The following is a 72,089-nucleotide window of genomic DNA, read 5'->3' as shown; positions in this document are numbered from 1 at the left end:
GACTAAGGGCCTAATTCAGCATGCATCGCTTATCAGAAAATTTGCAGTGGACTGTGAGGAGAAAGCTGCCTAACTGCGAATGGATCACTAACCGTAATCCACTCGCAGATCCATTCGTAAATCCTGAAACATCGAAGCGACTTTGCTGTCTGATCAAATTAGAGTCCGCCTGAGGCTGACACTAATGTGCGCCTGAGACAGGCGCCCTGGTGTCCTGGACTATATTGTATCTTGGCTAAGCGACAGCAGAAGTAAAAAGGGGGGGGGGCAGAGGGGATTGCTGGCAGAAAGTCCAACTCCTGTGTGAGTATGTTTTTATGTCAATCTATAATAAAATGAGTCTACACTAGGGCGGTGTGCCTCTGCTGTCTCTTCCTTTCCATATACCGGTACCCTGGAGTTCAGACTTGACAAAAAGGAAAAGACAGCTGTGCGACTTACACGTGGATTGCTAAAGACTCAGAGCCAAGATAACAGATGATCCAGGACCACAAATGAATATTTGTAAGAGATCAGATAATCCATATGGTCATCAGCTTTGCATCACACTAGACCACAGACCCATTTCTTAAACTTTGCTTAACATGACAAACTGAAATCAGTACAGTAGACAGAGGGCAGAATGTACTATGGTAAAAATGCGGTAAAACCCCAATTTTCGGGGGTTTTACCGCATTATTAAATGTATTAAGACCCAGCTGCCCCCGCCCCCTGGCTAATCTTCCTCCAGAAAGCCTGGACCAGGAAGGTAAACTCCTCCCCCTAAAAATGTGGGTGTAGGGCAAATAAAATTACACTAAAGTGTAGGAGGGGGGATTTATACTTATCTTAGGAGTTTAGTCCACAGATTTTTCTATTACTTTTTCTGTTCCTTTCTCTCTCCACTTATGGACTTGATGATGGATGTTTCCAATATGAAAAATAAAAATATATAACATCCAATGTGTAGTAAATCCTTTTGATATATATGCAGAAAAATATAGGAAAAACTTCTGGAGTACCTTGTACTCCAGAAGTTTTTCCTATATGTTTTTATGCTTTTTGCCATGTTTTGAATAAAGACATTTTTTAAACAAAACCCCAGAGTGGAGCCTTTGATGAGTGTTCACACTATTTTTGGCTAGAACCCTCTAGTGCAGTGGTTCCCAAACTGTGTGCCTAGGCTCCCTGCGGTGCCTCAGTACACTTGCAGGGGTGCCTTGGGTTGGTGGACCAAGATCAATTCATATTATTAATGGTCATTGTAACAGGCAAAACTAGTGCTGGTGCTGCCAATCACAATATATGTGGACAAACAGGAGCAAATCCTGTCCCTCACCAGATAACTGTGACATACACTTAATTTAACCCCTTCAGTGGCAATCCCGAGAATTTTCCGGGCTGTGCCTCAGTGCCCAGTCTGGCAAGCCCGGAAAATTCTCGGGATTGCCACTGTTTACTCCCCTCTGCGGCGCCACCTCCTCCCTCTTCCTCCCCCTCCCCTCCGGGTTTTGTATTGAAGTCCCCAGCGACGGCTTATGACAAGCCGGCTGCCGGGGACAGGGACGCGGTGCGGGGGGCGCAGGTCCGGGCAGCCGCTGATTGACAGTGCAGCGGCGCTGCCCGGACCCAAGGAGGTAGTGGTGGTTTTTTTAAGGGAGCGCTCCCCATATAAAACGTGCCCAGTGGGGAGCGCTCCCCCCCCAAAAAAAAAACACCACTGAAGGGGTTAATTTTTTTTTCTAAATTTCTCAATAAGATACATTTGGCCTACGGGTGCCTTGAAAACATTTTGATGCTCTAGCGTGCTGTGATTCAAAAAAGTTTGGGAACCACTGCTCTAGTGTATACCGGTAAACCTCCTCCCCCTAGCAACGCAGCCAGAGGTCCTTCTGTCTGTAGGAGGGAGGAGGAGGCCCTGGGGATAGCCTGCTTAGGCTTCCAGCCGTACGGGAAGTGAGGAGTGCCCAGGGAGGTGACAGAGACTCCCCGCACACCACATCACAGGTATCAAGGAAGGCAGAGCCGGCCCTAGCCTAAATGACGCCCTAGGCAAGATTTTGGCTGGTGCCCCCTAGCACCACCACTAGTTCCACCCCTGACCCTGCTCCCCTTCCCCAGCACCATCAACCCTCATCATAGCATTCATCATTTTGGTGCTCCTACCCGCAATATTTTAAATAGAAACAGTGCACACATTCGGTGCGCAGCCCAAACAGGGGTGTGTTCTTGCTGGGAAGGGACATGGACACACAATAGTACCCCCAATTCAAATTATGCCACACAGTAGTGCAACGTTATTCACATTATATCATGTGATGGTGTCACACAGTAGCACCACTTTACCTTATATACATTACTCCTCACATTATTCACATTATACCCTTAGAAAAAAATCCAGAGAAAATATTCTATTTTAAGCACCTCCATGGCCACACTGCAACCCAGCACAAAGCAGTGTGTGCTGGGCAGAGGAGAAGAGCTGCAGCTGCTGCTGTCACTTAAGGGGAGGGGGCCCGGGGCTCCCACTGGGCCCTTTCATCAGACTTTGGCCTGGGTAATTTATATCCCATACCCCTTTCTCTCGGCACCCCTGATAATACCACACAGTAATGCCCCTTACACATGACACACATTATTAATGTCCTTATAACCATAATGCCCCTTACACATATGCCAACCTTTATTAATGCCCTTCATACACATAATGACACACATAATGCCCCTTACATATATGTTGCACATTATTAATACCCTTATACACATGACACACATAATGCCTGTTACACATATGTCGCACATTATTAATGCATTTATACATGACACACATAATGCCCCTTACACATATGCCGAACACTATTGCACAACCAACCACCCGTAGACAGCACTCGCACAGCCACTAACACTGTGACCTCTGGCCTCTGCTTGGATACAGATATTTCCTCATACATCTTGCCTCAATAGGCCATGCAGCTCCTGGCCAGTTCTGAGAACGTTGGGTGCCTTTTTTGCTGAAAATTCGTCATATTTGCATTGTTATGTGACCAGAATACATAAGGAGCTACCGATGATTAAGATGATATGCGGCATGCCTATATTCTGTGTGCGACTGTGTACCTGCATACAGAATATGTTACAGTAATTACCATGAATACACTATTTCATATGCAGATACAGCCTCATTCACACACAGAATGTAGGCATGCTGCATATCATTTTAATCAGCAAAAGCTGCTGGTTCCCCTAGGCATTCCAAATGCCCTAGGCATTTGCCTAGTTTGCCTATGCCTAGGGCCAGCTCTGAAGGAAGGCCTCCGTCACCATATTACGATGCTAATGCATATGTTAATGCATATGCGATAGCATCACTGCGGTGGCGTGGCGAGGCGGCAATGTATTTTAATACATCCCACCCAGAATGTAGAATTATTTCCTTTTTGTGGAGTTTTATTATTTTTTTCCCTTTCAAATTATTTGTTAGTAACTGAAAACAAACAGTGTATTTTAAGACTCTCACGTCACATTTCTCAGTATTACATTAAATGGCATTTACATGTAGAGACAGTGTTGTGGTTTTCCAGTTAAACGTTTTAAAAGAGAAGCGTTAGGTTTTTGGGTCCCTGCGCACTGTACCCGGTGGTCGGGGTTAGCTGCTTCACTTATTGGTTGACTGGTCCAATTGGGGGTACGTAATGCAGGATGGATTAAGTGTAGCGCTTGGCCCCTTCGGTGCTGGGTGCGGCGGTATAAATAGTAGGCAAGTTTTGGTGTTTCAAAAAAGGGTTTACTGGTAGTATTGCAGATAATATACACGGGTACAAATATGCATAGTAACAGTAATAGGGTATATTACAGACAATGGTGACAAAAACATGGGGGGGGGGGAAGGGGAATGTCCCAGTCCGGTGGGTCCCCAGAGGTTGAACTGGATGCGGGGTCCGGGGTGGAACAATGGGGGTGTGCGGAGGGTGGTGGGGGATGGGTTTTTTTTGGGGTCGGATGGCGGTGTGCACAGGTGCGGCGTCCCGCTTGTCTATGCGATGGTCTTGGAGCTTGGGGTCCTGCTGGTTTGCGTATCGTTGGTGACCGGTGTTTGCTGGTGCCCGGCTTCTGCTCAGAGGTCGTTGGTGGGCGCGGGGTGTTAGGAGGTATCTGGGGTGTGGGGGAGTGGCTGCCTAGGTCTGGGCGCTCCGTGTGCTTCCTTCTCCCGGGCCGGATTGACTAAGTCCGGTGTCTGGCTGTGCACCGTCTACCTTGTTGGTCGGAGGCCGCGGTCAGGGGCATGGAGCGTCTGGCAGAGGTCGCGAGCGGGAGTTAGGCTGGTGTGCGTCTCCCTAGAAGAAGGCCAGCACCAGGCAGAAACGCGTTGGAGGACATCGAGCAGCAAACAATACCCCCTACCCTAAGTAACACAGAGAAAGAATACCGGCGAGTGGGAGCACCGCGAGAACCAGCAGAAGCGTGCGGGACCTGACGTAGAGTACGTGGAAGAGACCGCCCGGCCAACACAGCAACAGAGAGAAGCATCGGCGAACCTGAGGGAAGACCAGGACAGGAACGGGAGGAGGTGAGTAGCCAGGGTCCGTCGGCAAGGATTCGCGATGGGGGAGACGCACACCAGCCTAACTCCCGCTCGCGACCTCTGCCAGACGCTCCATGCCCCTGACCGCGGCCTCCGACCAACAAGGTAGATGGCGCACAGCCAGACACCGGACTTAGTCAATCCGGCCCGGGAGAAGGAAGCACACGGAGCGCCCAGACCTAGGCAGCCACTCCCCCACACCCCAGCTACCTCCTAACACCCCGCGCTCACCAACGACCTCTGAGCAGAAGCCGGGCACCAGCAAACACCGGTCACCAACGATATGCAAACCAGCAGGACCCCAAGCTCCAAGACCATCGCTCAGACAAGCGGGACGCCGCACCTGTGCACACCGCCATCCGACCCCAAAAAACCCCCATCCCCCACCACCCTCCGCACACCCCCATTGTTCCACCCCGGACCCCGCATCCAGTTCAACCTCTGGGGACCCACCGGACTGGGACATTCCCCTCCCCCCCCCCATGTTTTTGTCACCATTGTCTGTAATATACCCTATTACTGTTACTATGCATATTTGTACCCGTGTATATTATCTGCAATACTACCAGTAAACCCTTTTTTGAAACACCAAAACTTGCCTACTATTTATACCGCCGCACCCAGCACCGAAGGGGCCAAGCGCTACACTTAATTCACCCTGTTTTAAAAGAGAAGACAATTTTGTACTTGAGATTTATCATTTCAGTTTAAAAGTGCACTTTTTTATTTTATTTGGTCACATTAATAAGAGAATGATTTCATTAATAATCCTAACATTCAGAGCATTTCATGAAAAAGTTAATTTTGCATCGAATTTCTGCTTTCACAAGAGCCACATCCAACTTGTTGCGGTTATCTGTTCAAGTACTGTATTCCCCATTATGGAAAAAACTTCAGTAAAGGCATTGCTTACACTACAGGGATGGATGGTACATATAGGACAACTTTATACATATTTGGAAAACAATAAACTTTGCATTTGGAAAACAAATAGTTCCATTTACCTTAACATTCTATGGGGTCAATCCTATTAGCTCTGAAGGGTGCGAGGTGCTATTTGGGTGCTTTTCCAACGCATTTAAACACCAGCAATGCAACCCGAATTAAGACGATCTTGCACCCTTCGCTGGGCTGAACTTGCTTAAAATTGCTCACAAAATTATGGAGGTGCGAGTGCTTTTAGGCGAATTCTGTCCACCGTAAAGTAAGCCAGGTTCTGTGATGATCCACACTCACAAATCATCCACATCTAATAGGATTGACCCCTTTATCTGCATAGTCAGAAATAACTTCTGGTAAAACTGTCTTTACAGATCAGAATGCTGTATACAGGGCACACAAATGTAATGCATTAACCGCTTTTTCAAACTCAGACCATCTTATCTGTGGTTTAATATTGAAAACCTTTCAGAGCATAAAATGGGTTCTTATTGCTGAAATCAAACCACCTTTGCAAATATTCAATTACACGTTGATAATGTTGTTTTGTCTGTGGCGGAAGGTGTTTGAGACATGAATTAACCTCAAAACCATAGAACTTTTCATCTTATAAATGCTTTAATTCCTGTAACAAACTTTCTAGAAGTACAAACACCTGAGAAGAGGAGTACTAGAATTTGATTCTGAAATATTCCCAAAACAGAGCTGGCCCTAGGCATTTTGAAGGCCCAGGGGCATGCAGTTCATACAACTGTGCCAGCAGCAGCATCAGTGCAGGGAGAAGAGACAGTAGGGGCAGGCCACCTTCCCTGGAGGAGGGCTTCTGTGCATGCCCAGCTGCAACAGTTCCTCCTCCTAGGGGCAATTTGGATTCATCAGAATGGGCATGCAGTGACTGACTCCCTGCTGCCTGCCCGGGCTTCAATATCTGCAGAGTCCAGGATGGCGAGATAGGGTTTTTTGGGGGGTTCAATCGCACAAGATTTTAATGTAGAGACATAAGGCAATTTAACATAGGCCCCCTGCAAGTACTGGTATTGTTAGGTAACACTTGGAGGTGCAGGGGTGTGCAACCACAGGACAATGTTTAGACAGAATATATTTGGAGACAGGGTAGGGATTGTCACAGGTGTGGTGCACCAAAAAGAGGGAAAATAACTTTTTAGACTTAAAATATACCTTTTATTAGGTTTCTTTAAAACTGCGAAATATACAGACTAACATGCAACATAGAACAGTGAATACAGTGATTTTAAAACTGCACGTGCGGTATCAGCATGCAATACCTCTATGTGAGGATCAATTCTCCTGGTATCTTAAGTCTGTACTTGTCCCTTAGCATGTCTGATGGCTAAGTGTAGCCTTATAACAGATAGCGGCGGGTGAGAGTACTTATGCCAATATATCGAGTGATCCGTATAGATGTCACTTGGTGTCTGCTATTAAGTATGACAATATCCCTAAGTCCGTGTCTGGGACGATCAGTCAAGTTTATTACTTATGACAAGAAAAGTCTTTAATGTGAAGATTGGATGAGTTTGGATTGGGTCAATTTCCAAATCTCCTGGTGTGTATGATGTTACCAGTATGTGTAACGTTGGTGCACACCCAAATTGGAGATAACTCTTAATTGGCTCTTTAGTGTATATGGATTTAGTGCACAATAGTATATCTGATTATATACGTTTAGCCCTTATTAGGTAGTGGTATAGGCTAATGATAGGATGCCTTTGTGAGTGTAATTAGGCGGATTACTATGGGGGATAATGTCCCTACTGGGTCCCCTTCAGGGGCGGATTGGCCCACCGGGAAACCGGGCATTTTCCCGGTGGGCCGGCTCAATTACGGTCATTTGGGGCTGCTCACACTCCCTGCTGGGCCGCGGACCGCCATCTACGCGTTTAGTGGCCGCGTACCGCGGCCGCAGCACTGTGCCCTCTTCAAACATGGCCGCAGCCAGCCCCGCCCCCGGGTCACCCAGACTTAAATTGGCCGCGGGAGCGCTGGTGAGCATGCGCGGCAGCACACAGCTCTCCCGCGGTACTTGCAGGACGGCTGGGACTCGGGAGCCGGGTGCCCCCCTCCCCCCATTGTGTGCAATGGCCGCGTCACCCGCTCCTCCCTAGCTGCTGGCTGCAGGCTCACCTCTCTGCGGAAGTCGCCTGAGTGCACCTGGAACTGTGGCTGCAGGGAGGAGGGCAGGATCCGGCTGGCTGTGGCTGCGAGGAGGAGGGTGGGAGCCGACTGGCTGTGGCTGCAGGGAGGAAGGTCAGAAGAATCCGCTGGCTATGCCTGCAGGGAGGAAGGTCAGAATCCGCTGGCTGTGCCTGCAGGGAGGAGGATGTGAGTCTATGGCTCTATGGAGAAGGGTAAGTGACCACTGACCATGGGGAGGACTCGGAGGGTGGGAGCCAGCTGGCTGCAGGAACATGTGATTAGGATTTGATTGACAGGAGAAAAAGAAGCATTAACTGAGAGATGCACCAGGTTAGAAAACTAGGTGAGGGGGTGAGAAAGGAATGGAGAGTTATAGGGATTATGGATGGAGTGAGAGGTACAGGGTTGAGAGATGGAAGGAGAGGTGTAGCAGTGGTGTAACTAGAATTTACGCTCCCCCTGCCCAAAAAAAATCTGCCCCCCCTCCCCCACCCGGACTGCAGAGGATACTTCGCAGGCTCCGCAATATTCGGTGATTATTATTTTTTCAAATGCCAGCAACTAGCTGGCGGAGCAAGCAGCGCTGCACAGGATCAGGGGACGGTGGCTGGCTTGGCACCCCCCCCCCTCCTTCTTACCGTGTCCTGACCCTGTTTTTCACCTGCCGCGCTGCTCCTGGCCACAGTGATCAGACAGCCTATCTGATCACTGTGGCTAGGAGCGGCGCGGCAGGCAGAAAGACAGTAAATTCTGCACTCCCGCACTCACCCAGCCAGCCACAGCCCGACTGGCTACAGGGAGCCTGGAATAGATAAACAGCAGCGCGGCATGCAAGCTGTAAGGGCAGGGTGGAAGGAGGAGCGCTTTGACACTGCGTACTCACACAGACAGCCTTCCACCCTGCCCACTGCCCTTCCAGCTTTCACGCCGCGCTGCTGTCTTATCTATTCCAGGCTCCCTGTAGCCAGATGTAAGGTGCAGTGCAGTGGTCAGAGGCGGAGAGTGTATCCTCACCTCTGGCGTCGTGAACCTGCGCCCCAGGTGCACCTGCTGCCACCGCTGGGACTGCGGAGCCTTCTTTACACCACTGAGGTGTAGGGATGATAGAAGGATGAAGTGAGGGGCGTCGGGTTGATAGAAGAGAGTGAGGGGTGTCGAGGAGAGAGAGGGAGAGAGAGATAGATAGATAGATAGATAGATAGATAGATTCCAGTGTCCAATAGATAATAAATGCACTAAACCATGGAATAATGGACCTCCAGAGGCGTTAGTAAAAGAGTTTCAAAGGTGGAATTCTATTATTATTCAAGCTTTCAGGTGTAACCCCCTTCATCAGGCTACCTTCCTACAGCAAGATGTTTACAGATACTCACCATCTTTATCCCCCCATGCAGCTCATCCTGGGAAGCAAGTAACTGGAAGTGCACATAGCTGGCTGTTGCAGTGTGGTCTCAATGGCGGCGGGAAGATGAGTAAAATTATTTTACTAGCATCTCTGGGGTACCATTATTCCTTGAATTGTGTGTGTGTGTGTATATATATATATATATATATATATATATATATATATATATTTATATATATACACACGCCACCCTGCATAACCCCACCCACCCTGCTTCCCCCCTCCCTACCTGAATCCTTCGCCACCCCACATCCTATGCCACTCTGCGTCTCCCCTCTGTCACCCTACGCCACCCTGCGTCCCCCCTCCCTGTATCCTCTGCCACCATGCAACCAACGCCACTCTGTGTCTCCCCTCCCTGCATCCTCCACCACTTTGCGACTCCCCTCCCTGCATCCTCTGTCACTCTGCATTCCCCCTCCTACCCTGCATCCTGTGCCACCATGTCCCCCTCACAATCTGCGTCCTATGCCACCCTGCGTACGTCCTCCCTCCATTTGTCCTAAGCCACCCTGCATCTCCCCGCCCAGCATTCTACGCCACCCTGCGTCCCCCCTCCCATGCGCCTAATCTGCAGTCTGAGGGTCTGGGGACATAGCCAACAGCTCAGAGAGCCACTAGTCATTCCCCCACAGCGTAAAAAATGTGGCGTGACCTCATTGAAATAGGCCACACCTCAATCTTGGTAGGCACCACCCCCAGAAAATTCGGGCACGCCTCCGGCGTGCGAACTTATGGCTCCGCCCCCCCTCCCCGGGGCTGCCTCAAGACATTTCCCGGGCTGGTTTTAATTCCCAATCCGCCCCTGGTCCCCTTCACGCTTAACCACAAGCTAGTATTTTGCACTATCTCATAACACCATGGCTATAGTATACACATTATGCGGACAGTATTTCAGGATATGTATATTGTATGCGGTGGCACTTCTATTGGTGACCTGGTCTGTTTAACCTCCTCAAAATGACAGTCTGCTGCTAGAGTATTTGGTTATGCTCTCCACGGGGTTCCGCAGCAATATTGGGGACAGAAGTATAAATTTTTATTAGTATGTAACTGTCCTGCTGCCCATAGCCCAAAGTGTGGCAATAAATATTACTTGTGCAGCATAATAAGTTAGACAACTACGTGGTTTGAACGGAGGGGTTATTTGACAGCTGTATGTCAGTTGTTGTATTCGGCGGAACACAAATACTCAGAGATGGGGCGATCGGGTCTAACGTCTGAGGTTAAGAACCGGATCCTGTAGCCCTCTCCGGTGCTCAACGGAGTCCCTTGAGCTGTCAGGTTCACCTGTGCATAGGTAGCATACAATAATTTTAAATCATTAAATCATTAGAGTCCTTACAAGGACTAGTATTGGAGACACAGTGACAATTGTAATAAGAGTCCTTAAAAGGACTATATCAATACACAGAAGGAGGTATGCATGTGAGGCGACCGCACGGCTATGGTGGCCGGCGTACGCTTCGCAGATCTTCCTCAGGGCAACCGGCGCTGTTGTCCTGAGTGGGTTTAAGTAGGCAGTGTATTATTTGAATTCTCCAATCCGCGGCTTCTATTGCCGCGTCATGCCCATTGCGTCATTGGTATGACGTGGGTTTTGGTAGCGCTTCTGGTTATGTGTCCTTTGTAACGTTATGTATACGTTTTTATCATGGACTTTTCATTCTATTAGTATCATGGATAATGCTTTAATTTTGTGTGTATCAGCAGAGGCTCTTATTTTTAGATTTTTATTCTTGTTGCGGATATCGCCAAATGTGGGCGGGCAGTCAGTGCCCCGTAGTTTTGTCCGGTGAGTATCCCTGTTACAGTATATTCCATCCCTCACTTGGACTTCTTAACTGGGCTGGCTGTGGTGTGTTTTCATTTGTTAGTGTATCATATTTGATATGTTTTATATTAGGTGTATTTGACTCTTATGCGTTGTGATCGGGAAACTCCGTTAATTAGTTTATTTATTGTGAGATTCTTGTATCACTTCATTCATTGGGGAGCCCGGTCTGGTGGGATTGTTTATCTCTTGGTTGTTGTGTAGTAATTGGAATTTTTATTTGTATTTTTATTTTTATTAGTGCTGTGTTGTATTAATCTCCTTTATTAATTTTATTTTCGTGTACTTTTTTTGCAGGTTTCCGCAGGGATTATCCAGTGTTCTTGGTCATGTAGGTAAGTTGTTATTGTTAGTCTCCTTTATTCTTCATTTTTCTTTTAGCCCGTATGCTATTAATTTTCAGATACAGTGTTATGTCACTTGATTACAGTATTAGGGTCAGAGTGCCCCATCATCCAGTGCCGGTTTTAACTGGTCCATTGACATTCTATTATACTCAGGGGAGCATCCCAATAGTAGGGATTTTTGGTTATGTGAAGCACCTCATGAATTGGTGACAGTGTCGAGGTTCCTGTGTTATCAATGTGAAAATTTCTGTTGGAGTAATTACTCCAACTTGTGGTCCGTGGGGGGAGTAGGGTACTCTGCATCGTGATAAGTCGATGGCTATGCGATTGTATCACTATGTTTATATAGTGAGTTGGCTGATAGTCAGCTGGTAATTGGTGCTTAGGTGGTGGTGGGGATGCACCTAGAGGGTGACAAAGTGATGCCAAATCATGTATGGCTTAGTATGTATAGTGAGGGTTGGCCCTAAGCAGGGTATTGGTGAGAAAAATCGTGATAAATGGGTAACTGCATAATGTGCAAACAATGTGAGAAAACCAAACAGACTGTGATTCACTGCTGGGGTATTAATTGTATATATGTCCATGTCAATATACAATTATAAACATTAATTGTAAGTATGTCCATGTCAATATATAATTGATTCGGATAGTGGTTCCTTAATGTTAGTGTCCTGGGGATAGTGAAATAAAAAGTAATGTGCTATGCTCTTAAGGTGATGTATGTGTCTGTCTTGTACAGACCATTGCATAGTGGTTGCTGGCGTGCTAGTTGTGGACATGGTGAAATAGGGGAATTTGATTGTGGTGTTACGTGGGCTATATATTGGTAATGTTGGTGACTTTATAGGGGACAGTAGTGTCACATTATTGTCCCAGGAAAGCTGCATAACTATTCTCCTCATTGAGACCCCGCGGAGTCCAGGATGGGTAAGTCCTGTTCAGGGAGGGGTTGGGTTGTAATAATGTGTGGCATGTGTGTAAGCAGCATTATGTGTAAAAGGACTTTAATTATGTGTGGGATAATGTGTTAGGGACATTACTGTTTATAAGGTGAACTACGATGTGGCATAATGTGTATAAAGGGCACTAGTGTTTGTTGCAGTGTCAATAAGGAGCAATACCGCTGTGATGTAATGTCAATAAAAAGCAATACGGTGTGGTGCGGTGTAATGGGATTAAGGAGCAATGTGCAGGGGGGGAACTACTGATAGTGCTGGGGCACCAACCATAATCTTGCCTAGGGCATCACATAAGCTAGGGCCGTCTCTGTCCTAAAACACTATATAAAATACAGATATGCTTCCTCAGCTGTTGGAATATCAGAATCTGGATCTTCAGATCCAATTGATACAAATTTCCAAATTAAATGGTCACATAGTAAAGAAAGAGGTAAAATGGTTGATAAGATTTAATGGTCACATACAATATACATATTGGACAATGATGGGATTATAATGCATTTCTCCTATACATATACAGCATTAAAATTAGTGACTTTAAAACATAATCTATGAATAAATAGGTGTGCTACAGGGAGCCATGGTACTGTACATGGAGAGAGCAAATTCTACACCCTCCGCACCTCCAGTACTAATGTATGCTGATTATTGATTGATTAGTCTCCCTTCCTTCTCTAACAAGAGGACATTATATTCAACATGACCAATTGACTGGAGGGGAAGGATGTGTGATAATGAGACAGAGACGTGCAGCAGGGTGGATTTAATTCATGTGGCACAACAGTAAACTTGACTTGGAGTGGAGTGCTACCAGTTTTGTGTGACAGTGATCTGGGACGTTACTAGCTAAGTTACTCGCAGTAAGACTAATATGCAGTAAACCTAAGGCTGCACTATATCCTGAAACACCTGGATCAACCAGGCACCAATGCAAGGGTCCAATTCATTGACTTCAGATCGCCATTTAGCACAATCGCCCACTATATCCTACAGCCGAAACTTCTCTCCCTAGGAGTTCCAGAATCTACCTGCTCCTGGATTGTGGACTTCCTGATGGCACAGAAACAGGTGGTGAAATCCGTAGCCTTCACGTCCACCATACGCACAATCAGCACTGGTGCCCCCAGAGATGTGTCCTCTCCCCCCTGCTTTTCTCCCTTTACACAAATGACAGCACCTCAAGTGAGCAGTCAATAAAAATCATAAAATTTGCCTAAGACACCACCATCAATATCAAGGAGGGAGATGAGTCTGCATACAGACGGGCAGTGGACAGGCTTTCACAGTGGTGCGGAAGAAACTACCTGGACCTAAACTCCATCAAAACAGTCGAGATGATAATAGACTTCAGGAGGAAACCAAATACCAAGGTCCCACTCGTAATTTCCAACAGAGTGGTGTCGTGGGTCGAGACCTTCAATTCCTAGGGACACAAATTTCCTGCGACCTCAAATGGGGGCCCAACATAACTTCCATTGTCAAAAAAGGCCCAACAGCAGCTGTTCTTCCAGAGGCAACTGAAAAAATTCAACGTCCCACAGGAGCTGCTTTGTGTCTTTTACACTGCAATCGTGGAGTCCGACCTATGCTCTTCTATCACAATCTGCTATGGAGGGTCAAATGAGTCTGACAAATAAAGCCTGCAAAGAGTGGTGAGGACAGCAGAAAAGATCATTGGGACTGACCTCCCCCCTGTAAGGGAACTATACTTAAGCAGGGTCAAGAAGCATGCAGGGAAGATCACAGCGGACAAGCTTCGCTCTGGCCATAACATGTTTGAGCCATGCTGAGCCTGCTGCAAGCACAGCACATGCTGTAGGTGTGTGCTGCTGCTGTTGCTGCTGCTGAGGGAAGGGGTGTGGGGGATAATAACACTCACTCTTCGACTTCTTTAGAGGGTACTATCTAAGGCAGTAGTTCCCAACCCTGGTCCTGAAGTACCCCCAACATTGCATGTTTTCCAGGTCACATGGCAGGTGCACTCATTATTCAGGCACATTTGAAAGTATCCACAGGTGGAGCTAATTATCTCACCTGTGATTCTGTGTGGAGACCTGCAAAACGTGCACTGTTGGGGGTACTTGAGGACCAGGGTTGGGAACCACTGATCTAAGGCACTGAATTTAAATGCCAATCAATCATTTTCTTGCACATATTAAGTGCCAGTTACATATCATGCCCTCAGTAGTGCTGTTACAGATGTCCCCAGTAGTGCTGTTACAGATGTCCCTAGTAGTGCTTTTAGTAAGAAATTTTTTTCCACTTTCTGGAATGTATGGTTTTGGGAATAATTTGGCTAACGGATATTTGGATAACGGATACTCATCCTGTACTTGCAATTTATTGCTAATACTAATTTGCAAAACATGTTTTAAACAGAAATAGCTGCTGTGTGTTTGTGCCGCTGCTCTGTTGCTTAGTTTAGCCAGCCTTTGACCTATGTTGGTGAGCAATATTGTGAGCTGTGAGGTGGTCAAAATTGAGTATAAATTAATGCTTAATAATGATGATAATAATAATAATAATAATACTGTAGTAACACAAAGGGTCCATATTATAGAGGTTATTCTGGTTCATTAGCATCTCCCATGCGTTCCCACAGGGAAACGGTGTTTGGCGTCTGCGGATGCAAATTTATGTGCAGGTGCTTGATGCGAGCGGGCATGGCAAACTGCTTGTTCGCTGTCCTGTTTGCACCTAGCAGTGCAGGCAGGGGACATGGGGCTGCGGCGACGAGCTGCGCCCATGGGAATGCCAAGCATTTCATGGACGTTCCCATGAAAATGCTGGGTGTTCTCATGCTATTGTGTCTGTAAGGCACATGCCAGGGGACGGGCAGCTGACGTCAGCAGATGTCAGCTGCCCCCCCCCACTTCCCACACAACGTGCTCCCAAATGTAAGCACCTGTGGAAGTCGAAATTGCATCTCTACCCCATTAAGGTATTACGACCGCCCTCTGCGCAATTCCAGTACGCCATTTGCGTCTTAATAGCTTGAACGTAACTACCAAGGTCGGATGTGAAACATTAATGGGTCATTCTTAATGACATGTCCCCTTTTGATTCTTTATGTTTGTGTGAAACCCCCTGAGATAACTTGTTACAATTGCCGTCAGCAGTCGCAAAGGTCAGTATAGTGAAACAATCACTATACATGACCTTAGAGATATCTAGTCTGTGTTATCCCCTGATTAAACATATGAAGACGCCATACAAAGGAATCATAAACTACTGTATAAGCCAGTAGAAACTGTTTTTCCCCTTAACCTCAGACAAAGAACAGCATAGAACGGACGATACTCTCATGAACAGGAAGACATCCCCGTGATGCTGAGGGCCAATGAAGAGTTGCCTAAGCCCCTTTTCTTTACCCAATGAACTCCCTGTTTGACCCCACATCCCCTTGCTTTAAAAGCCTAAACCTGGGATCACTGAGCATATTATATGTGATCTAACCAGAACACATTCCGAAGAGCTTGAGGGGATTCTTATTCCGATCGTGGTCTCTGCTTCCTCTTGAAGGTAATTGCTATTCCTTATATGTGCTAGTTTTATATGTTAGCTGTGCCTGCATTTGCATCCTTTTGTAATACTGTTTCTTCTATGTATAAGCTGTACCGCATACTTTTATAGTTTATATTGTGTGTCATCTTTTAATCATCTGCGTCCACTTTGGACTTATATATATATATTTTTTTTATGTCGACCTTTTCCATGTCGACCTTTTGACCATGTCAACCTTTAGACCTTGTCGACCTATTATGTGTCGACCTTTAAACCCTGTCGACTTTTTGACTGTCTACCTTTTGACCCTGTCAACCTTTTGACTGTCGACCATTAGGGGTCGACCATATGACTGTCTCTCATATGTCAGTATATGATCAGTCCGGATACCTTGAAAAAGTCCATAATGAGGTTGCTTTAAGGTAGGTAGTTTAGATATATTTAAGTAAAGAGCCATTATGATGTGGTTCTTTGGTTGTTAATTATGGCTGGATGGCTCTGAGGTGCACAGTATTACATTGTATATAACACTTAACTAATCTCTTCACTAACACTATTTATTTATTATTTGAATTACATTCATTACTTTTGCATCACATTTTGTATATGGCTCTGACTTCTTAACACTTTTCCTTTCTCAATGGTGTGCTGCTCTCGGCTTTTTTGGCTTATTTACAATCTGAAAATCTATGCTGATACATACCCTCCAACATGACCCTTTGCATTCGGTACACAATGCTCTGTTCCTGGACGTCCCTGGTAATGTATGATTGTCATCACCTGTGTTGAAACACCTTTCTCGTCAATTACCTAGTTCCCCACAGGTGCTGGCAATCCTACAATACAAGGGAAGTCCAGGAGCAGAGCATTGTGTACCGAATGCAATGGGTCATGTTGGAGAGTATGCTGATATAAGAGTGTACCAGGACTGGATTTTCATGACACAACACCTAAACAATCAATACATTTCTTATTTAATAAAAGTACATATACATTACATTCATATTAGGTGGCCACCTAAAGATAATTCTCTGCAACATGAAAAAACAGTTACAGTACAATGTAATACATCTAGTGTGACAAGGAATCACATAGACTGGATAAAAGCAAAATCTTCTTCATTACTTGTAGCAGGTAGACAGCATACAAGGTAACAGCATGGCAATTCTTCAGTGACAGCATAACAGGTTTTCCACAGGTTTCACAGTAAGGATACTCTCCCCAGAAAACACCTGACATAGGCCCTTATTTAGATCTGATCGCAGTACGAATTTGGTCTCAAAATGGGCAAAACCATGTGCACTGCACATGTTACATCTGCCCCACCTTCAGTGTACATGGTTTTGCCCATTTTGAGAACAAATTTGTGCTGCGATCAGATCTGAATAAGGGCCATAATCCCCACACTTCCTGGCCTATCACTCAGCCACTTTTAGGCACTGGGAGCCATGACCCCCTGCTCTGGACAAATATATACTAGGAAGTAGCAGGTGCTGTTAATCAGCATAGAGTGATTCACAATACATCTTACAAAACCCAGACTGGATCTCTCTAGTCTTGCTGTTACAGCTGTCCTAAATCCTAGATTGGATCTTCCACGTATGATGTACCTGCCACTCTGTACATTATTTCCTTTAGTAAGCAATTATTAGAAAACAATCATTAATATGTCTAATCAGTGAACCTTCTCCAGTATTCAATATCATTTTAACCCTTACTCTGGGTTTTGATGATATGTCTCTTCTGTTATAATATTGTGTAACAATGTTCTTAGACAGTTTCCAATTGTATAAATATACTGTATTATCATACATGAAGTATTGAGCTGTTCAATAAATGGATGGAGATAGTTTAGATCAGGGGGGGCCAAACCGGTCTTCGAGATCTACCAACGGTCCACGTTTTCCAGGTTACCTAGCTGGTGCACAGCTATAGTCATTACTAACTGTCACATTTAAAAAAATGTTGCATTAATTCCTACTATAGATCCACAGGTTGCCTGGAAAACATGCACGGTTGGTAGATCTTGAGGACAGATTTGGCCACCCCTGGTCTAGATATATTTTTGGCCCTTATTCTGATGTGTGCGGCCGGAGCCGCATACGTTGCTCCGGCCGCACAAACCAATCCCCGCCTACAAGACGGATCGCCACGGCCGTCCGTACGCGGATGGCTGGCGATCCGCATGAAAATGGTGGGGCGTACGCCTCCACCATGGTGGGAGCTGCCCCCTGCATTCGATGGTCGACGACCATCGAAGGCAGGGCCGCACGCTCCCCCCGCTCACGCAAGCTTAGACCACACGGACAATCGTCCGTGTGAAAGCTTGTATTTGGGCGGAGAGCTGACATCCGGCGATGTCAGCTTTCCGCCCCCATCACTGGCGTCATAGCCTCATTACCATGCATACGCCCCGCTTTTGCATGGGAACGCCCATGAAACGCGGGGCGTATACATAGGTAAATGAGGCTATCAAGCCCCTCACGCCCCTATACGCCCCCTTTGCGGCGTATAATTTTTGTGTGCGGCGAATTCGCCTGCACATGCGCAGAGTGACCTCTGCGCATGTGCAGAGTGAAAACATCGGCGGTACGGCCGCACGCGGGCCGTACCGCACAGATTAGAATAAGGGCCTAAGTAAAGAACCATTATTATCTGGCTCTTTGCTAGTTAATTATAGACCCAGTTTGGGGTAACATGGGTGTGGGATGTGGTGCCCATGAACTAGTGTGGCTGAATGACTCTGAGGTGGCACACTATCACATTCTAACACTTTGTTACCAGCAGCCTATGGTTGGACTGTGTAACTGCACTCTAGCAGCCTGACTTCTGTATGGTTTGTGTGTGCAGTTTCAGCTGCTACATAATTAGCTCATTACCTTGTGTCTGGCTGCCCAGCTGCAGTGAATCTGTGCATCAGGAAGCTTGCCCTTTCCTGGCCATCTTGATTGTAATTGCTTCCTATCTTAAGATGGCCATACATCTACAGATCAATTGTCAGATTGGGCTGGTTGGAACAAAAACCTGGTAGTATCTGAAAGGCAGTTTGGCATTTCAAAGCAAATGGTCAACTGTCATTTGCTCTCATCCATTACCAGGATTTTGTTCCAACCAGCCCAATCTGCCAATCAATCCGTAGATGTATGGCTGGCTTTACACAGTGTGCCCTTGACCCATTTCTGGTTATATACTGTCAAGCCCTGTATACTCTGAGCAAAGCTTATACTCTGAGCTTGCTGTTACCCTGCAAACCTGATACCTTCATTTTGGTGTTGCCCTGCATGTACCTGATATTGTGCGTAATTCTGTGCACTCCAGGCTATACTTGTGTTGTTAGATTTCCTGATTATGTACTGTTGATATTACAATGTCTTGTATGTATCAATATGTGCCGCTATTAGTGTCTACTCCACTATGCAGATCCTGTAGTCTGTTTGCCTGTGTGTTACCAATACTGTGTCATTATTAGTGAATATCTCTGCAGTCTGGCCCTTTTTTTCTGTTTGTCTAAACTGTAGCTTTTTTGCAGTCCAGTCCAGTTAGTCTGTTTGCCAATAACCAGTATTGCTTTTCAATCCAGCCCCATCTGTTGTTTACCTGTATTGCACATAGGTGCTACCAGCGACTACAGCATATCTCTAATAACTCAGCCATTGTGGTTCACTACCCAGTGCTCAGTTACTACACCTCCAGTACTGTGGCTTTAGTGTGTACCATCTGCCGCAGTGGTCCCATGCCAGTCAAACACAGTTGTGTGCTTTAGTTTCTTGTTTGTCCGTTGTGTCTGGTCCTTCCTTTTGTTTTCCAGTTTGACTCCAGTACCGTACTTGCCTTGCCCAGCCTCCTGTAGAAGCCTTGTCCTTCTGAAGACCTGGGGGCACCTAAGTACGGGTGGGCCTATTTCAGCTGGAAAAGGCGGCTGCTAAAGGTGAAACCTTAGTTAGCAGGAGGCTAAAGGACTGCTGGGCAAGTGCAACCTTTCCACCTTGGTCCACTCATAATATACTTACTAATATCTTCACTAAAACTATATTTTTTTATATTTTAATTACATTCATTACTTTTGCATCATTTTTAGTATATAGCTCTGGCTTCATAACGATAACATTTATTAACACTTTAGCATTCCCACTGGTGTGTTGCTCTGGGCTTTCTGGTTTATGCTGATTTTATGGGGTGCAGAACCCCATACCCAGATATAGCAATAGGGTCCTCAATAGACAGGAAGCCTTGATGATGGCTTGGGGGCTTATTCGTATATTTGCAAAAATATATGTAACAAAGATCCCTGAATTCTATTATCATGTAGTATTTAAATCTGTTTACTGATATCTTTCAGTGTGCTGGGGTAAACAACAATTTATTCTTCTCTTACTCAGTATTACACCTCCCTTTCATGCACCTGAGTGATATCACTAAACTAATTTAATGTCTGCCCCAGGAAAAGGCTGGGTCCATCCACGTGATGCATTTGCAAAACTTGTATTGCAATACCCAATATTATTTTTCTGGAAAAATAGGTACAAGAACTCTGGGTTCTGGGGTGGATCATCAGTTCCTGATGATGTCATATTTAATTAGGGGTTCCGGAACTGAGTTCCTGCTGGTTCCTGCTGAAAACTAGCACTGGCAACACCTATAAAGCAAAGCGCTCACATGTTCCCAGTAATAAGGTTTTCAAAACCTAGTTAAAAAGACCTCAAAAATCTCTGAAATAGCCACATCAGTAAAGTAAGGTGTACTACCACTGCCAGTAGCCATTTATGTGCACAGAAAATGACCAACCACAGATTATATCACAAAAGCTACAGGTACCAGCTAATCTCATGAAATGTTTGCAGATCTTTAAGTCAGAATAACAATGTGATACTCATACAATACATATAATTTTATCTTCTTTAGTAATCTTCATAAAGTAAAGTGTACTGGATTTACCTGTTAGAATTGGGAAACAGCACGGGGCTTGGCATGCATAACATGTTTACACACCTTTAGTGGAAAGAAGCCAATTCTGTGTATATAGTGATTGGGAATAACAATTCACCAGCTCTTATGTTGTTGGCTTTTATCAAACGTAGATTGTAAGAATTTGGCCCAGTGTGTAGGGCAGAATTCTGCTACTTTCATGAAGTGCTTTATAGCCTAAGTAACAGATTGTGTTTAGCCACATTTTGAAGTAGAAGTGAGACATTTCAAAGGTATGAAGACACAACATTCACAGCAAGTCATGTGACTCCACTCAGAGGCAGGTTGGGCCGGGGTGTGGGGTACCTGTTTAGAGCTGCAGGCAGTCTGTGGCCTCGCTTTGCTGTCAGCCGGGCATCAGAATATGTCTTCTTAGATGTTAAAATCCAATCGGAGTGACTAAGCAGCATTCTCTTACCACACCTTAGCCGACAGCCACGTCAAATTAGCAGGGGTGGTACTGGAGTTACTCTGCACCACACACTTCTAGTACTTTTTAAATTGACCTGTAGCATTGGACCAGCCCCTTCTATTTGAGATAGTCTCCCCATACTTTGGGTGAAAGAGAGGGGGCGGTACACAGATCCAGTGGCACACTCATCCCTTCCTCTGACCCCTTGGTACCAGCCACAGGAAGCATTTTTTGCTCCTTGTTCATCACGGGCCACACAGATGATTGCTGTATGCATGGTCTACCTTCTTATGGCCCCTATATTGTATGTTGGTCACTAGTATAGCCCTTGAATTGTAGAATAGTCACTAGAATGGTCCTTTTTTGTATATTGGTCACTAGAATGTGCCCTGTACCACATACTGTACCTGTCTCTAGAACACTTTGTGGATTGTTTAGAGGTTATTCTAATGCTATATGTATTTTATAGAAGCCAAGACTAGTCTCTGGTCTGTCTAATGGGCATAGGCGTGCGCAGCACATTTAATTAGGGGGTGCACTGTCAAATCGGTGTGCCTAGCACCACCTATTGGGCATGTCTAACACCACCATTGGGCCTGTCTAACACCGCTATTCAGGCGTGCACTCACTACAATATGAAACGTCTCTCAGCCACACCATAATCTCCTGCCTATTTCAGTTTTAATCTTCTAATTACTCTGTGTAACAGTACATGCAAATACAGTCAAAATCATATCTGGGTGACGTAGGTATGTAGTGATATGACAATGGTGTAATACAATTAATAATGCAAAACACGCATAATTGATTGATGGGCGCTTATTTTAATGCAGTACAGGTCTTAAAAGCAAAAGCCTTTTGTAAAAGGTATTTCTGGTAATTCTAGCAGCAGTAAGTGTGCGGGTGGGGGCACAGCATTAGGGGGTGCCTGTGCACCCTTAACACTCAATGTGCGCACGCCTATGCTAATGGGGCTGATATGTGTTATGTTTGGTTACTGCTGTTTGCTATAGCAAGTTTTATATATTATATTGGTACCACACACACCTTAGACAAACTACGCCCTTTTTCCATCACATTTTGCTGGTAGAAAGGCGAGGCCACTTGCTTGTGCTTGCCCCCAGGTTGAAAGTTGCCAGCCAGACCCTGATTCTACTCTTAGCTCTTGAGATGGTTCTTATTGTCAATGACACCATCAACTTTAAGGCATAAGGACACAAGCACTAAACAACCTGTTATATCCCTTTTTCACCAGATTTAAATTGGGTTTTTATGTGGGGCTCTAGCCCGGGTTGCACCACTTACATGGCACCCTTACCCGACTCCAACCCTGGAAGCTACCAAGGTCAGATTTCTGGGTCACGTAACCCAAGTTGTTTTTCATGTAACCTTTTACACTGTGCCATGACATGGTAGACACGGCAATAGCCCAGGTTTAAAGAGGGAAAAGGGGCATAAATCATGCTGGATTTAAGGTGCCCACACATGGGGGGTTATTCTAGTCCATTCTTTCTGACAAAATCCTTCTTAGATGGACAAAACCATGTGCACTGCGGGTGGGGCAGATGTAACTTGTGCAGAGAGAATTAGATTTGGGTGGGGTTTTTCTTCAAAGTGAGATCTATATTGAAGTGTAAAACAGGGCGCCCCGGTGCCTGGGGGGGGTACCTGCAGCGCTGTGTGATCTGGCGGCGGGGTCCCTGCAGTGATGCGCGCTATCCGGCAGCCAGGCGGCACGGGAAGCGCTGATGGGTTTGAAAACTCGCCGCACGCTGATTGGCTGAATCTCAGCCAATCAGCATGCGGAATGTTTTCAAACCCAGCAGCGCTTCACGCGCCGCCACCTGGCTGCCGGATAGCGCGCATCACTGCAGGGACCCCGCCGCCAGATCACACAGCGCCGCAGGTACCCGGCACGGACACCCGGCACGGACACCCCTGCAGCCTCCATGCGAGAGGCGAGGGGCGAAGTGCCGCCCTCCAGTGGCTGGCGCCCTAGGCAAATGCCTAGATTTGCCTAGTGGTGGCGCCGGCCCTGGTGTAAAATCATGCAGTCAGTATTTACCCTGCACAGAAACAAAATAACTCACCCAAATCTAATTCTCTCTGCACATGTTACATCTGCCCCCCTGCAGTGCACATGGTTTTGTCCATCTAAGAAGGATTTTGTCAGAAAGAATGAACTAGAATAAACCCCATGGTGAGATGTATGCCCGATGAGTTTTGTACTAGATTGCATTGCATTGATTTAAAATCAAATGCAACGCGCTAAAACAGTTTGCGATTTGAGCTAGATGTCAAAATCTAGACTCCTGGAAATAGTGTGATCATTCATGTTATTATTGTGAAGTTGATCAGTACTGGCCTCATAAAAAATGATCAGTACTGGCCTCATAAAAAATGATCAGTACTGGCCTAATTATATCTACATTTTCGCAGGGTAAATACAGTAAATTAGTAACTCAGCCGTCTGATATAAAGTATCAAAGTATAATGCTGATTCATATGTTCTTTAACTTCTGAAAAGAGTCATTGGCATCATATTATATTGAAATAAAAAAGTCACCTTTCTGTATTTCTAAAGGCGGCACAGTAACCCTCCATCTTTATTTTATTGTAAACAGGCAATCAAAACATATCATATGTCGTCACACGAACAGTTTTCCAGTCAATGTACAGGCAGAATAAGGCAAATCATCAAGACACGGATCTCATTCAGCTATCTGTTGGAATGATATCTCCGGCAGACATCAATAATTGCCTTTATATAAGTATAGTTCGTTTTTTAAATTTAGATCATCTGTAGGCAGCTAAATATTATGAATAATTTTATAATGACTCAAATCTAATATACAGTTGTATACAAGATAGAATTAAATGGACGGTGCTACTCTTAAAAATGTATTTGCTTACTTGCGAAACAACAGAAAACTAATGTTCTGTACAAGAGGTTATTGTATACATTAGTGCATTGAGTCCAATTGGAGAAGGAGTGCTACAGTATATAAATAAAATTATTATTACAGGTTGAGTATCCCTTATCCAAAATGATCAGGACCACAAGGGATATTTGCGGATTTCGGGATATTTATTTTTTTCATAATTACCTGGTCCTCTGGCGGTGCCCCGATTGTCTCCCGACCTCCATGGTGTACCCTGGCATCCACGGTGGCCATCGGAATCCTCTTCAGCGGCAACGCGCCCGTGCAATGCATCCTTGGGACCAGGGATGCTGCTAAAGAGGATTCCGATGGCCGCCGTGGACACCTGGGATGAGGTAAGTATTAAAAAAGAGGCGGAGTGGGGGGGGGGACATCAACAACAACAAAATATTCTGAAAATGTACAGTTTTCAGAATATTTTAGATTTGGGATATCCGGAAAAGGGATACCCAACCTGTATTATTATCTATTTTTTTAAAGCAGTAAACAAGCTCTCTGTCTGCTATGTTTTGCCAGCTGTCTTTCATATTTTCGGCCTATATACAGTAACACCTGGCCCTGTCTCTAATAATGTTACACATATCCCTTGAAACTAAACAACAAACAACAAGTTAATTACAATTTATGAGATTGAGAGTACATTTTTGAAAGGTGGCAAAGGATTATGGGAAAAGGAAGGGTTACAGCCGCAGCGCTACAGAATGCTTAACTCTGCTAGGACATTTACATATGTAGGCATGGATGGCACAATTTGTATGCCAAGGAAGGAGAGGAATGTACACATGGGCATCAGTGGTGTGCGGTGGGGTGAGCATTCCTACGGGCAGCCACTGGCTTGCCCAGGGATTACTGCAGCATGCCGCTATGTGTATGCAGCAAGCAATCGACTGCAAAATAACAAAAATATTATATACATTAATTTATTAATATGTACACATGGGAAATATAAAGAGGAAATAAAAATATATAGGGTTAAAATCCCTTTTCTGCACCCATGAACCAGGCAAATAATAGGTGTGATCATCCTTCAGCTACAAACTTCTATACTTATTGCCGCACTCTCTGCGGTTTGTGATTTTCAACTGATTCCTCAGCAACCTGTTAATTTTGAGATTGTGCTATTATAAATCATTGATCTGTCTACTGTATGGATGCTGTACAATGTTGTAACAATTTGCAAGGCCGTAATAGAAGTTTGTGTTTTATTACATAAGCCAAAGAAGGAATAAGAAAGTATTTAAGTATGAAAAAATAAATATAACTATATCAAACAGAGAATAATACAGTGAAAAGTGCTTAACCTAAATAAAGCCATGTTTATATAATAATACTTTTCATGTAACCTTATTGTCATAAATGTATAGTGACATTACAATAGATCTCTCATAGGCTGGCGCGTATCGTGTATCAGCCAAGCTCACTTCTTAAGAGATATTTACTTCGGCCTGCATGCCTTACATAACAAAGGATAATCCTAGTATTTATTTCTGTTACTACCACGGAGGACTTGCTTATGCCCCTGTAATGGTAACATAATTAAAGTAAAAAATAAAAATAAAAAAATATATATTTTGGGATAATGGACTTCAGTGTTGTTGAGGTTCATTACATAAAGACTAAGGTTGATGGGGACGTTTCAAGTTTGTCACAGCAGAGAACTTTTTCTTGTCCCATCTGATCCGCACATTCACAGACTGCGTTTCGTTCCTCGCGGGAGGCCTTCAGTGAACGTAGGACTGGAAGCTGTGCAGTATATACATCAACGTTGTCAAGAAAGCAAAGAACTGAAAAAAAAATAGATAGTAATATTATCAAAATTATATCTATATTCATGTTTGTCGGTAAATAGACGTGATTATCAAATTGTGTATAAACAGTGTATATACTTAATTATTGCTCTAAATACAAGTATTTAGTTGCTATTTATCTTGAGTGAATAATGAAATGCATTAAAAGGGGTATGCCGCCATCTGGAGAAACAAATTCATGAAAACCACCCCATTTTTGAGCAAAAACAGGACTAATTATCTTGAGAACACACAGATTTTACTGGTGGCCTAGTAGGATAGCTCCCCCCAAAAAACAGAAAAATATAGAAAAAATATTGAGCTAATTCCAGAAAAACTCTGGGCTAAATGTTTCTACTCCAATAATTGTGTAACATTCCGGCTAGTATCACGTAAATCAACAGTTTACAGGTTCTATTTTGTGCAGTGTGTTTTCATGGCCTTATGGCCCCCATACACTAGTCCAATTTGACCCAATTCCGACTTTGACATCCGATCCGATGTGTGGTCCTGTACGCATCGGATAGGTCGACCACTAATGGTCGACAGTCAAAAGGTTGACAGGGTCAAAAGGTAGACAGTCAAAAGGTCGGCAGGGTTTAAAGGTCGACACACAATAGGTCAACAGTGTCTAAAGGTCAACATGGTGAAAAGGTCAACATGGAAAAGGTTGACATGAAAAAGGTAGACATGCATTTTTTGACAAAATCTTTAGCCGACATGTGCCGACAGGCAGTATTTCATGCCCTACCATCTACTAGGGCGTGGAGGGAGAATAAAATAGTGTGCTGAGCGCAGCGAGGCACCGAGCCCGACGCATGGCGAGCGCAGCGAGGGGATGCGGTATACTTAGACAGTGTCCATGTTGACCTACTGTATGTCAACATAGACACCCTAAAAACATTAAAAACTCATGTCAACCTTTTTTCCATGTCGACCTTTTGCCTGTCGACCTTTTGACCATGTTGACCTTTCTCATGTCGGCCTTTTACCGGTCGACCTTTAGACCCTGTCAACCTTTTGACCCTGTTGACTTAGTCATATGGTCGACCACTAATGGTAGACTAGACAGTTACAATCATGAGTCAGTCCATGCTTTATACCATAACCATAAAATGTTGAAAATATACACATTAAGTGAACTTACTGTGGCTGCAGCATCCAAATGGTAGTATGTTGGAGTGCACTGGGGTCTTGATAGAGAAACATTTGGTATATCAGAATCACAGACTATTGTTGCGTTGGCTTGTAACACAGCAGCACTGAGGTAAAATATTGCTGTAATCCCATGGTAAATAACATCCTAATATGACAAGGTGAAACAGGCAACAAATAAGGTCAAACAGCATTGAAATCTAAATATAACTACATTATAATGGGGCAGATTCTCTAAACAAGAAATGCGGTAAAAACCCCGTTATTGGGGTTTTTACCGCATTTTGGGATGCTCTAAGCATCCCCCGCCAGGTTAACGCGGCGGGGGGCATCACCAGAAAAATCTGGCGATGCCCCATAGAAGCCAATGGGCTTCTACCGCATCCCACCGCCGCCCCGCAACGACCCCCCCGCCGCCCCGCAACGACCCCCCCGCCGCCCCGCAACGACCCCCCGCCGCCTCGCACGGACCCCCGTCGCCCCGCGCAGGGGCAAACGCAGGATTTTCAGAAGGGGGTTTCCAGAGAGGGGCGGAGCAAAGCACGGAGATGGACACTTAGGTGACCCAGTATATGCAGAGTCAGTTAAAGTAATATAGATAGACCAAATGTATATAAATAATAATAATAATATTATATATATATATATATATATATATATACAGCAGTGTAGACCCCTGGGCATAGCAATGTATTGGGGCCCCTACCAATCCTCCAACGTTAAGGATGTGGGGGTGCTATGAGCGGAAGCTTTGATGTCCCGCAGGTGGTAGGGGGTATTATATCAACCGCTCAGCATGTAGGTCCTGGATCAGTAATTTCCACTAATTACCCCTTTACTGCACAGATGGTGGGAGATGAGGTGGGAGAAGGGGCCTTGGGCTGAATGAAGGCGCCCTGATACATAACTTCCAGGGTGGTAGAGGATGTTTGATATGCAGAGGAGGGGTGTATAGTGGAGTGAGTTTATTATTCAGAATTTTCTGGTGGGAGGGCAGCTTGCTTGACTGCAGATATCTCCAGTTCCTGAAACTTGATTTCTTATGCAGCCCACACACGCACCGACCCCGGCGTGCGTTGTGGGCTTAACTAGCACACATAGCATCGCATCGTATGCCTTGTGCATACGATGTGCATGCGATGCGATGCTGTGCTAGAAAAAGCCAGTACAAAAAGTATGTGCAGCACATACTTTTTGTACTGTACGATGAGGTGCCGCGGGAGCGCGCACCCCATCGTACAGCATCGCACCGCCCGCATCGGTGCGTGTATGGCCTCCTTTAGATTTTAATGGAATTAAAAACTAGAGAATGGGACTAGGGGATCAGATTTCAGGAGGCAGAGCAATCTGCCAAGAAGCATATAAAACTACATACCAGGTGTGTGGAGCTGGAGCAGTAACCAGCTGCTGGAAGGCTGATATCTCTGGTTTTGGGAACAGTAGAGACATGCTACTAGTGTCCATCAAAGGGGGAGAGTCCCAGCTTTTGGAATATACCCTCAGAAAAACTCTAATGGAGGCCACACACGCACCAATGCGGGCGGTGCGATGCTGTACGATGGGGTGCGCGCTCCCGCGGCACCTCATCGTACAGTACAAAAAGTATGTGCTGCACATACTTTTTGTACTAGCCTTTTCTAGCATAGCATCGCATCGCATGCACATCGTATGCACAAGGCATACGATGCGATGCTATGTGTGCTAGTTAAGCCCAAAACGCACGCCGGGATCGGTGCGTGTGTGGGCTGCATAAGTCAGACAGAACCTGAAATATCTGACTGGGAAGAGCAATTAACAGGCTTGCATGGGGACCACTCATTTAAAGTCAGATATCTCTGGTTCCCCAGGGCCGATTTTAAAAATTCTTGTACCAATGGAAAGAGGGGACCCTCAGCTTTCAGACTAGAGCCCTTAGATTCCTGGGGGGTTTCTGGGTACTCAGAAACCCCCCCTGCGTGCGCTACTGCCGTATCGCCCCCTCACCTGTGCCCGGGCAGCAGCAGGGAGGAGGAGAGCCCAGCGCAGCAGCAGCAGCGCCGGGTGTGTGAGGGAGGGGGGAGCCGCCAGGACCTGCTGGGACCCGGCGACTCTCACCGCAAAGAACAGCTCTTAATGCAAGAGCTGTCCTTTGCTATAATTATCGCATATGTTATGGAAAAGGGGCAACAGCTGAGTGCTGTTGCCCCTTTTCCACCATTACCACTTTGGATTGTAGTCCGGACCAGCCCAGGAAAATTATTTGCCTTTCACGATCAAATTGGGACATTGAAGTCCGCAACTTCACCATACCACCCCGCATTTCAACACCCAGGTACCTGAGGACATTACCAACTGTCCTATATCCTTCCAGTGGATTTCGGTTATTTGTGCCAACTTGGGCCGACCACGTGGACATCAGGACATTTCTATCACTGTGTGTGGAGCGGTAAATATACCATCTTCTATTTCCCCATCTGGGCCCAATAGGAACGGACTCTCCTAAACTGCTTTAGTGTGGAATCGGGCATCGATTTATTGTATATTACATGCAATTATTTTTATCATATATGTTCATGTCTATGTCATTGTTTTTACTCCAGTAAAATATTCTAAGTAAAGATCATCCAATCTTAATATTTTTATTTTTAGCGCTGCTACTACCCCCTTCTCTCTTTTTTTGTGTACATCCATACAGGTCTAACTAACCTGATCTTTGAGCAGCTGCTGGGAAGTCACTCCTACCTAGCGCCCCCTAGATCCCCCCCCCCCCCCCCCACACCACACACACATTTGGGGCGGGTTCACCCCACTTTTAACTTCACAGTTATGAGCTGATTAGCCGGTGATAAAAAAAAGACACTTTGGGGTTTATTCTAGTTCACTCTTTCTGACAAAATCCTTCTTAGATGGACAAAACCATGTGCACTGCAGGGGGGTAGATGTAACATGTGCAGAGAGAATTAGATTTGGGTGAGTTATTTTGTTTCTGTGCAGGGAAAATACTGACTGCATGATTTTACACTTCAATATAGATCTCACTTTGAAGAAAAACCCCACCCAAATCTAATTCTCTCTGCACAAGTTACATCTGCCCCACCTGCAGTACACATGGTTTTGTCCATCTAAGAAGGATTTTGTCAGAAAGAATGGACTAGAATAACCCCCTTTATCACTTTACTGAGCTTAATAAATCTGCCCCTCAGTATTTTCCCTGCACACAAACAAAATATATCACCCAAATCTAATCTCTCTGCACATGTTAAATATGCCCCCCTGCAGTGCACATAGTTTTGTCCATTTAAGAAAAATTTGCCTTTGCGAGTAAACCAGAATAAGGACCCATGTGCACTGCAGGTGCGGTAGATGTAACATGTGCAGAGAGAGTTAGATTTGGGTGAATTATTTTGTTTCTGTGCAGGGAAAATACTGTCTGCTTTATTTTTACACTGTAATGTAGTTTTTCACTTAATAGCAACCCGGCATTTGCGAGGTGAAGCTCCCCACAGCAACCTGGCAATAAGCCGCGTCATTGATGTCATTGGGAAGGCTGGATGTCATTGGGGGGCAGTGGAAGGAGGCATTGCTTGGAGCTGCCTCTGTTTTTGCCCTATAGTACGAACAGGACCAGGGTTACCCGTTCACACTGCTCAGCAACCCGGGTCCGCCCCGGGTAAAACCCTTCTTTTCACCTGACTCGGATTGCCAAGTTACTGGACTCGGGATTTTTCAAAAGTCCTTTTACACTGCACAGTGACCCAGGTCGACCCTGCAATAACCCACGTCAGACTTTGGTTATTTGTGCGGTGTAAAAGGGGTATACTGTATGTAAAATAAATATTGTTCAATTTTCCTAGAATAACAAAATGTTGACATCAGATAAGAACCCATCTGGTCTGTCCTGAGCACATTTATCCATTGCCCTGCATGTTCAGAAGACATCAATCATTGTTAACGAAATAGAATGTACACACTAGAAGATATATTGAAATATATCGCTCAGAAAGGATGATGATTGATGTCCGCTGATGATTGATGTCCGCTGAATATGCAGGTCAAGTTGGCTATACAGTCAAATAACCTGTATGTTTTGCAGGCCCGGTGATCTCAATAACCGACATCAGCGACCGATAGCGTTCAATGTGTACGCACAGTATCGGGCAGCTACTATATCAGCCAGGTTGGCTAATGTGTATGGGGCTTTACACACACAAGAATAATTTTTGTGGGGATCCAATTATCCTAGTATAGGTTGTATTTGGATTGTTGGAGGAAAACAATGCAAGAAAATATAAATTACACACAGTTAGGGCCGTGGTGGAATAAGAACCCATGACCTCAATGCTGTGAGGCAGTAAGGCAAACCATTACATCATCCATACTGCCTGTACTGATAAACAGTGAGCCATACATTTTACTAAATAATCTTCAAAAATATTTAAGTTCTCAGGACACAGAATTTTCATCAGGAAATTTCACAGTTGAAGTTTTCGGGTTCATGTTTTCTTACCACTAGTCTCCAGGTGCCGCAGTGGTTTCTGTGGAAACCAAACACGTAGACCATCAGGAGTAACAATGAAAAGAAGAATGAGGATATTGAAACATACATGACCCATCCTTGGGTTAGTGGATAAAATACTTTAGTAGCAGCAACCAAGATCCAAACCCATGATCCAAATATCTGAAAGAAAAATAGATGCAAATGTTGAGCAAATAAACCTTTTCATTCTCTGTTACAAACAACAAAATGCTAATAGATAATGAATGATACAGGTTTGCTAAAGTGAAGCTGATTAATTTATTTGTGTGTCTGTGTATATACAGTACTGTATATCTCAATCCATTTATTATCAGTGTGTATTTGTTCAGTACAAATAGGTCAAATGTTCTTTCTATATGACAGAAAGCTTCCATGATGCACTTTGACATGAACGCCAGTGGTCCTCAGAACCCTGAACAGCTCACCTGTTACAGGTCACCCGGCAGGTGCACAGGAGTAGTCATTACTACTGTTGATTCTGTGAGGAGACTCGGAAAACATAAACCGTTTGGGGTTCTAAGGACCGAGTTTGAGAACCTCTGATGTAAGTGGCAACTGGAGGAAGGAGTATATAATAGTCTGCTGTGTGTAGCGTTGACAGATATGATTGATAACATTCACTGAGCAACATATTTACACTGCACGCATCCCTCTCACATATCTCTGCATGTTACATCTGCCCCATCTGCAGTGCCACATGAATTAACCCAGGTGGAGGCAGTTTTCAGGTATGATACTGTATCTTGGATAGAAGGATGCCAAAATTCTCCACTCCACCGGTGATTAACCACAACTTAGCTTCCCCAGATTCATATACTGTTTTTCAAAAGCACCTGCTCCAGTTCTGGTTCTTTTTTTTTTTGTATTGAAGTAGAAGCATTGAAAATAGGCATACAGTATACATATAAAGGGAACATTTAAAAAATTACATAAAGTATCAATAAAGAGCTGATTACAGTATTGTATTTAGTCATCACTGTTTAACAATTTGAGTATGACACAGGTATAAAATGTATAAATTATATGTAAGCATTGTTATGGGAAGATTACATTGAAGAGTAGAATAATGAGAAGAAAAAAAAAAGAATATATATGTCTGACGCTCACCCACCGGGCAGCTCAATAGGGGGGTCACCAACTAAGATGCGGTTCTCGTACCACTAAGTCAATCGCATGGTATTATGGATCTGGGATTGCGTTGAAACCGGCAAGGTAGCAATAAAACTTTCCCATGTATTAAATAAGGATGCATCTTTCTTTTCGTTATCAAATATGGTTTCAATCCAATCCATACGGAAATTAAAGTTGTTTTTCTTTATATAGTTGAAAATTTACAAGGGTTGGTTAAATCCACTCTTGTAAAATATTATTTTTAGCTGTGGCACTTATTGCGAGAAGTAATTTTTTGCATCTTGGGACGAATCTCTGTCCCTTTGGGAGGATACAGAGAACAGCTCATTCTGGAGTATAGGGTACAAAATTAATTAGGTGGGTTTCAGCATCCCTTTTAACTTGTCTCCAGAAACCCTGAACCACTGGGCACTCCCAAAGACAATGATAGAGAGATTGTGAACGTGGCACATAGAAGCGTGGGTGTGTACTGCTACATCTGAGAGGAATCTTTTAAAATGACTTATAGCTAAATGTAGATGAGCCCCAAAGCAGTTAGTAAGAGCTACTATACTTACTACAGTGCTGGAAAATGGTACTGATGATTCAATGTAAATGTATCTATCTCTTATTCCCCTTTTCCCCAAAAATTAACCAGTGTAATGTGGGCTAGGTGACATGAGGGAGATTGTTAGACTAATGAGGGAGAGAGGGAGATTGCTGTTATTTCAGGGAGTCTCCTCTTGTATGCAGGAAGGTAGGCAGCTATGCCCGTGGCATCAAATGCTCTGGTTCAACTTAAACCAGATTATATAATGGTGGTTTGTGTCGTTTTTTTTCTTATAAAAAGTCTGCATAATAGAACTGAAGTTCATGCACGCAAGAAATAGGAGGCGAATCCTCAGGATGACGTAGACAGGAAACTTTGTCACCCTGCAATAGCTATTTCTGCATTCATGTGCTATGCTTTGGGTGTGAGAACTTGGCAAGGTGTGCCTGTTAATGGCTCATTTAGGGTGTGCACTACATTTCTGTCTATCAGGGAGCAAAAGGCCAAGACTGAACTGAACCAGTGAGCAGTGCAATATGAGATTCGGTTCTGCCAGTCACTAGCTTTTGGTGCAAGTTTTCAGGATCCCATCAAACCCAAAATGTAAAACAGCATCAGATTTTGGGGCTTGTTTACTAGGTGTTCTTTTGAAGATGGGATGTTGCTATGGCCAAACAATCAGATTCCTTCTATTATATTGTAGACAGTGCAAGATAAATAAGTACATTCTAAATTGGTTGCTATGGGCAACATCCCATCTTAGTAAATAAACCCCTTATTGCTATACACGTGATGCGATTGCCTTGTTGTTCAATACTGATTGGATTGGTGATCGAATGCGTTCGATTTCTGTTCGATTTCACTTATATAAGCAAAATCGAATAGCACAATAGGCCACATCGAACTATGTGTACAGGGCAGTGGTCGAAGTGGAAATTTTGAAGTGGGGGTATGGAAATTTTGAAGTGGGGGTATGGAAAAGTAAAGAGTGAATATAGTGCGCACCTTCGGACACCCCCCTGTCCATCAACGTCCCCTGCCAGACTGCCCCGTTGTACAGGGGTATTACAAAAGCACAATATGCGCTGCTGAGTGAGAGAGCATCCTGAGGGGGGAAAAAAAGTTTTTTTTTTTTATCTTCAGATTAAAGTGGCGGTATGGCATACCCCCGTATACCGCCCCACTTCGACCACTGGTACAGGGCATAAGACTTATTCCTATTTTGTACAGATATATATTTAGGTCCCCATACACTAGGGCAACTTTTCTAAAGGCAGAAGTCATCCATGATCCCCCTCGAGCCATCCAGGAACCTCCTGTGTTGCAGGTCAGCATACGATACACTGTGTGCAGTTCTTTGGCATACATTGTACCTCCAGCCAAGGCTGCCTAGAAGCTTGGTTGGGCGACTTATCTAAAGTGCAGCAGGTGTGATCCTCAGAGTCCGATGCACCTGGAACTGCGCATCTCATTGAACCAGATGTCATCAGCAACTTTTGTAAGGCATGTTTGCTTCAGATCAGCAACTTTGTAATACCATACTTTTCTGCTTTCCCAGGCTGTATGCACTTTCCCTGCAGTGATCTGAGCCATGATGTGCCTGATTGTGACACAGCCTTTTGTGGTATAATGCCCAATTCACGGAACCTCCTACTCAAGGTCTGTCAGAGGGGAGTACCACAGCATCAGCAGCTATTCAGCAGATACACAGTTAATAACAGCACCACATCATTTGTAAATAAAACATTTGGTACTCTTTACCTAGAACGGCGCCCGCGATTGGCATCGCGGGCGTCGGGGGTAAAAAATCGCGGGCATCGCGGTCATTGTATGCACATAAAAAACGGGTGCGACGCGATGCCCGCGATGCCCGCGATTTTCCCATAGGGATCAATGTTAAAAGTCAGATTGGACGCGATTTTAGTGTTAAATGCCTCAATGGCCGCGATTTTTACATAGGAAACAATGTTAAATGGGCCACAGAGCCATAATAGTCCCCCTGAAGTCTTAAATGGCCCCCACAATTTTTAACGCCACCCCACGATCAACGTGAACCCGAAACGTGGCGAGCGCAGCGAGCCCGCGAGGGGCGGCGGTACGCGTCCTCCGACCTTTTCATACCCCCACTATCCACGTCGGCGTGGAGTTGAGAATAGAATAGTGTGGCGAGCGCAGCGAGCCACCGAGCCCGAAGCATGGCGAGCGCAGCGAGCCCCGCGAGGGGACACGGATACCTGTGAAGCCCGCGAAGGGACGCGTTTACCTGTGAAGGTATCCGCGTCCCCTCGCGGGGCTCGCTGCGCTTGCCACGCTTCGGGCTCGGTGGCTCGCTGCGCTCGCCACACTATTCTATTCTCAACTCCACGCCGACGTGGATAGTGGGGGTATGAAAAGGTCGGAGGACGCGTACCGCCGCCGCTCGCCACGCTTCGGGTTCACGTTGATCGTGGGGTGGCGTTAACAATTGTGGGGGCCATTTCAGACTTCAGGGGGACTATTAGGGCTCTGTGGCCCATTTAACATTGTTTCCTATGTAAAAATCGCGGCCATTGAGGCATTTAACACTAAAATCGCGTCCAATCTGACTTTTAACATTGATCCCTATGGGAAAATCGCGGGCATCGCGTCGCACCCGTTTTTTAGTGCATACGATGGTCGCGATGGTCGCGATGGGCGCCGTTCTAGGTAAAGAGTACCATACATTTCTATGCAAAGTTATTAATGACTATTGAGTATTGTCTTAATTTCCATCCTATAATTCTAAAAGACCATTAGTCACAGTTTCGAGGATTACATTTTGCTTTCTTTAGTATGTAGCAATCACATGCCAGTTTCAGTGAAATACAGGTGTGTGCAGTATTTCTGAGTTAATAGATCACCTTTACAGCAGAAGGGAAAAATTAACAAACTAATATCCTGAGTGAGCTCCGATATGGTTTAAGCACAGGATACTTCCCTTCCCCAGCTTATCAGTTTACATGGCCTTGTAACACTAGTTGTAAGTACCATAAATGAAGGGACATGGAAGTCCGGAGTATTGCTGTACAGTGTAAACAGGATATATAGTCAGGATGCCGCCAGTCAGAATACTGATGCTGGCATCCCGATGGCGGGAATCTCGACAGGGGTCAGGTAAGTATATATACCCCAGGGCTGGCGCCACCACTAGGCAGCTCTAGGAATTTGCCTAGGGCGCCGGCCACTGGAGGGCGGCAGTTCGCCCCTCGCCCCCAGCATGGAGGGTTAGTGCACTGTGTATAAAGCTGGCAGCGTCAGCGTCCCTACAGTGATTAAGGTGCTGGAGCGGGCAGAGGTGTCCGTGCCGCAGGGGTATCTGTGTATAAAGCTGGCGGCAGTGGCTGGGTCCCTGCAGTGAATAGAAAATTACTAGCGCTATGCGGCGGGGCAGGAAGCGCTTCTGGGTTTGAAAACACTTTCCGCACGCTGATTGGCTGAGATTCAGCCAATTAGCGTGTGGTCAGTGTTTTCAAAATCAGAAGCGCTTCCCGTGCTGCCGCATAGTGCTAGTTATTTTCTATTCACTGCAGGGACCCCGCCGCCTCCGCTGCCAACTTTACACACAGGGCCGCAGGCACCCCCGCGGCACGGACACCCCTGCCCGCTCCAGCACCTTAATCACTGCAGGTACCCCCCCCCCCGGCATCGCGGCGCCCCCACCCCGACTCGCCTGGGGTGCTCCGGTGCCTTGCACCGGCCCTGTATACCCCACCTTAACAATCCTGGCAAGCAGCCTACCCCCCACCCCTGCAGTCTGACACCCTCCCCTCTAGTGCCTAAACCTAACCACCCCACAGCCTGACCCTAACCACCCCTTAAAAGTGCATAAACAAAATACCCCACCCCCACCTATGCCTAACCCTTATTGTAACGTAACAGCTAAGTTCACATTGAATAAAACTTTATTCAACAGTCCCAAAGCAGTTACCTGTGAGTGGTAAAAGCATCAATTAGGTTACATAATGTTATGATTTCTTGAACTACAGGATTTTTCTCAGCAATGTAAAAATACTGTTTAACCTTTCCATTTTGAGCAAAAAATACTAATAATCCTTTCAATTTTCAGTTTACAGTGAAATATGCCAAACTCATAAGTACATTCTCCAAATGACTCAGAGCCTTGGCCCACGACCAAGCATTTGCAAGTTCATGTGCACATAAAAATGCACCAAAAAAACAAGACATAGAAAGTTACTAATACCCCATTTCCACTGCCACTATAAAATGTGATTTATTGCCTTGATAGCCCAGGTTGTGACTCAGTGGAGAATGGTTAGTCCAGGTCCAGTGACTTGGCAATCCAACCCGGCTATCTTGCAAGGCTGGTCATAGGAAGGACCTGGATCCAGCGGCAGTGTAAATGGGTCAGTTCGCCTACCATTTACACCATGGCGAGTTTCATGGCGGAAATGCTGTTTCCCTATGCGCTGTCACACATCCGGAATGAGGCCAGTGACATCAGTGGGGGAGCTGGAAGACTCCAGCCACTGCTGCACCCGTGTGCAGGATAAATGCTTCCGACCTATCAATAATCTGGGATGGAAACTAATACCTCTTTTGCACCAAAATCCCTGGTCGGACCCTGGTCTTTGAACACCTCCTCGCAGCCGCCGCTGCTGCTGTCTGCAGAGTATAGCAGATAGCAGCGGAGGGTGTGTATGCCTTCTACCCAGGTCCTAGCCATGTTCTACCCAGGTCAGGACCTGGGTAGAAGTCCCGTGTAAAGGGACACGGTGTGACCCATTTACACCACGGCTGACCCGCCGATGACCCGTTTTTTTGCGGCGATGTAAAAGGGGTCCGGGTCTGACCTGGAACTGTGTTCTAAATCTCAGAACAGATTCAGGACTTGGGTGGAAAATTGGTATAAGGGGCTGATTCAGGCATTAAACCACCGCAGCAGCTATTCAAAATTATACCAGTGCTACAGGAGGAATAAAGACGCCCACTGATGGCTTGTCTGATCTGCTGCTGTGTTCGTAGACAAAGACAAGGAATCATTTGCGTGAACAGCGGACATCCGAGTAACCCTCACAATGTCTGGCAAAATCACTCTGCCAAGGCCAGTAAAACTGCATCCATGGACTCAGCCACTGGATGGATGGCCTACTCCTGTCTGCCTACTTATTTTCCAACTGCAGTAGTGTGAGCTAAATTAATTGATGTTAATTTATTTTAATAAATTACATATTTGGAATAAAAAAAGACAAATCAATCAAGTTCAACCTATTCTATATTCTGGATGTGTTTACCATTAATGAATTATGTAATTTGGTAACATCCATTAATTCATTAATTCAGTGTACACTCTTGAACCTGAAAAACTATAACATCTGTCTAATAATGCTTAGGAACTCCTTTCAATTGGATTACCTCAGCAACATGAAGGATCATGGGCTCTATAAGCCTTCTAATACAATTTAAGGAGGATACAGAGAGGATGTCTCTGTGTGGTGCACCAAGGAGATTAAAGAAAAATATAACTTTTATTCATATATTTATTTAAAAAGTTACGAAATAAAAGGATATTTCTATCCTCACCGAGTGGGGCCCCAATGTCATGTATACCTTTAATAAATTGTATGATTATGTGGTGGTGTGTTTTTCACTTGAGTATACTGAAAATATTTATTAGATGTTATTTCCTTAGGATTGGTCCTTATGCCACTGCAGACACCAAAATATATTTATCACAGGGATTATAAACAATTTCTATAGGTAAGTATTCCTAATCAACTGTTTATATGGGTGCTAAGGATATACTACCCATAAGCACAATCACGTTTATGATGCTCTATGTATGCCCTTTATAGGGGAATCGGGCTAGGACCACCCTGTAATATTGCTCAAGGAAGAGGAGATCAGGCTGTGTACCCACAATAAATGTGTATCCTATGCAGCAAATATTCAGGCAGCGACACGTCTGTGCTAGGAATTATAAGATGGACATGCTGGCGGCTTGTGAGCTCTGTACTTGTCCCGTCGCAGGCTTACACTCGGTGCAGATGGAGGTGTGATCACCAGAGTGCTGGCCGGAGGGCAGGCAGGGCCGGATTAACAATGGGGCTGATGGAGCTATAGCTCCATGCCCACTCTCTAAATAGGCCCATTTTGTAGCTGAGGGCCAGAGCTTTCCAATGAGCCTGGCCCCGCATTGCTAGCCCTCCGGGAACCGGAGATACTGCTAGGTAAACCTGGAACGTTTTCCCCTCTTAGGATAACATGGGACCCACTATTTCTGACCCCCACCAGGTTCCAACGGCTGCCAGTTCCCCCTCTGGCATCACAGAAGATCGAGGTTGATCTCAATCCCAAATCGCTGGGTCTTCAATCTGATACCAGGCTGGTCCATATGGGTTCATTGGTTCTAGAGATATTGCGGGTAAACTGATTTTTCCATTTAATTTTTTCATTTCGGAAATGTCATTTCATGGCTGTTCATGTTGTTTGAGGACAGATTTTTTTGGAACCAAACGGCACAGTTTCACGGGACCAAAATCATTCAAAGCCCACATGTAAAAGGCTCAGTTGGTTCTGAGGATATAGATGGTTGTTTAAGGAGGGGGGTTCTCTCCCCATCACACCAGAAAATGCAGGGACTAGGCTGGTGTAAAATGGGCCAGCCCGGGAATGTCCCTGCATGATCCTGGGACCATATTTCCAGGTAAATCCCTGAATTTTGACTCAATCCGTGTGCCATTGAGTGAATTTTGGCTCAGTCGGTGTGAATTTTGGCTCATTCAATGTGGCATTATGGGGGAAATTTACTAAAGGAAATTTGTAAAAAAAATAGGTGTATTTGTATCCAGAAATACACTTACACTTACACTTTACTATCCCGAAAATATGGCAGTCGTAGTCGTATTGATGTGCAATTCGGTACGAATTGCCGTATTTTCGGGATAGTAAATGTCAAAAATAAGTGTATTTCTGGATAGAAATACACCTATTTTTTACAAATTTCCTTTAGTAAATTTCCCACTATGTGTAAGAGGCAAGTACAGTATAAGGGGTTACTATTGTGTTGCATGATTTGTATAAGGGTTATATGGCGTGGTAAACTTAGGTGACCACATAAAAGGTGCTGAAATGTTGTCCAAGTTTCGGCTTTCAGTATTTTTTTATGGATGACCCCACAAGTATCTTAGGACATCGGCATCCTGCGGGTGCAGCTTTGGAGGGCATCCGCCAAAATATCTCCCTGCATTTTTCCTATGCCTATACACAAATAGAGACACACCCATGAGCAGACCACCCAACCAGAACACTGGTCACGCCTCCCACATTATTAGGTGCTGGCCACAAACCCTATTATTGCGCATAATAGGCCCTTGATAATTTTCAGCTCCAGGCCCATTTAGACCTTAATCTGGCTCTGAGGGCAGGCACAGGTGCAGGTCAGAGCCGGTATTCACCTGCCAGTGGGGGTACGAGATCACGGTGTCCTGTGTGGTACCACCGCTGCTCTGCCTGATAGCCGGTTAGTGAGGGGTCGCGGTGACAGACGTCATACACCGCGCCTCTTAACCGGACGGACTCTTTATATGAGAGACCGCTATTGCGCACCACTACAACTAAACAGATCAAAATGCATTTCAATGGGGGAAATTATATACTGTGTAAATCCGGGCTTGGCAATACGTGGCCCTTCAGTTTCCATAGAATTATATATCCCAGCATGCTCTGCTACACTTTTGCTATTCGGCCATAATAAAATTGTTACAGATCATGCTGTGAAGTTCCAACACCAGCTGAGGGCCATTTACTGCCCACTCCTGGTTAATATTGATTGTACGCCATGCCTCCTGACTAACGGTCCCTAATATTTGCCAGTATTGGAATATTTCTATTAGTAGCAAATTAATCTGCATCCCACATACATTCTATTCGATTCAAATCTGGTGAATGAGTGGGCACCTTTGGATTCAAACTCAAGGGACTGTTCCTCTAGTTTCAATTTGGTGGCGGCGTGCTGTTGTGCTGAAAGAGCTGCACTCATGAATGCCTGAAAGGGGGGTGCAAGGATGGTTACGTAGCATCTGCCAAAACTGCACAGATGTCTTCCTATATACAGTATAGTACTTCCATTGCAGATGATTCAATTTAATGCTGGGGTGTAAATAACTGATGAAAAAGCGGAGCTAAACATTAATGATTGTACTAGATGTATCAATCTTCAAAAAGTGATAAAGTGGAGAGTGATAAACAACCAGCCAATCAGCTTCTATCTGTCATTTTTCAAACCCAGCAGCTGATTGGCTGGTTGATTTATCACTCTTTATTTTATTACTTTTTTAAGCTTGATACAACTGCCCATTATATGGTACGCATAACACTGAACTATGCTGGTCTCATTCATTGGATTGTGACATTTATGACCATCGAAAGGACAGATGTGTGATAATGGGCCTTATTCTAGTTCACTCTTTCTACAAAATACTTCTTAGATGAACAAAACCAGGTGCACTGCAGGTGGGACAGATGTTACTTGTGAAGAGAAAATTAGATTTGGGCAGGGGTTTACTTCAAAGTGAGATCTATATTGCAGTGTAAAAGTAAAGCAGTCAGTATTTACCCTGCACAGAAACAAAATAACTCACCCAAATCTAATTTTCTCTTCACAAGTAACATCTGCCCCACCTGCAGTGCACATGGTTTTGTCCATCTAAAAAGGATTTTGTCGGAAAAAGTGAACTAGAATAAGGCCCAATGTCACACACACGTGACGTACCATAGGGTGGATTAAATATATGAGGCATAAACAGCAGGAAACAAGTTGAGCCACTGATCAGGGCTGTGCTACCAGTTTTCTGTGAACAGGAATGACAATGTTTTAGGATTTTGTTCATTAACATACAATTAACCACTTTCATACAATAAGGCAGGGTGATTCACATCAGCATAATTAGGTACATTCCGTGCTGTAGGAAGGTTGCATATCACCTGGAACAGGCACATGCTACAGTGCCACATCCCTAACATTTCTATTGAGGGTGGTGACCAGCATGCCTAGAAGGGTGGGTCTAACTAGAGGGTCTCCGCATGGGACAGTGGCGTAAGTTCATCCCAGTTGCCCGGAGGCAAGATAAATATTGGTGCCCCCCCAACACACACACACACACCATCGTATATAAATATATGTATGCATGTATGTATGTTATGGATATTATGTTTAGAATACAGAGTGTGTGACATCTATGGTCCTATTAGGAGGAGGAGATAGCCACAGAAGCGATATCAATGGCTTTCAATTAACTGATTCAAACTCACAGTGGAGGAGAGGTGCCCCCTTGGGAGCAGGAGCCCGGCAGCAGATGACTCCATTGCCTCCCAGAGTTCTGCCTCTGGCATGGGACAAAGTTGCTTGTTTTGTTCCTAGTTCATTAACCACTCGGGATTTACCAAAAATAGCATTTACTACAGAGACTGTTTTACCAGCCATACAATACATAGTGCTTGATGCCTGAACCTAATTTACATAAGGTACTGTATATGCAACAATAGCATAAAACAAAACAAGTCATACTAAACAACAAGTCAACAAATTTATTATCGAAGGATAATAACTGTTATATCATTATAGGTATAATCACACAGTAAACTATATAGTTTACTGTCCAATAATAACTGCATATGTTAAACTGTAAAAACTAATAATAAGTGTCTCCTAACTGTCCTTATATAGTTCTATATATATATATATATATATATATATATATATATATATATATATATATATATATATATATATATATAATTCTGTCCCACGGTGCAAAGCTTTCTGTTCACAGGACTATTTGGCATTCCTTACATTGGGCCTGATTCAGACTGGATAGCAAATTAAAAAATCTTTCTCAAATAAAATAGACAGAACCATGTGCACTGCGGATGAGGCCAATGTAACATGTGCAGAGAGCGTTTGGGTGAGTTATTTTGTTTTTTGCTTTATTTTTTCACTGCAATTTAGATGTCAGTTTGAACACACCTCACCCAAATCTAAAGGCCCCCATACACTATGCAAATTCTCCCCTCGGAGAAGTCGCACCCAATCCTCCTTGAGCCACACGGGACCTTCCCAGGTGGTAGGATTGCATGCAGTATGCTGGGAGGGGGTCAGACACGGAGAGCTTACGTGCAGCACATATCATCTCCGTCTCCAATGAGCGGTCCCATCGGGTGTCATACACATTTTAGTTGTGATAAATTGTGACGGATCGCATGCGTCTCTGCTGCCGGGAAGGTCCCGCAACGTTCGCAGGGTATCGGGTGTCCGTACACTGCTGCAAGACATCGCAGCAGTGTATGGGCACCTGTTTTGACCTGTCAAGTTGCCAATGGTTAAAATTATTATTTGAAAGGCGCAGTTGTCTCGTCACTGTGTGACACTTCATAAAGTCATTGGGCAGTAATAATTTATCTGTCAGCAGAACTTTTCCCCTGCAACTTTTCAACCATGTATTACCAGCAGATGAGCGATGGGATGGATGGATTTCCATAGTGTCCTGCTATTGAAAGCCATCCACCAGAGGGAAAATCGCTTGGACGGATGAAAAACGCTCTGAGCACTGAGTGATTTTCAGCCCAGCGATTTTCCCCATCATCTCTCTGCATACACGCTGGGCAAAAACACCCTGTGTGTATGCACTTTAAAAGCTATTTTTGGATCTGTGTGCTTTCTCCTGGGTGTGAGACAGGTGTGTCAAAAAAGTGACAGGTAAGGTGAACTCATCATGTTTGGACGCAAACAAAACTGAGTTACTTGGCTACTTACTGTGCATAAATATACAGTACAATCAGATGGAATGGAGCCTATGAACTAAAGCTGGGTCCACACTATGGCCTTTATTCAGATCTGATCGCAGTACAAATTCGTTTGGAAAATAGGCAAAATCATGTGCACTGCAGGTGGGGCAGATGTAACATGTGCAGAGAGAGTTAGTTTTGTGTGAGTTATTTTGTTTCTGTGCAGGGTAAATACTGGCTGCATTATTTTTACACTGCAATTTAGATTTCATGCCCATTTTCCAAACAAATTTGTACTGCAATCAGATCTGAATAAGGGCCTATGTGATTTTCTGTCAAATTTACTACATCTATACATGCAGCTCAATCTGAGCATATCGTTAACGACAGCCTACTCCTGGATGTGGTCACTGACGATATCTTTAACAGGATTGTACATCGTATAGTTTGTACCCAGCTTAAGTCCAAACAATGGGATGTGAGGCCAATATATATACAGTAATTTTTACTGTTTCGTAAAATACACCGTCTTGAAAAGATTTCTTAAAATGATTCATGGAACTGTTATTGTTAATAATATTTGATTAGGTGCCTTATTAGATCAAATATGAAATACATCCTTAATATTTTTGAACAGTTTTCATGCAGGCAGAAAAGAGTCTGCCTCTAATCTTATCACATCTTATATTATCTAGTCTCTAGCCTGAGAGGGGAAGAGAGACATATATTTGTTGAATGCCTTATTATACTGAAAAGTTATTAGTTATTAAAGTGCTAGCAGCCCTGAAACATCTGGCCAAAGGTGGAAACGCTGCCTGTGACAGAAATTCATGAAGTAGCTTATGTTGAAGTATGCTTAAATTGGATGGAATCTCTAGCGTGAAATAAGACTGTCAAAATACCGACAACAATTGACCGACGATCAAAATACCGACAGGGTAAAAATACCGTGTCGATATTTTGACCGGGATTTTTATTGTTTAAATGAGTCTTTAAATGATCAGTTGTATATGAGCCTGGATTACTTCTGGAGACCATGGCGAGTCTATAATGGGTGCAGGATATGCAATACACATAGACCCTGTGGTCCGACAGTGGCAGTGCTGCACACGCTACTGGAAAAATGTCCCGGTGCCCATTTCCCCTGCAATCTGCACATGCACAGTAGAAAAAAAATAACCAGGTAATACCCGCTGCTTTGTTTTTGCATGTGCGCAGTAGAATCTGGCACGGAGCCAGAGTCTACTGTTTGTACCATCAGCTAGAGAGAAGTAGGCCCAGATGTAGACTGCACACGGATTCCCTATGCAATGCCAACAGTAGTAAATGTGCATGGGTTAGTAGTATACAGTATGTGCTATGGTTACATCTGGACAAAACAGCAGTAGATGTGCATGGGTTTCTACCAGAAATAATAGCATCATTATATGTGCATGGGTTACTACTAGAGACAACAGCAGTAGATGTGTATGGGGTACTACTAGAAACAACAGCAGTAGATGTGTATGGGGTACTACTAGAGATAACAGCAGTAGATGTGTATGGGGTACTACTAGAGACAACAGCAGTAGATGTGTATGGGGTACTACTAGAGACAACAGCAGTAGATGTGTATGGGGTACTACTAGAGACAACAGCAGTAGATGTGTATGGGGTACTACTAGAGATAACAGCAGTAGATGTGTATGGGGTACTACTAGAGACAACAGCAGTAGATGTGTATGGGTTACTACTAGAGATAACAGCAGTAGATGTGTATGGGATACTACTAGAGATAACAGCAGTAGATGTGTATGGGTTACTACTAGAGATAACAGCAGTAGATGTGTATGGGTTACTACTAGAGACAATAGCAGTAGATGTGTATGGGGTACTACTAGAGACAACAGCAGTAGATGTCCGTGGGTTACTACCGGAGCCAAGAGACATTAAACATATAAATTCAAACTAACCACAAATACAAATTTAATGTACATTTTAGGCTGAAACATACAGTACATTCCTCCTTCTGAGGACCAATTATGTAAAAATATAATGTACCACAGCAGCTACATTTTAGTAGTAATAATATCATGTGGAGGTATTCAGACATGTTCCACCAATCACGGTTAAGCACAAAGAAAGTCATCCCCTCCTAAAAAGGTACATACTGTATGCAACTTTTGGTACTTATGTATTATCTGGGCGCCCTATTTTTTCGATGCATCGCATCGCATCGCATGCAATATAGTGGCATACAATGCAATGCAATGCGATTTTTCATTGTAAAGACCCAATTTTTAATTGTATAGTCACCCATGTGTGATTTCATACCACCATTACGCATGGAGTTGATTTTATATAGTGTGGCGAGCGCAGCGAGCCACCGAGCCCGAAGCGTGGCGAGCGCAGCGAGCCCTGCAAGGGGACGCAGAATACATGTAAAGTTATCCACGTCCCCTCGCGGGGCTCGCGGGGCTCGCTACGCTCGCCACGCTTCGGGCTCGGTGGCTCGCTGCGCTCGCCACACTATATAAAATCAACTCCATGCGTAGTTGGATAGTGGGGGTATGAAATCACCCATGGTTGACTATGCAATTAAAAATCAGGTCTTTACAATGAAAAATCGCATTGCATTGCATTGCATGCCTTAAGTAGTGGCATGCAATGAAAAAATCGGGAGCCCAGATAATACATAAGTACCCAACTTTCTTATGGCCAGCTTCAGACACATTTTATGTGAGCATGCCTATACTGTTCTCTGCCGATGCTACTGTCAGCTCCAACCCCTGTTCTACCAGCCTCAGCGCAAACAGACATTTCAGCAAATGTTTTTTAACATTAAACTTACTTAATATAGGAAAAAATAATCTTTAAGGGTTTATTGGGTAAAAGGCAAATAGAAAAAAGCAGGTCATATATTGATTATATAGAACATATAGAACAGAATACACAAACATTTGCATAAGGTTTATGGAAGTGCATGCAATTGGGGGGGGGGGGGCACAAATTGCATTTACATTATTTTCTCCATGGGCTCAAATTAGCAGAAAGGGGCAGATGTAGAGTTAGACGATAATGATAGTACATTGTTCAAAATGAAAGTGTATGGAAACATAGCTCATTTTCAGCCATTTGCAGAGCTGTACACATCCCAATTGTTTAAGCCTTTACGTGGTGCCTGGTTTACTACTAGTCATCATCATCATTATGTACTTGGACCTGCCTTGTACAGGTGTATAAAAACATACGTGTTGGTCTACATGTCCCACATTTTGCCCTCACTGAACTGTGTGTAAGATTATCCTGTCACACCTTAATTCACTTTCCTGTCCTAAGTGTAGCTATATATGGAATGCATTCTGTTTTCTGTGCAGCGTCCAGTGGAGTTTAGTGAGATCACTACTCAAGCTGACATATGTTGCATTCTGCATGGAGGGGTATAGGGGTATTTGGAGACATATTGCAGAAATCAGTAGGTCCTAGAGAGGGACATTTAGCAGAAGGAGCAGGATTCCCAACAGTACAGAGAAGGGGTAAGAACAGTCAAAATAGGTCATGAAACACTGGTGTCCAACAGATAAACATGGAATTCATACATCCAATGTAGTATTGTACCCATTGGTGTAATTGAGTTATTAAAGATGATGTATGGTGAAAAACTAAACACAAGATACATCTGTATTTAGAGGTGCACAAAGCTTGCACTTGCAGCCCCAGTTTGCGCCTGAATAGACTGATCACAAGTTTTATAGTTAGGATATGCAAGTCTAGCATGTATCTTGAAATGCGCTAACTTTAAGGCAATCAAAGTTGCATTTGTTTACTAATTGCAACACATTTGTGAAATATTTTTATTAATTTGCATAATTAGATTGCTTTTATAGAACTTCCCTTCTTTCTAATTGGGCCCAGTAGCCCCTCCTCCAAAATTGCTTTGTCCTTTCCTCCTTAGCTGTAAGCAAGTCATTCTCATAATAAGCTCTGATATCAGGATGGACTCTCATCACACTATATGCTGCAATCAGCGAACAGAGGTTTGTAGATTCAATTAACAGAGGTCCCCAGAATTTAGCCCCCTATTATCTATGTTTAGAGCTGGATTAAAAAGGTGAGGTTCCTAAAACGGTCCTTTAACTAAATTTAAAAATAATTACATTGCATGAAATTACAAGTTTAAATTACACATGTCTAATAGAAGCAAAACGGTAATAACAGGACCCTGGTAACATATTAACGGGAACCCCGTACACAAATACAATAACATTTTTATCAATCATACTTGTCCACTGAAGAATAGTTACATTTAGACAAATAGTGCTATCTACTATAGGGAGAGAGACCAAAACCAATACACTGCCCTTTTAATCATTCTCTGCAAGTAGGCAAACAGTAGCTTTAAGTCTACAGCATGTCCAGATTTCTTGGTCTTCTTATTAAAAAAATATGTTGTAGAACCACAAAACTGGATAGTTAGCACTTTCCTGAGCAAGGCTCGAAACATGTCAGTTAGAGAGTAAACTTTTTACCCAGAGAAGGGAATAGTAGTTCTTCATGAAGGATCAAAATGCATCTACAGTATCAAAGCCAAACAACATGAAGGAGCCCAATTGCGCAACTGAGTCACACTTTGACAAAGCAAATAAGCTGGAAACAAATGTCCATTAAGTCTTATGAAAAAGGTTGATGAATAGAAGAGTCACCTATGTTAATAAATACACTGTTAAGGTGCCCATACACAGTTAGATTTGATGAACATTCAGTCTCTACCCACCTCTGGGCAAACAATATCATGCACACACACAGAACGATTGACGATCAGAGGATTAGATCTGTCACTTAACGACTTCAAATCATTAACACATCATTGCTGTATAGTATCGTCATGAAGATCTCTCAAGATATCCAGTCCCATATAGTAGAGTGGTTTAGCATCAAGGAGAGCTCTCCGGGTATTCAGTCGTATACTGTAGCAGGATCAGGGTATTCAATCCCATAGATTGGTGAATTCTTAGGATATTCAGTCCCGTACATGGTGTATCATTCGGGAGAGCTCTCAGGGTATAAATTACACTATAAGCCTCAGCAAGGTAGCACCTCACATTATATAGGGTACACAGTCTAGGGCTTCCTATAGTTCAGCCCCATATACATGGTATTTTACCAGGTAGTACTCTCAGCACAGTCAGTTTTGGTGTGTTGTCAGAAAGAGATCTCAGAGTATTCAGTCCCATAGGTCCATGTATAATTTATACTTTTCCGAACTCTTTCAATCTTAATATACATTTAATAAAACATCACCCCATACATATGAATGTTAGGCTCTAGTCCAAGACCATAGTTGCAAAAGCCTCTTTAAGGGAAGCCGAAGTTGTCACCCATTATCACAGATATCTATGAACTATTGAAGCACTACAGAACTGGAGTCACTTCCTACTTACCAGAAGTAGTTAATATATTGGACCACAACTAAATGCATTGGCCCTCTGCATTCACTATTGCCATACAAGAAAACATATTATAACCAGTACAAAAAGGAAGCCACTTCTTAAATAATGGGCTGCTAAACTAGGTCCTTTTGATTCTGTATGGAATCACATTACTACAGTCTACTCACCTCCAACACAATGAAGAGGATAAAAGATATATCCACTTGGTTTTGGGAGCTTTGAGTGAGTTCTAGTACTTCAGATGGGACCCGATGCTTTGTCCTACATCCAGCCACATTTAATAAAAAAATGGAGCCCATTTCAAACCACCATGCGAGCTACAGTAGTGGCTAGTGTCCACTTTTACACATTTACAATTTACAATTTTCCAAATGTTACTAAATGTTGTATTATATACTATGGGAGTCTGTATTTTAAGGTGAATGACTTTTAATATTTATTTATCAGTAATGGTTAAAAATCACTTATAAACTTACTGTTAGTAAAGTCTTCGAAGCTGCAATATGCGATCAAACAAAAAGAAACAATAACGAGATGGATGATTTTGACAATAGACAAAAACATCACAAGCCCATGATGTGAGACCTAGCATGTTAGCCGTGCCATGGCGGCATAGCAAAGGCCCCGAGATTAAAATGAGTTTGTTGATCCAAGCTCCAACTAAACAAGTTCTAAATTTACTAATAACTCATATACTCATATGTGTCCCTATCCACAATGACTTTAGGACCCACAAATTAGATCATTGCGCAGGCTACAAGGCTTTGGGCTAAATTGAAGTGTCTATTGTAAGAAGCCGTAGTTGTGGTCAGTGACATGTATAAATGTACATTATCAGCCCCAATGTCTCCATAAATATCTCTTAAGTAGAAAAATAGATATATAAGTTTAATACTAATGATGTATGACTGACTATGTGGCTAGCTCGGCTCCTGGTCATGCTGGAGACATGCAGCTCTAGAACCATCTGCCCTACTAGTAATCTGTCCCTGCCTGGGTCTATTCATGATTAGAGAAGACCATTGTCTATTTATGATTCAAGGAGGCCTTGCAGCAATAACAACAAACTAATGAGACGTCTCTTTGTTCTGTCAAATTCAGTTGTTTAAACAATAACACATACACTGGCTGTTTTGATGACCTGGTACCATGTTTAGTGCTGTATAGACTTGTGCTGTATATTCAAAATATCACAAGAGTGGTAATTATACACACAGCACTATAAACACCACGCAAAGAATCCACAGTAACATAGAATACATTTAACTATTCTAGTTTTTAGCTTTTACCTCCTCTAACTTTCACTTAAGGATTCCAAGTGGAAAGAGCTTTTGACAAATGTTTGTACCGCTACAGTTTCCTTACAGTTTGTTAGTTAAAAAGAATGTAACTAGGAAATTTTATTTAAAAAAACTGTCAGTAAAGTTGGGGACAATAGTAGTAAAAGTCAATAAACTGTGTAGTGGAGTTCACAATGAATAATTGCTATCTAGAGGCCAACGCAGAACATTTTTTTATGGAGTCCCTTGCCAATAATGGTTAACAGATATAGCTTTACATATATATATATATATATATATATATATATATATATATATATATAAAAGCACTGCAAGGGTATGGTTGCTACTGGGCACAGAGGTGGTGGAGTGGGTAGTGAGGCCTGGCAATGCTTATTCAGGGATGGTGGAGTGGCATCAGTGGAACCTCACATAACTGTTACTATGGGTTATGGTGGTGTCATGCTCCTCCCTTCCTTGTCCAGCCTCATTATTCCCATTTTAATTCATAAAAGGTTACCCTTAAAGGCTACCCTTAAACATTGAGGTTCTCCACATAAAAGCTCACTTTTAAAGTAAGTAAAGTAAATACATTTCCCATTAAGGAACTTGTAAGATAAATTTATAAATCTAGAAATTCAAGAAGAACTGTATGTCAATAACAAGATCTTCACTTGCAGCTTGACTCAACATGTAAAAGAGTCATTTCTGTTTGTCTAATGGCGTACTTAAGAAATAATAGAAAAAAAATCACATACACTAAACACACCCATTACCAAAGTACAATAAGCATGCTTAGAGAAGTAAATCTCTAATTTGGCAGGGCAAAGAAGAACAGTAAGCTCTGCCAATGAATCTTTCACCTAATCTGAGTGAGCTGACAAAAGTATATATAACCTTTCTCAGTGCAGTTTATATATGATGTCAATAGACAATACTTTTCTGTTAGAAATTAAAGTAATCAGATTCCATTTTTGATGTATAGCTCCTTGAATAGGATCTCGCTGTTGGTGTGCACCAGGGATGGGTTATTGAACCACTCCTATTCACACTCTACATGCAATTTCTTGGTGATCTCATCAGCTATTTCGGTGTCATGAATCGCGTAAATGCTGATAATAGGCGCACATACTTGTTCAACTCTAATCTCAAATATGAAGTCCAAATATTTGATAAATTAGTAGGCAGATACTACTGGATGGTGATCCAATGGTATGACTTAGCATGCCTAAAAATTTAGTTTTCTTCTTTCCTCCAACACCAACCCAATACCAAGCTCCTCTGCAAGCAATGGAACTGACACATTAGCCCCTCTCTTCCTTACTCCAATTTACATATTCTGACCAAAACTTGGCATTTGTTCCTATGCTGTGGTGCAAGGGCTGGCCTGTCCTCTGTCTCACTAGTCTACAGGCTACATCCTAATTCCCTGCAGTTTTGATTACTATATTTACTATTACCAATGATCAGTCAGTGGAAATCATACCAGATCAATCACAAAACACATAATCATTAACTCCCTGTTATGTACAGAGTGTGCTGCTAATCTTCTAGGTCCCCCCATCCACAGGTGCTACTTATGTACTTTTATATGTTCTAATGGTCATGTGCATCATACAGTATGTCTTCTTGGTAGCCATTCACCTCTGCTGCTGTCCCTCTTGGTACAGAGGCAAGTACTATGACCAAGACACCTGCCTCCTCCACAGTCTGCCTCTATAGGAATGCCAACCTACAATTAGATTACTTGACCAGTGACATCCTATCTTTTGTCATTTGTGTTCTATTATATTTCTCTATATTGTCTCTTCAAAGCACTATTACTATTATTATTATTATTATTAATAATATTACTATTATATTTTATTTATAAGGCGCCACAAATGTTTTGCAGCGCTGTACAAAGGGCAAATAATAGACCAATACAGGGAGACAAAACTTTACATTACAGTTATAATATAGCAAAAATAGAGTACAGGTAACGAAGAGCACCACAATTCAATACACAATACAGCTTAGATGTAAGTAGCGAGGGAGTAATCAGTGAACTACTATGGGCTGGCAGCCATAGCCATCTGTAGAGTATGCGGACAAGGATGCTCAATGAGTAGGGGAGAGCTGGGAGTGACATGTGAGGAGAAGAGGGCTTTGGCAACAGGAGGGAAAAGGGCCCTGATCAGAGGAGCTAACAATCTAGTGGGAAGGGGCAACAGACAGATTACATGAGGTGCAGATGGCTTGATAGCAGGATGTAAGCAAGCAAAGATGGTCAAGGCATGGGGGTTGGAGGGGCAGCCCAAAAATTGGGTCATGCAGCAGAAGGGTACACTTTGATGAATAGGTGACACTATAAAGATAGATACATACATACATACATACATACATACATACATACATACATACATACAAAAAAAATAATATGTAAATTGTGCAATCTTTGTATTTCTGAGATCCTTATAAATAAGTGGAAATATTGAACTTAATTACACAAAAGGTCAGTAGGGGCTACAGTTACATGCAGCATATTGGCAGCCGGTATTGTCTATGGGCCTATTCAGTATCAGATCAAGATTAATTGGATGTTAGTATTGACTGGTGGAAAATCCAACTGCCCAATGACAGTGGTCAGATATTGGATGCCATCTCCAACAATTGGGACTTGTATGATTCAGAAGCCAAACCCCAATCTGACCACATGGCAGGCAGATTTTATTCCATCACACGTTAGTGGCACACATATGGATTAATTGAACATGAGTCCAATAATTTGGTCCTAGGCATAAGAAGCAGCATTTTCCAGTCTTACGTTGATATTAATAAAAAATAATATCATTTATACAGAGTAATTAAATACAAATTAATACAACATGCATATTGCTTTTATACTTTAAACAGGTGTTCAGATATTTATTTTATTAATTTCTGATGATTTCACGGATTTTATCCTGTTTATAATACTATATTAGGTCTAAGAATGAAAAATAATATATTGTATATGTAGATTTGTATTATTTGTAACACTGAACAGATGCACCTATAGTGGGGTGAGGATAATGTTGCGAATACTAGGAGACATACTGTATGTACAAAAATGACAACATTGGGTACGGGGTCAACATTTACAGCGCATAGCGCTTTTGGTCAAACACCATTGCGTCTTGGTAAATTATTATAATAAGATTTTACATACCTAAAGAATCATGACTTATGGTTAATTATATGTGAGTCTTTTGTGTGTTATAGTATTGAATATTTCCCTCTCTATAAACTAAACTACATTCCTGCATAACTGCAAAATGCACAGTAATTTAGGATTCTGACAGCATGACACGTGCAAAAGACTTAGAAAAAATTGGTACTTTGTTAAGACTTGCAAAACATTCTTTCCCCCCTTTGAGAATAAATGTAAACCACAGTGACAGTGGATAACTTACCAGTTCTGGCAGTATAAATGCATATGGTAATGTTCTAAAAACCCCAAATCCATAGGGAATGTCTGGCACCTCTGTGCTGCCAGGTATCTGTATTCCTTGCGATGCCATTTCTTTCTGTCAGAGCTATCTGCTAAGTAAAGAGATGTCTGCTGCTTCCAAACACCTGGCTATCTGCACACCAAACATAGCAATCAGTTAAGTTTAAAATAGTATTCTATACAGTGACACACCTACAGAGGCGTAATACACTGGAAAACCTGTTCCGTCCCTGGCAAGTCCTTTGAGATAAAAAGGGCAAGGTGATCTGTGTTTGATGTGTCAGATGAATGATTATGAAACATGCAATCCAATGACGACTTTTCTCGAGTGGCACCTCTACTGAGAACAAGGAATGTTTTTCGGGATATGATGCTACTGTTTTTGTAATAGTAATAATGAACCTATAATGAACCTAAAAAAAAAGTTAATAAAAGGCTGCCGTAGTAAAGAATATTTTACCAGACGTTATAAAACATGTAAAGACATGACAAATGTTCATGATTTTCTGTATATAAATAACAATTTATCATATTAGCTAAAAATATTTTATTTAAAAAGGTTTTCCAAGTTCAGAATCAATTATGTATTGCCTTGTAAAGCATTTTCTTTAATACAGGTGAAGCAGTAATGTTGTGGGCTGGCAGGACTCTACAAGTGCAAAATCATCAGGTCGAAAATCTTATGGTGAGCCTAAAATCACTACACTCTTGTACCAATAATACCCCGTTCTCATTGCCGCAAAAACCCGGGTATTTGCCAGGGCAAGCAGTAATTTCCTGTGTCGCGTCTCTGTGTGAAAGGGTATTTGTGAAATTCCCTGGTGAAAAAAAGCAAGCTCATTGCATTGCTCAAAGCTGCTTTTTAAACAGCCAATCAAAGATACTTTTCAAATATCCAATCAAAGCAGCTCTTAGATGCCACACACTTGATGGCAGGCATACCAGGGGAATCAGTGTGAACGGGGCATAACACGGGAATTTCCCGAGTCTAAGGTGCAGTATGAATGGGGTCTGTAGAGCTGAGATGCTCTGTGCCCCGCCAAAAACACGGGAACAAAAACCTGGGATATTGCAGGGGCGGCAATGAGAATGCAGAATAACTGAATTTCAACCCTATATCACTAGTATATAATAGTAGCAGAACCATGTTCTTTTCTTAGTTTTGGGTTTCTGGATCTCACAATTGTGTTTGCCATATATCTTTTGTATAGATTGCTTTTTGAGGCATTCAATTCAATTACCTCCGAGCATTGTGTCACCAGGGGCTATTCAATTAACCCTAATAAACCTGCAACAGCCACGGTTTATCGGGGATTAATTGATTCATTTCCCCCAGCAGCTATGTCATTTTGGTCACATACCCCCACCTGTCACCCAGGAAAAGGAGAGAGGTAGGTAATGGGGCAAAGTGACAGCTACGATGTTCCTGCTGCGGGTGTGGGAATCTGGCTGGAAAAGTTGCTGTGGTTTATCAGGCAGATGAAAATAAATCCTTGCTAAGTGCAATCTTTTCAGGACTGAAACGGCAAATACACAGGTTTCATGGAACCTGTGTATTTATTTTTTGGGGCAACCAAATTGGTTAGTCCGTTAGAAAATAATTCTAGACTTTATTAAACACTATCAAAATTCATAAAGTGTCAGGGGAGGATCCCAAACCCTGGCCATTTACTTCAGATTTACATATCAGCAGTTCTACTTCCACTCTGCCAACTGGCCACATTCCGCAACAACACTTCCCTAATCGAAGAGCCACCCCTGTCATTTTCATTGTGGATCTGCCCCTGTGTATGTCCCTCTGTCTCCCTGTGTGTGTGCCCCTCTGTCTCCCTGTATGTGTCCCTCTGCCACAATAAGCATGTCTCTCTGCCACCCTCAAGCCTCTTATAGCAAGACCATGCCCCTTTTTTGGTAAGTAGTACCACTATCCTTCCCTCCTTCCCCTGTCATGGTGCCCCACCCCCTAATAGCTAGTTGGATTCTGTCAGAAAAGGACCTATGGAGGGAATGTAATAGGTGGAGATATTACACAATTGGTGATTCTGTACTTATTTACGCATTTAGCGTACTGGGCTATTCTCCGTAGTGAAATTGCATCGCGCAGCGTGTACAGTGCTGTACGATGCGTGCAATGCGATGTCCATATGAAATGCACAGGAGTGCTTATACAATCAAATATCACATTGAATCACAGGGCACCAGATGCGATGCGATATTTCATAGTAGAAGCACCCATACGATGAGATGTGATGGGTGCTTACTATGAGAAGTAATGACATGTGATGTGTGCATAGATGTGATGTGTGCATAGTATGATATGTGATGGGTGCTTATAATTGAAAGCACCTATGAAATTCTTTAGCGCCACCTACAGTATCAACGCCACGTCCTCCGACCTTTTCATACCCCCACTATCCACGTTGGCGTGGAGTTGACAATATATAGTGCCCAAAGCGTGGCAAGTGCAGCGAGCCCCGCAAGGGGATGCAGAATACATGTAAAGTAATCCGCGTCCCCTGCACACGCCATGCTTCGGGTTCAGTGGCTTGCTGCGCTCACCACACTATATAAAATCTACTCCACTCCGACGTGGATAGTGGGGGTATGAAAAGGTCGGAGGACGTGTTCCGCCACCCCTCGAGGGGCTCACTGCGCTCGCCACTCTTTGGGGTGGTGTGGATAGTGCTGGTGTTCTAGGAACACATTCACACCTGCAAAATCATACAGCTGACACAGTAATGACGACATGTGTTAACTAATAACTAATTTACTAAAATAATTTCATTAATGTATCATAAATAATTAAGAGCATTCATTAATAATTAAAATATAACAAATTTAAAATGAAAACAGTAATGATTAAAGAACAAGAACAATAAATAAAATAATAATTTATCGTCCTTGGGGAGAAGCTTCAGTGCCTCAACTATGCGGAGGAAAGGGTCCTCATCTCCCAATGTTTTTCGCCACAGGAACTCTGTCAGATATGACTGCAGGTCGTGACATGCAGTGCCTCTTTGGCTCTTATAGCGCCACTTACATGCGCCCCACAGACGCTCTACATTTTGCATATGTACACCTGTGGCCAGGTCAATAAAATTGAACCGGTGGTTCACCGTAAAATGCTGATAAACAGCCAGTTCAAGTTGTGTGGTGCTGTATGCCCTCCAGCAGTCTGTATAGATTGTGGTGCCCGGCTCTATATTCTCCTGGATACACTCCATTAATGTCGTGGCATCACGCCTGTGCACCATTTGCAAGAAGCACTGTCCAGTCTCACGGCATATCCCTCCAAAAATCCACTGCTGTGGAAGAATGCGGCCTGCGTTGTTTTGAACAGCGTCTTATCAACTTCAACAATGTGGCCAGGTCCACCAATCCTCCGCTGGGGCTGCACCATTATGTCCATGGCGCACGCCTCCCGCATCCAGCGGTTATAGAGGACAGCGTTTTTTTAGACATGTCCAGCTGCTGGCTGCAATATTCAATAGAGGTGAGCTCCTGGGCCCACGAATAGATGAACCGCAGCATCGTCACAAAGGACAAGCGGCACCCAGGAAACCAGTGTGCCGCTCTCAGGCTCACCTTCAGCCGGCACACTTTTACATGGCAGCGCCACATCGATTCCTTTAAAGAAAGGCACATTGAGTGGCCATTTGCGCAATTCTGCGCCACCGGAAGCAGATCGCTCGCTTGGGAGGCGATAGTCTGAGGCAGCGAGAACACGGTTATAGATCCAGCCATCTCAATAATCGCAATAAAATACTGAATAATCTCCAAAAATCGCCACCAGCTCTCAGGTATGCTTCTTCTCACAACAGAATATCACCTCAGAGTGATTTCTGAGAGGATCTGACAGGGGGCAGGAATGGGAAAATTGCATCGCATGCTACTATAACGTGATGAGATGCGATTGCACTACAGCGGTGTCCGTAACAAATCTGGGCGCCATGCTAGGAAACAAGTACCGGTGATTCTTGCAGGCCAGGTTTGTTCTGCCACGTAAATACTCACCACTGAATGCTCCTTCAGCTTGGATAAGCACCCCCCCCCCCCCCCACCTACCCAAAGTTTTTTTTTTTAATTAGCATGGATCTCTGATATTTAGAGATTACATATTTGGAAAGGCGCTATGATGACAATTTGTTAGTTTTAGGAATAACTTTGGGGTTTGGTGCCCCTAGATTGGTGTGGCCTGCTTTGGGGTATCACATTGTAATATTTAATTAAGGTACTTGTGTATTATCTGGGCGCCCGATTTTTTCATTGCATGCCTATACTTAAGGCATGCAATGCAATGCAATGTGATTTTTCATTGTAAAGACCCGATTTTTAATTGTATAGTCAGCCACGGGTGATTTCATAGCCCCACTATCCAACAACGTGTGGCGAGCGCAGCGGATTACTTTACATTTATTCTGCGCTCGCCATGCTTTGGGCTCGGTGGCTCGCTGCGTTCGCCACACTATATAAAATCAACTCCATGCATAGTTGGATAGTGGGGGTATGAAATCACCCATGGGTGACTATACAATTAAAAATCTGGTCTTTACAATGAAAAATCACATTGCATTGCATGCCTTAAGTAGTGCGATGCGATGCGATGCAATACAATGAAAAAATCGGGCGCCCAGATATTACACAAGTACCTTAATTAAACACATTTTTTATACCACCTAATTATTTTTCTACCTACTGTATATAGCACCTTTTAACATTGTAATTATTGCTTCTCACCAATGTAACACCCCTAACACATAGCTTCTGATTCTTATTTATGTAACACCTACTAACACTTTAACCTCTCACTAGTGTGATTCCTTGGGGTGGTTTGCCTGTGTTGACTTTGGGGGTCCCGTATGGATGGTAGGCCCATATATTTTTTTACACAAATTATGCTAAACTCAATTTTGCCTTACTGTATCTTAGATTGAATTGTTATTCTGATTATTTGGCAATTACACTGCTCTTTATAAAAATAAGATAATTCTACCATTAAATGCCTCCAATTAACATAGGTTCAATGTGGGTGACATATTGAGCAATACTCTTCCTTCGGACAGAATATTAATGTAAGGTACAATTCCTGAATTGTATCTGAATCTGTTGTTTTAATCAATTGGACTTAAAAAACAGAGACATTTTATTTATGAATTTTCGACACTTTCATGCCACAGAACCTCAGAACGACAGTTAACACATGAATGTTTTAGATAATGTGGTCAGGCTGAAACCTAAGACTAATGTATTTTAGTCCAAAAAGAACCTAAATATAATAATTTGTCACCTTTTAACATGTATATTTGTTTTTCAGAGATGAGGATTTTGATTTTTTCTGATTTTTCAAATTCTTATGCTGAGAAGATTGGGGCCGATTTGGGCAGTTTGATATTCCCTCAGGTCCAATGCACGATCCCATGTGCATCGGTCCTGAGTCGGTGGTCGGACCTGCTGGCCGTCCAACTACCCAACCTGAGACTTCCCTCCTGGCGGCGAGTCAGGCAGGGAGCAGGGATGCATGCGAGTCCATCACAACAAATTGTGATGGATCGCATGCGCCCTGCTTCCTGGGAAGGTTCCGGGTGGCTCGTGGAGTATCGGGTCGCCGTACATTGCTGCGAGACATCGTAGCAATATGTTATCCATGCATTCTTACTTTTTACCTTTTCAAGATTTGACCACAACTTCTGAGTGATAATTCTATAGATCATGGGTAGCAATATTTTAGTTTTGCCACTGAACATATTATGTATGTCACATCAGGTGCATGAGCTGAGGGCTGCCAACACCTGCTATAGCTCTATCCCCTTTCCTGTAAAACAAAATAATTTCCAATATGTTACCTCTCAGTTTTGCTCCCTGCCTCCACCCTATCAGTGACCTAAAAAAAAGGCTGTACAATCTCCATATACAATGTCCTAGCTACTAATACCACTTCCTAAACAACCAAGTGTTCTGCTGGCCTCTCCCACTATGTGACTGCAATGTGTGCTTACGATTCCTATCACATGAAATTAGACCTTTACGGTTTCTTTTCTCTGTTATTGTTGACATTACATCATCATTCATTCTGTATAAAAGCGTGACAAAGATTTTTCGAAAACATTGAGAGAAGATATTATTTAAAAGATGCAATTTTAGAAAAACCTATCTTTATATACAGGTATATAATAAATATGGCAATTTAAAGAATCACTAAGTCAAAAGCACCATCCCAAAGGATTTCACCGATGCGGGTCTTGACCTGTATGCAAATCTCATAATAGCCAAGCTACAAAAATTGAGACATTAATTTCCAATTCGAATAAAAGAGAATTCAACATTTTGTGATTTATAACCTGTAATAGTAATAGATGCATGTACAGTACCTAATAGAATGTACTTGTGGCCTCCAATACATTGGTAGAACTACAAGAAATCTCAAGGATAATTGAAATGAACATTTGCAGAATATCAAAAGGGATTTTAAAACCATTCCCTAGCAAAACACTATGCTACTCGACAGTTCCATTAAAGGCAGTGGTTCCCAAACTTTTTTGAATCACGGCACCCTAGTGCATCAAAATATTTTCAAGGCCCCCCTAGGCCAAATGCTTCTTATCGAGAAATTCAGGGAAAAAAATATTAAAAGAAGTGCATTGTGTTTATATGTCACAGTTATCTGGTGAGGGACAGGATTTACTTCTGTTTGTCCACATATATTATGATCGGCAGCCACAAGCTCTGGTTTTGTCTGGTACAATGACCATAAATAATATGAGTTGATCTTGGTCCACCAACCCAAGGCACACCTGTAAGTGTCCTGAGGCACCCCAGGGAGCTTAGGCACACAGTTTGGGAACCACTGCATTAAGAGCATGATCGGTATAAAATTATTCAGCTAAGTCAGAAATTAGATTTATATACATAACGATACCAATAACCTAGAACCAATAATAGTTTAAGTTAGTGTTTAACTTAAATATGTATTGTTCATTTTTTTTTACTTATTTCATTAATTTGACTTGATTATTGATGGGTTTTCCAGATGCTGGAACGCATGCCCACATATTTACAAAAGCGGGCATGGATATATGACACATCCGGTAAGAGGATTAATTGTTGTGGCCCTCATTCCTGAAATCAGATTGCTGAATCAGACACATGTACAGTACTACCAAAAAAGAACCATGGCATTCAGAGGTTGAATGTGTTTTATTGGCATGGAATGCATTTTGTAAACATACAGTGGGATGCGCCGGAGAAAAGATCCATGGGTACTTGTGTATTATCTGGGCGCCCAATTTTTTCATCGCATGCCACTACTTAAGGCATGTGATGTGATGCGATGCGATGCAATGCGATTTTTCATTGTAAAGACACGATTTTTAATTGTATAGTCACCCATGGGTGATTTCATACCCCCACTATCAAACTACACATGGAGTTGATTTTATATAGTGTGGCGAGCGCAGCGATCCACTGAGCCCGAAGCGTGGCGAGCGTAGCGGATTACTTTACATTTATTCTGCATACCCTCGCGGGGCCCAATGTTAAAAGCCCCCAAATATTTTTTAATGAAATGTTCTGGAATGTATTATAACAATGTATTGTGGTATGTCTAAATGGTGACACCATGTTCTTTTCCCATAACAACATGAAACAAAGGAACACCTGTGTGTGCTTGAACTATTGTAACTTTGGAATAATTCTCTTCAGGAAATGCCAGCTTACCTTCTTTGAGTACATGGTTTTTGGATCTGTACTTCAACTGGATCCTAGGAAGATTGACGCTCTTCTAAACTGACCACAGCCCACTGGTCTGGCATGTAGGATAATCGGTTAAAAGGGAACAAAGAAGTGTAACTGAGCTGGTAGGAAATGTGTGAAATAAAGGTATTTAACAATATTTATACGATAAAGGTGCAAATCAATATGCAGTACAAAAATTGTTATTTAATGTGGTATAAAACATGACATGATGAAAAAATAATAAGAAATCCATTTATAATATCCATATTAGTCCATTTATAATCCAGGTCCGTTCCTATGGTGCCTCATGGAGAAATGGGAGTCCACAGTGGAACCTTTGTTTAGATCCTCTGCCAATGAATATGGGAGGAAACTTTCCACCAAATATGGGGGTAGCTTGATTGGGTTCACTTGGGATAGCACTCCCTGGCTTGAGTGAACATCTTTAGAAGTAGGCTGAGGGATGTCCCGTAAAGAATTGTGAGGAGAAATCATAGAGGTTGAACGAATAGTGGAGGCTGGTCCGGTCACTGAAAAGCATGCAAGAAGTAGAGGGGCAGCAGGACTGAGAAGTGCGCTCTCTCTCTTCCACCAACGCGTTTCACTGTGGTTACAGCTTTATCAAATGTAGGAAAATGTATGTAGGAAAATCGGGTAGGGATCGTTAGGTTAACAAGTTCTAGGTCTACATTCATTAGGTTGACCCCTATTTGTGGACACATAAAAAATCTTGACATGCAGTAGGTCGATGGGGTCAAAAGGTCAAGACATGCAAATTATCAACATAAAAAAGATCGACACTGGCAAAAGGTCAACGTGAAAAAGGTCAGCATGAGATTTCATTTATCTTTTTGTGTCTATGTCGACATAGGTTGATATGGACTCTGTAAAAGTTTACTACAACCCCTCGCAGGGCTCACCATGCTTTAGATGCTGAAATCGGCACATTTATATTCCCCCTCCACATCTACCGGGATGGTAAAGTATGAACAAGTCCTTGTTTCTTCTTTAGAAAAAAAAGTGAAAAACTAATTTCATCCTTTTTATGTCAACAGTTTTGACCATGTTGACCTTTTGCCTGTGTCGACCCTCTCAACCTAATGCATTTCAACCTTTTTCATGTGTCAACCAACTGCCTGTTGACCAATAGTGGTCCGCACACCAGAAAATCATAGCAATACTAGAGACTTGGGTCTATACACAATCAGCAGCAACCATAGAAAGAATACACAGGTAGGTGCATTGCAAACAAGCAATACTGCCAGTGTAAAAAGAAAAGTGATTCGGTAATGGTATATGGTATAGTAAAAAGTACCTAATTTAGGTGCTGTATCCACATACATCTATCCACCATGTAATTCAAGTCACATTATACATAATGCATGAGCTCCATGCGATTCGATAGTGCTGGCCAACTTTTTTTGCATTAAATAGCATCTTATTTTCAAAATGAAGCATATAAGTCACATTTCCAGCTTCTGCTGATTAAAATGACATGCCTATGTTCTGTATGTAACTGCTGCGGCAAACACTGAGGTGTAGCATTTTGTACACAGATAGAGCTTCTCCATATGCACTCCTTTTTGCAAATAAGATGCTATTTAACAGAAAAAGTCACAAGGTAGATGCCCGGCATTATCTAGTAATGGCTGTGTAACGCGAAAGGAGTACATGGACACATCTGGAAATTGACAAAAGAAGGAGGGGGAAATTACAGTAGGTACTAGAGGAAAATCCTGGGAGGAATGGTTCAATTCAACTAGTACTCAATCCATGTATACTTGAGATGGTTTTGTATGTGGAATCGGGACATCTGTCAGAATGAACTTACAGTAGGAGCAAGTTTCATCTTTGCTCCTTTGGCCATGGCTAGCCATGGCTATTCTATTGTTCTCAGCTGCAATACGTATTGTATTGCAACTGAGAACAATAGAATAGCCATGGCTAGCCATGACCAAAGGAGCAAAGATGAAACTTGCTCCTACTGTAGGTCTACAGTCATTAGGTCGACCCCACTAGGTCGACTGGCAGGAAGGTTGACCTGACTTAAGGTCGACATGGGCCAAGGTCGACATGACTTAAGGTCGAATTTGCATAAAGGTCGACATGAGGAAGGTCGACTGGTCATAAGGTCGACATGGGTTTTTCACTGTTTTTTGATCCGAATGTCGACACAGTCGACATGGACACAGTTGGCAATGAGAATCGGACCCTCGCATCACTCGCTTTGCTCGCTATGCTTCGGGCACGGTGCCTCGCTGCGCTCGGCACACTATTTTATTCTCCCACCACGCCCTAGTGGATGGTAGGGCATGAAATACCGCCTGTCGGCACATGTCGGCTCAAAAAACAGTGAAAAAACCCATGTCGACCTTATGACCAGTCGACCTTCCTCATGTCGACTTTTATGCAAATTCGACCTTAAGTCATGTCGACCTTGGCCCATGTCGACCTTAAGTCAGGTCGACCTTCCTGCCAGTCGACCTAGTGGGGTCGACCTAATGACTGTAGACCTAAGTTCATTCTAATAGATGACCGCATCCCTTTGTATGTATATGAGTAAAAAAAAAATGTACAGTATGCAGGTGTTCCAAGGGTTGTGAGGAAAGAAATTTATTTGAAAAAAAAGATATACAGTATATGTAGGAATGGCAAAACTGAGGACACATCTACCATGTCTTGTCCAATCAGCTTCTATCAACAAAATCTTCATCACACCAGCTGTGAGGATCTCTAGAACCAGAAGAACACTTCCAGAGTCCCCTAAAATTATTATTATTATTTTTAATCAAGTTGTTATTGTTTTTTTATAGTAAGTAAGGTACAAATACAAATCCTGTGTAGGCTTCAGCAAGATAATTAGTTGGATCACAAGAACAGGTCATATTGACAAATGAACAAGAGAAAAACAGAAATGGAGCAGCGCTAATCCACAATAACGAGGGTATGCATCAATTGAAAAGATGACAATTTAATAACATATTAAAAATACATGACCAACATTAATGTTAAGATTGGGGGGGGACCTGTTGGAGTAATAAAGAGTCACCAATGGGGGGTTGATATAACCTGCGTAGATCGAAGTTTGCGTCCAAATACAGAGTGAGTCCATTGGATGGTATTCCTGAATATCATAATGGTCTCTTGGTTCCAGACCCGTTGCCAAATGATGTGGTTATAGCCAGCCCGGGGGACCTTTATAATGGAAGTCAGATAGGTCAGGTTGTTGTAAACGGTACAGTAACTCTGATGGCAGATTGAAGGACAAGATCCAGAATAAGCAGGTGGTCAAACGCCTCTCCAACTGGTGATGGATATTTTTTCTCCAATATCAGGTCCAGCAACACCCACGCGTTTCGCTGTGTTTACTCACAACTTTGTCATATTGACAAATGAGATAAAGTCTAAATTCAATAATGAGATAATGCCTATCAAAACCGTAGATGGCTCATGCCACACCGCCTTGTTACAGCTCTGGCTGTCTGTGGTGCACATGCCAGCTAATGAGTGTTTTGAATGGAGGGTTACAAGGGGCAGTTATTAATGTGCTAAGAGGGAGTGGTAATGAATAAGCACATGTATATGCACACCAATAGTAAAAGCAATGGTTACAAAAACAAAGTGTTCTGTTGTGGTTTGTAAGCATTTAATGTGACTGATATTCTGCCATTTGCTTTGACTATCATTAAGCAGAGCAGAAGAACCTTGGTACAGTATTAGGTGTGTTGTTGTTTAGTGGAAAATGTTGTTTCATCATTTTCATTTGTCTAGATGAGGGTTTCTCTTATGTACCTGGAGGCATCTCAAATACAGAAACGTTCTACAAAAGTACTTATAAGTTCTTCCACCAGTTATATTTAAGTAAGTATTATAGTTCTTATAATAGGAATTCTTAAACAAAACACATTTAAAACACATTAGAATAAAATTGTATTAAACATTCAAAAACAGGTGTATATCATATACTGTATATTATACATATATACGGTGATATACAATGTGGCCATATTTACTTAAAGCATGGAAATCCTGATCTATACCTTGTATTTGCTGCTTTGACCTTTACATACTGTTTCTCAAATGTCATGTATATATATATAGTTATCTCAAACGTGGAGCACACCCACAACATAATCCTTGAGTACTTGTTGCTCACCATAAAGAGGTTCTTAGAAAAGCTTCAACAAGAATTCATAAAATAATTGTTCAAAGTCTTCAGCAGGTGTTGGTTGGTTAGCGATTCACTGCCATCAGCGTATTTCAAGATGCAAGTGGATTAAAAAACACACATTTTGCTAAAGGTCTACAACGAATGGGGACTATACACCAATAATTTGAGACTCTATAGATGTTTTTAGACTTTAATAAACTAGACATTTGATAACTCAACAAAGGCTAGAAATTGGTACAAAAATTATGGCTGCACCAAAAAATTTTGCCAATGGGTGCAGTAGAATCTAAGACAGCATTGCAGCAGTGCCCCTTCCTTCCTAGCCAATGTCAGTTAGGGATTGATGCACCACATTAATAGCATGAAACCACAGAATTGGAGGAGGGACTGAGCTGCACATGGGATGTGATGCTAAGTTCTGTATACCCTGCCCTAGAGAAAAAAAAGTATTGCTGCATATCTACCATCAGTAGCAGAGAATCATCTGATCTGTGGCATCATAGCCGATGGCCATACATAGACTTGGTAGCTCTGCCCTCCAGAAAAATGAGGGAGCAAAAAATTAATATAGGTGCACTGTCCTTTTCAAGATTTGGCCATGGGCACTCAGTATCACCCAGGCCTTCCATATGACCCTGCATCTACCCATGTTATACAACGTTTTAATTGTACCAAACTACCCAGTACTAACTATACAGTATGCACACATTAGACACATAGGGGTAGATGTATGAAGCAGTGATAAGGGTGGAGAAGTGATAAAGTGCCTGCCACTTTATCATCGACCAATCAGCTACAGACTGGGTTAAGTTACAGAAGCTGATTGGTTGGTGATAAAGTAGCAGGAACTTTAGCACTTCTCCTCCCTTATGAATGCTTCATACATCTACCCCATATTTACAAATAACTGTTCTTCATTTTATAGCTACTGAAATAAGTATAAAATATGCCAAGAAGAAAGAAATGGTTGTGTGCTGTGGAAGTAACATGTGAAGGGAGTGATGAACTCGTACACATTCCCTTTAGTTCCTTAACAATTAATAAATTACATAACCCTTATTATAGCAGGCCTAAAATAGATGGTACTTACTATTACCCATAAAATGTCATTTACATATGCAAAATATTTTATGTTATGAGTACATCTAAATATAATATGATCTGTAACTACTGTAATGGACATTAGAAGACCATTTCATTGTCATACCATATATGTGGTCCTATAGAGGTCCTATGGCTACAGGGATTTGTCTCATATTATAACCACACACAATCATGCGCCTAGAAATATAGCTCTAACCATGCAATAGATTGCATTAAAATAGATAACAAGGTTACATAGTGGCCCTTATTCTGGTTCACTCGCAAAGGCAAATTCCTTCTCAAATGAACAAGACCATGTGCACTGCAGGGGGGGGGGGGGCAGTTGTAACATGTGCATAGATAATTAGATTTGGGTGGGGTTTTACTTTAAAGTGAGAACTATATTGCTGTGTAATAATAAAGCAGTCAGTATTTACTCTGCACAGAAACAAAATAACTCACCCAAATGTAACTCTTTCTCTGCACATGTTACATCCCCCCCCCCTGCAGTGCACATGGTTTTGTCCATTTGAGAAGGAATTTGCCTTTACTAGTGAACCAGAATAAGGGCCAAACTGTGGAAGATCTTCATTCATGATATGGAAACTTTAAATATTGATTCATGTTGAATCAGCTTTTATCCGGGATATAATATAGTATGACCTTTATGCTCAAGCAACCATTCAATCTCTTTGTATATGTCCTGTGTGTAGCTGAAGTGTTTGCTGATTTTACTTTCTGTTCTATGTAATAAGCTTAATCACGTGTGACATATAATTGGGCAATTCCTCTTTTACTGAATGAGCTCTTGTTTGACTTTTGCATTCTTTCTCTATTGAGGACTATTGACCTCCATGGACTATAATAACCAAGGTGTATTTGGAGCTATGTCTCCATGGTGCTTATTTTCTTACTGTTCATTAACAGAATGTAATTAAACCTGCAATCCACAGAAACAGAAAAGGCAAAGCATTTAGTTTTCATATGCTTTCAAGCATATCCATGTGTGACATGTAAATTGTATGATGTCCCATAATACATTCACTTTAATCAATAAAGTAGGCTGAGGTTATGCAGCGGCGTAACTATAGCACCGCAGCCCTCAACACCGCGGGGAGGCGCTGTGCATGTGGGGGCGCCGGGGGCTGTGGTGCTATAGTTACACCCCCCATCCCCCGCAAACTTACCTATCTTGCTGGTCCCGGCGGCTCCGTTCTTCTGATGAGGACCACCACAAAATGGCCGCCCCCATATAGCAGACTGTTCTCTGAAACTGTCTGCTGTATGGGGGCGGCCATTTTGTGGTGGTCCTCAGCAGAAGAAGAACAGAGCCTCCAGGACCAGTGCGATAGGTAAGGCTGCAGGGGATTGGGGGGGGGGGTTTGCATGGGCGGCGGGGGATACGGGGTGGGGGGCGGGGCGGCGGGGGGGCCTAACGGCGGGGGGGCGCCCAAAACTTAGTTACGCCACTGAGGTTATGCTATAAGTACATTTATACCATGCCGCATGAGATTAGTAAGTATAATCATCAGGGCCGGTGCAAGGTTTCTTGGCACCCTAGGCAAATTGTCAGCACAACCCCCCCCCCTAGCATGAAAGGTTAGGGTCAGGCTGTGGGGTAATGGTTAGGGTTAGGTTGGAACGGCAACAGAACTGTTGGGGCTCGGTACACTAAAATCTGTAACCTCCCCCCCCCCCAACCTGACATATATATACACATTAATAGTGTGTGTATATTGTTGCTGTGCCCTGAGGAAGGGGCTTTGGACCCCGAAAGCGCTTGGCGCTACAATACAGCCTTTGTTTTTCACTACATCAGAGTGCCTCTTTATTTTGGACGTTTATATATATATATATATATATATATATATATATATACACACACACACACATTAATAGTGTGTGTGTGTGTGTGTGTGTGTGTGTGTGTGTGTGTGTGTGTGTGTGTGTGTGTGTGTGTGTGTGTATATATATATATATATACATACATAAACACATATAGATACTTCGGTATATACTTGGACATATAGAATATATCGATCTACATTGTATGTCCAAGTCAGCCATCACTATATGAATCCACTGGCTCCAGTGCCAGGAAGGAGAGGGGACTCACCACAGCCAGGAAGTATATGCTGGCTGGAGGGTCCGTGGCCGGGCTGCAGGCGACTTCTCTGCACATGTGAAAATCCTCAGCCCAGCACTGACAGAAGACTGTAGTCTCACAGCCACCTTGCTGGGCGCCGGGCAGGCTCAGCCCTACTGCTCCTCGGCGCCGGCGCCATCAGCAGCAGGAGACATGAATGAGCCTGTCAGCGATGACCGGCACGATACCTCCTGCAGCGGCACCTGTTAAAGTGAGAGTGTATGGGGCAGGGGGAGGAGGGTCTGGATAACGTAGTTGCTGCAGCCGGAATGTGAATAGCGGCGAATCGCTGGACTATTCTGGTGCCGTAAGGTGGGATAATCAGAGGGGGCGGATGTGTGGGAAGGGCTGAGCTATTCATCGGCAGCGTGCGGTGCCGCCCTCCAGAGGGCACCGCCCTAGGCAAATGCCTAATGCTGCCTAATGGTAGCTCCGGCCCTGATAATCATTCATGGTTACCATGATAATACAATTTTCCGAGTTCCCATTAGGAAAAAAACATGCTTTAAAATTGCCAAAAAGCAGTGATTTGAACAAATTTCTCTTCTGGATTACTGTGAAATTCTTCCAATAGGGCCCCCGGTACAGTCTCAAAGGAACAGAAAATGGGATAACTGGTCAAGAGTATGACTGAGGCACACATTCTATGGGGGAAATGTACTGAAATGGGATTTCTATTTCACATTGGATATTGCTATGGGCAACCAATCAGAATCTAGCTCTTATTTCTTTAGCACCTTCTAGTAGATAATAGATAGTAACTGATTGGTTGCCCATAGCAACATCATATATGAAATAGAACTCCCATTTAGTACATTTTCCCCTATGAGAGCAGTGTGACAGACAGATCCTCGCACCTTCAGAAGCTATATCCTTGGGTGAGAGGGTGTCAAAGGAAGAATGGGCAAGGAGGGAATACAAAGAATTAAACATATATATTTGGGATGGATGAAACGGTTGCTCAAATAACAGAGTACCTGGGTGGGAGGAAAACGGAAGATAATGGAAATTTGTTAAGAATAAAATGTTTTTTTGTTTTTTTTTTAAATAATTTCCAAACGATATTAGGAACAAAAATCTGGTCCATGGTTTCCATTTCCCGTGTGTCACTTCACCGCAGGATGGTGGATGATGCATGCTTTCAGTGCAGCCCCACACAATACTCAACTACAGAATAAAACATGCCGGTCTATGTTTAAAGAAAGAAAAACACTCTAAAAGATCCAGTTCCTTTTTATTTGATGCACTTTTCATATTTCTCAAGCACACTTGGATGCATTCTTCACATACTGTATTGCAAGGGCTAAGCTACTGGTATGTGTACTCATCCATCCTATTATGAGCTAAGCTGTGAACCTGTATCTACGACATGATGCTGCACCTTACACTCCTCCAAGAAATTGGGAGGGGAAACACCCAGAAACTTGTACGCAACCCAGAATATAGAAAACTTGAAGATCAGGCAAGACACGCCTCCATTGACAATCAATTGCTCCTTCACTTCAAACATTCCATTTCTGTGACTGCTGCGTCTTATGGAACGCCCTTTCTATTTTTCCTCCGCTGAGGTATGAGATTACACTAATCACAAACACCTGTAACCTAGAAACCAGTGATTCCTAAGATGTCACAAGTATTTAGGTTCAGATAAAAAAAAAAAAAAAGAGAACATCCTTTCTAATTACTTATCTGCAGCGTAACCCTAGTGCTGTGTACACACGGGGGAGATATATTGCTCAGCCATATATGGCTGAGCAATATATGGCTGAGCAATATATTGCTCAGTTTCTCCTGTTCATCAGCGACCAGTGATGGTCGCTGATGAAAAAGAAACTGCCTGGGGGAGCCCGGCAGTGGTAATCAGCTGGTTGCAGGAGCATGTTCCTGCGACCAGCGATCACCACAGGGGCAAAAACGGGAGCGCGCACCCGGCGATATATCGCCGGTGCACACTCCCATTGCGGGCAATATGGTCGCTCAGTGACCATATTTCCCGCGATTTTGGACAAAATCGCCCTCGTGTGTACGCACCTTAACACACACAGCCTAACCCTAATACACACATGAACACACTCACAACCTAACCTTCCTCCCTTAGTGCATAACCCCCCTTTTTATGGCCAGTCAGTCAGTCACCATATTGCACTGGCATATTGCCTATTAGACCCCTTTCAGTCTTTGGGCCAGATGCACTAAGCTTCAAAAGTGATAAATTGAAGAGTGATAAACAACCAACCAATCAGCTCCTGTCTGACATTTTTCAAACACAATCTGTGACATGGCAATTAGGAGCTGATTGGCTGGCTGTTTATCACACTCCATTTTATCAATTTTGAAGCTTATGTTCTGCAAGCGATTGGAGATGACATTATCTAAAAGCACTGGTCTTTCTGCTTTTGCTACACTTTTTACGTAAGCTGGGTCTCCCTGTTTACACTGCAGGCTAGCTGGTTATTTTTCAAGGAAACTTTTGCGCCAAGCCAGGACATAGGTTTCTCTGGGCATAACCCTGGTTATTGTAGCAATGGAAAAGTGGTATACAGTAAGTCATGCCATAGTTAACCCAGCCCCATGAGAGAGAATAGCACTCCTCAAATATTCCTAACTCTCAACAATATCACAATGTGGGCGGGATTCTCTAAAATCCGCAGCCCTCTTCGCCCGGCATCGCATTTCTAATGACCGCATATTCTCTAAAATATGCGGTCATTAACGCAAGGGACAGCTCTTGCGATAAGAGCTGTCCCTTGCGATGCGGCGCCGTTGCTGGACTTCCGGGTCTATGACCCGGGAGTCCGTCTGCGCATGCGCAGAGTGACGCGCCGGCCGCAGGGCATGCTGGGAGGGATCCGTGATGGATCCCTCACACA

At 43.2% G+C, this 72,089-nt stretch overlaps 1 protein-coding gene across 2 annotated transcripts; it reads right to left on the bottom strand.

The window, feature by feature from the left end:
* Window positions 1–23,653: 23,653 nt before the first annotated feature.
* On the bottom strand, window positions 23,654–61,939 carry LOC146062524 (MAL-like protein). Of its 2 annotated transcripts, none has more exons than XM_083174639.1 (4): window positions 61,802–61,939; window positions 31,457–31,627; window positions 26,963–27,118; window positions 23,654–25,812 (listed from the first exon to the last, which is right to left on the bottom strand). In XM_083174639.1, exons 1-4 carry the CDS (start codon window positions 61,814–61,816, stop codon window positions 25,750–25,752), a joined length of 405 nt encoding a protein of 134 aa, XP_083030765.1. In that variant the 5' UTR covers window positions 61,817–61,939; the 3' UTR covers window positions 23,654–25,749. The 2 variants fall into 2 exon arrangements, with proteins under 2 accessions (XP_083030765.1, XP_083030764.1); XM_083174638.1 differs by lacking the exon at window positions 61,802–61,939 and adding an exon at window positions 54,051–54,158.
* Between the last annotated feature and the right edge of the window lie 10,150 nt (window positions 61,940–72,089).

Source organism: Crinia signifera, chromosome 3 (genome assembly GCF_055691185.1).
Source record: "Crinia signifera chromosome 3, ASM5569118v1, whole genome shotgun sequence".
In the NCBI taxonomy this organism is placed as follows: Eukaryota; Metazoa; Chordata; class Amphibia; order Anura; family Myobatrachidae; genus Crinia; species Crinia signifera.
This window is presented reverse-complemented; position numbering and strand designations above follow the sequence as displayed.

Coding starts and splice junctions, on each gene's coding strand:
- LOC146062524 (XM_083174638.1), bottom strand. CDS start 54,158: ATGGCATCGCAAGGAATACAGATACCTGGCAGCACAGAGGTGCCAGAC. Junction 27,119..31,456: donor GCGGCACCTGGAGACTAGTG/GTAAGAAAACAT, acceptor TTGTCATATTAG/GATGTTATTTACCATGGGAT. Junction 25,813..26,962: donor ATTTGGATGCTGCAGCCACA/GTAAGTTCACTT, acceptor TTTTTTTTTCAG/TTCTTTGCTTTCTTGACAAC.